Below are 72,089 nucleotides of genomic sequence, written 5' to 3' on the forward strand. Positions count from 1 at the left end.
CGTGAGGTATGGAAATTAAATGCAGTTCGGCTGAAAGATAACATCACATAAACTCATATTTTTGTCTACTTATGTAATATCACTTTAAAACGATATACATGGTTGTGTCTTCACAGAATTCATCATTCGCCTACAAATGTAAGATAGTCAAACATGATACTTGCATATGTGTTACTTTGTTTACCATGATGCCATTATTATAGTTGTAAAACTATATTATTGTATCTTAACACATATACCATCGGCACACTAAAGATAACGCCCTCGCATTTGCGAGGGCCACTGTGCTAGTTTCAAAAACAATGAGATAAGATTTGTTGGCTTTGATCTTGTGAATGATGCATAATACACATAAGTTCAATATTAGGACAACAAAAATCACAAGAGCTTGTGGTAGCAGCGTCCGTGCTGGTTAACAGATCTTTGGTGCCAGCACCTTCGTTTATGTATCTTCCCTCTCACCTAAAAGGCGGGACTCGCATTCGTCGGGCGTTAGCATGGTCAAACGTGGTATAGAAAATATGCAGGGGCCATTTGAAAGAAGTACGATGCCATGTGTCCGCGCCAAAGACCATTAGAACTGGTTTTGCACATTGGAACAACTTTTAGGACTATCTAACCCTATTTTACAACTATTAGGACTAAACTGCACCTAGAATACATGTATTGGGACTACTGGTATATTTTCTATTTTATGTCTACACACGTTCTACAATTCCGTAAGAACAAACTATATGATTTCTTTATTGAATACCGATGCATCAAACCTTCGCCGGTACATATTATAGATATGTAGAAAAATAGCAAACCATGCTAGTACTTCTTCTTCTTCTTGTCGGCACGCCTCAACACATTTGGTCAACTATTGTTCCTTAATTGCACCAAGTTGGATGTTGGGCATGCCGCCCACGGCTGCCAGCCTGCACCACACAGTCGACGTTCAAGACTTCAAGAAGTGGTCGCGGGGCCACAGTATTATTTATCTTTAAAAAAGAAGCACTATTGCTGTCATTTCTCAGGTTTGTCCCTAGTAATAGGCGTGCAGTGCTTCCAACAATAATTACTGCCATGTTTTTCATCTGCTACTTTATGTCTAGGCACGTTCTACAATTTCTTAAGAACAAACTAAAAATATATATTAGTTGCATAAGAGCAAGTACAATAGAGTCCAGTCAGCTGACTATAAAACATTAAATAATATATTTTAGATGGAGGAGAGAGAAGAGGAGAGAGAAGGAAGGTGGGCTACTATACAATAGCCAGCTCTTGCACGTGCTCCTAGGCACCTTGTGAGAGTGAAAGGTGGGCCATGTATTAGTAAAGTACTACATTCTTATAGCCAACTATTGTACATGTTAGCTATATGATGACTACAAATGATATGACATCTTGTTATAGCCAACAGTTGGCTATACTATTGGAATTGCTCTAAGAGCAAGTACAATAAAGTCCAGTCAGCTGACTATAAGACATTAAATAGTATATTTTAGATGAGTTGGAGGAGAGAGAAGAGGAGAGAGAAGGGAGGTGAGCTACTATGCAATAGCCAACTCTTGCACGTGCTCCTAGGCACTTTATGAGAGTGAAAGGTGGGCCATATATTAGTAAAGTACTACATTTTTATAGTCAACTATTGTACATATTAGCTATATGATGACTATAAATAATATAACATCTTGTTATAGTCAGTAGTTGGCTATACTATTGGAATTGCTCTAACCACATGGATAGTAACAACCTCGGCACACAATTATGCAAAAACAAATTCCTTTTGAAATTATATTATCAACTCGTTGTTCTCACGAATTCAAGTAGAGTTACAATTTACCCTAATATTCTTTCTCTTTTACGGAAGCAATTATATGATTTCTTTATTGAATACCGATGCATCAAAAACTTCTGCGTATCGTAGATCTGTAAAAAAAATAGAAAATCATACTGGTACCTCTTTGCCTTGTTCGCCTACGTATTCTCTTGTCGGCACGCCTCACAACATTTGGTCAATTATTCTTACAATTTAAGGTGTGTTTGGTAGCCCGGGCGAGCTCAGAAAATCTCACCTTAACCTAGCAGAACAACCAATTTGCTGATTGGTAGCCCGACTCAGTCCATCTCGGCACTACCAGCCTCATACCGAAAAGGGCTCTCAGCCAGGCCGGGTTGGGAAGCTCGGATCGAGCTTCGCAGATCGACCGAGCTGACCTCGTCCCGCAAACAACTGTAGCAGCGGCCCGCAGCACCCCAGACCTCCAACCCCCACCTATTTTCCATTCCATTTGCAACAAGTGCAGCTCCGTGGCCACCCTCCGCCTCTCCCGTCGCCACCCACCTCCCGCGTCCCCAGCCACCTGCGCCGCCGCCAGCAGGAGCCGCCGCCGCCTCCGAACAAGGGCCGCGCCGGCGCCCTCATCATCACGCGACGGCAGACATCCAGATCCCCCGTCGTCCGAGGCCGAGCCTGAGGCTCCTCCGTCGTCGCTCACGACGGCCGCCTTCTGCCTCTCCCGTCGGCCGCCCTCCTCCCGTGTCCTCAGCTACCCGCGCCGCGCGGAGCAGCAACGGCCGCGCCACCACCGACCAGCAATGGCTGCACCACCATCGAGCAGCAGCAACGGCCGTGTCGCCGCGGAGCAGCAGCAACGGGCGCCCTCTTGATCTCCCGCGGAGCAGCAGCAACGGGCGCACCACTGCCCATCGGCGCACCACCGCCCACCGACGCAGCGCCCACCGCCTACCACCTCGTACCTCCGGCGCTCCACCGCCCGCCACCGTCGCTCCAAAGCCCATTGTCGTGTTGTTCCAGATAGAGGGATCCGATTGATTTTTTAAACTTTATTTAGTGTCTTTTGTGTAAACTTTTGGACCGGTCTATAATTTATAATGTTTTGGGCCAATCTCAACCTAGAGATGCTGCCAAACAATGTATTGGCTCAGATTCTTCCAACACAAACAAGCTACCAAACACGCCACAAAATCTCAACTCCGCTTGTATGAGGTGAGATATCTCAAGTGGGAAAGTGAATTCGAGGTGACACGGGCTACCAAACACACCCTTAGTTCCGCCAAGGTGGCTGTTGGGCATGTTTCGGTCGCTGACGGCCTGCATCACACCTGCTAGCGGTTCAAGAAGTGGTGGCAGCGCCACAGTCCATCATGATCCACCATGGCAAGCGATTCTTCAACCCAATGTGGTAACCGAGCGTGTGTGATACATGGCTGATCGAGCAAGCCCAAGTGGTTGCCATGAATTGCACTAAACTTCGCCAGAACATATCGAGATTCAACCTGGAGATGTTTTTGCCTATATTCCTACTAATGTAATCTCCATAACAGATGGACAAATATTCTTATCTGTAGATCTATTCAATGTCGGAATTCGATCTGCTATTAATGTGGGTATTTCTGTTTTCAAAGTACAATCCGCGGCTACCAACTGAGCTATATTTCACTGATATCTACGCACATATCTATTCTTATAGACAGTGTTGGGCGTCCAAGTGCAAAGGTTTGTAGAACAGCAATAAGTTTTCCTTAAGTGGATCACCCAAGGTTTATCGAACATAGGGAGGTAGAGGTCAAAGATATCCCTCTCAAGCAACCCTGCAATTACGATACAAGAAGTCTCTTATGTCCCCAACACACCCAATACACTTGTCAGATGTATAGGTGCACTAGTTCGGCGAAGAGATAGTAAAATCCAAATGATATGGATGAATATGAGTGGTAATAACAATCTGGAATAAATATGGCAGCAAGTAAACAAGCAGCAAAACAGTAAATAAACGGTCATTCGATGTTTGGAAACAATGCCTAGGGATCATACTTTCACTAGTGGTCACTCTCAACAATGAAATCATAAAGAAATATAAATATAAGCACTTCACTATGCTACTCTGAACTACTCTCTGGTTGGATAACGAACACTAATTCACCGTGTAGGGCTGCAAAAGCAAATCTTAAAGATGTATTCCCAAGTACTAATGAACACCCCACGTTGTACTTTGAGCATTCATAGGAGGTACTAACACACCACAATTTTATAGAGACATCCAACTCAAATCATAATTCAGTGAACAAGTATTCTGTGAAATATAACATAAGAGACCCACACGTGCACACACTCCACCTTTACACACGTGGGACAAGGTGTCTCCGGAGATCACATAAGTAAAATCCACTTGAATAGCATAACGACATCTAGATTACAAAGCTCATGGTCACATAAAGATCACACCATGGGAGATAGAGATAAACCACATAGCTACCGGTAGAGCCCTCAGCCCCGGGGGAGAACTACTCCCTCCTCATCATGGGAGTCAGCAACGGCGATTGAGATGGCGGTGGAGTCGATGGAGATGGCTCTGGGGGCAATTCCCCCTCCCGGCAGGGTACCGGAACAGAGAATTTTGTCCCCCGTATCTTGTATGCGACGACGGTGGAGCTACGGAACTTTTCATGGGCGGAGGCTGATATATCTAGGGTTTTTGCGTCGGGAGCTTTATATAGGCGGAAGCGCGAGGTCGGTGGAGGCCTGGTGGCCCCAGACCTACCCTAGGTGCGGGCCAGGTCCAGGGTGCGCCTAGGGGTGGTTTGGGCGCCCAACTGCGCCTCTTCGACCCCCCTTCGGACTTCGTCTTTGTTTTGGTAAAATATTAACTTCAGCTTTTCTTTCGTCCAATTCCGGGAATATTTCGTGTACAACTTTTCTGAAATATAAAAACAACAGAAAATAGGGAACTGACACTGTGGCATCTTATTAATAGGTTAGTGCCGGAAATTATGTAAAAGTGCAACGAAGTGTAAGCAAAACATATATGAGTTGGTGTAAAACAAGCATGGAACATCAAAAATTATAGATACATTTGAGACGTATCAGCATCCCCAAGCTTAACTCATGCTCGTCCTAGAGTAGGTAAGTGATAACAAAATAATTTTTGAGGTGACATGAATCCAACACAATCTTGATCAAGCATGTAAAGCATTGTGAGCTGGGATTTAAGTACTCTAACATAGGTGAATGGATCGTAGCGAACAAGAGGGGGGGGTGAATGGCGCTACGGCAAGTTTTAGTCTTTTTCAATTTTTTTATGCAACGGAAGGTAAAGGTGTGAACTTTAGCAATAGGGGTGATCCTACAATGAATATCGGACAAGTGCAACAAGTAAAGGAATCAACAAGATAACGAGAGTAAGAAGCGAGACAACCGGGGGGCGCGAGGCGAGTCGAGGTTTGTTTCCCGCAGTTCCTTCCACTAAAGGAAGTACGTCTGCGTTGAGGAGGTGCTAGTCTCACACAAGAGACTAGGCGGCCACACCATGAAGGAAGGCCTCACCCTCTTCCTCGAGAGAGCTCCACGAAGGTGCTCTCCCTCTTCCACTAAGGCACCGGTCGAGGCGGTGATTCCTTCACAAGGTTGGGGCGAGCTCCACACACAAGGATGCTCCCAACACCCTATGGATCTAGTACATCACCAAGCTAGACTCCATAGCTGCACATCTCCAATGTTCCACCATAGGAACCCATCACCAATGCTCCACCAAAGGAACTCTTCCAATGCTCCACCAAAGGAACTCTTCTCCAATGCCCCACCAAGGAACTCTTCCAATGCTCCACCAAAGGAACTCTTCTCCAATGCCCCACTAAGGAACCCTACCACCAAGATCCACTAAGGAATAGCTAGTATTGGTGAAATCTCTCTTGGTAGAACTATAGATCGGGGTCTCCTCCACCCTTCCTCAAAGTTTGGGCAAGATTGGTTGGATGGGGAGGGAGATCCTCAAGAAATAAGCTCAGCAACAATGGAGGAGAGAGAAGGGAAGAGATGAAATCGTGTTGGGGAAGAAGGGGCCCTTAAATAGGCTCCTCCAAATCCAACCGTTATGTCCAGATTTGGCCTAAGCGGTACTACCGCTTCGGGAAGCGGTACTACCGCTCCGAGTTCGAAATCCTCCCGGATCCGGTCAAAGGACGCAGAGCGGTACTACCGCACGAGGTACCGCTTGAGGTACCGCAATAGGGTCCAAACCTTCAACTGGATCCAAAGCGGTACCAGAGCGGTACCAGGGCGGTACGACCGTAACTCGGTTACGGTACCTAAGCGGTACCGTGAGCGGTACTACCGCTCGTGAGCGGTACTACCGCCCCAGGTACTGCAGGGGTACCGCAGCGTGTTCTGGGAGACGAAATCAGCGCAGACTCAGAGCGGTACCGAGGGCGGTACCTATAGGGGTAGCGGTACTACCGCTACAGGTACCGGTAGTACCGGCCTGGCTAAATCTGGTTTTCTTCCTTTTTCTCTCCAACCATGTTACCTCGCTAAACACACACAAAACCAGAAAACCTATCAACTACGCTTCAGTCTTCCGATCTTGACGCGTCCGGCGAGGTCACCGTGCTCTTGCAAATCTAACAATGATACTCAAGGCACACGGTGAGATATCTCAAGTGTTGTCATCAAACACACAAAACTTGGGGTTTAAAGTTTGCTCTTACAATCTCCCCTTTTTGGTGTTTGATGACAACACAAGAGTTGGCAATAACATATGATATTATGATGAGATATTTTAGATTTGCAAAAACTCGACGGAGCTCCCCCTACACATGTGCATATCATGAATATGTATTTGAATACAAATACACATGTTGTAGAGACATCACTCCCCCTCATTTTTACAAACCGAGCACATATGCAACATAGATATACGACATGTTCAAATAGCACATGCACAAAATGGAGGCAACATAAGATGATACACGGAGATTTGGGTGAAGTTATCATACCATAGCCTTGAGAATACCCAAACTCACAATAAGATGCCTCCATAGGGTTGTTGATGTAGCCATAAGACAAGATAAGCAACTAGAACCAAACGGCTACAAACAACAAAGGTCCCCATCCACCTAGGAACTTCTCCCCCTTTGGCATCGGAACACCAAAAAGGAGGGTAACGAAACTAGAAGGATGGAGAAAAAGAACATACAACCAAGCTTGCAAAAATCACGAGAAAACAAGCTTGAAGGAGGTTCTCAAAAACAAGAAGAAGAAAGCAAAGAAGAAAGACAAAACAAGGTTACGAAGAACCGAAAAACCCTCAAAGAGGGGTGTTGGTGGCCGAAGCCACCGTGTAAGAGTATAGTAGTTGTGAGGTCGCGTAGATGTATCTAGGACTCACGGACTACAACTCAACATGAAGCTCATAAGTCACTTAATTGACAAATAGCAAATGTTTTGGATTTCTTTATGCATTATGGGGGGAGTGATAGCTCAATGGATTTAAACCGCACTCCCCCTATGTCCATGCGTGCCTTTCATCTAGATATAAAGGTTAGGAGTGGTATGTGCGCACGACGGTCAAGCAAAGTTCGATGGATCGATGATATTTAGCTCATGCCTCAACTCAATGAAACGCTTCTCATCCAAGGGCTTCGTGAAGATGTCCGCCAATTGCTCCTTGGTGCTAATGTAGGATAGTACAATATCTCCGCGAGCAATGTGATCCCGGATAAAGTGGTTCCTTATCTCAATGTGCTTCGTCTTGCCATGAAGAACCGGATTGTAGGCGATCTTGATTGCACTCTCATTGTCACACAAGAGAGGCACCTTGCTATACTCGAGTCCATAATCCCGCAAGGTTTGCCTCATCCACAAGATTTGAGCACAACTACTTGCCGCGGCAATATACTCGGCTTCCGCGGTGGAGACGGAGACACAATTTTGCTTCTTCGAGGACCAACACACCAAACATCTTCCAAGAAAGTGACATGGTCCGGAGGTAGACTTCCTATCAATCTTGTCGCCCGCCCAATCGGAGTCGGTGAAGCCAATCAAAGCAAAGTCCGTGTCCCTTGGATACCATAATCCGAAGTGTGGGGTATCAACTAAATATCGAAGATCCTTTTGACCGCCACAAGGTGGCTTTCCTTCGGACTTGCTTGAAACCGTGCACACATACCAACGCTTAACATTATATCCGGGCGAGAGGCACAAAGGTAAAGAAGCGAACCTATCATCGAACGGTAGAGCTTGGTATCCACCGCCTTGCCGGCCTCGTCAAGAGTGAGTTGACACTTGAGTTGCATTGGAGTTCCAATCCCCTTGGCATCCTTCATATCAAAGCGCTTGAGCATGTCTTGGAGGTACTTCGCTTGATTGATGAAGGTGCCTTGTCGCATTTGCTTGATCTCGAACCCAAGAAAGTACTTGAGTTCACCCATCATTGACATCTCAAACCTATTTGTCATCAACATAGCAAACTCATCATTGAATTTTGTGTTAGTAGAGCCAAATATGATGCCATCTACATAGAGTTGGCATACGAAAAGCTCCCCATTGACCTTCTTAGTAAAAAGAGTGGGATCAATTTTCCCCACTTCGAAACCACGGTCTTCAAGCAACTCCTTGAGATGCTCATACCAAGCTCTAGGAGCTTGTTTGAGACCATATAGGGCCTTTTTGAGCTTGAAGACATGGTCCGGAAATGGGGGTCCTCGAACCCCGGGGGTTGCTTCACATACACTTCCTCATGTAGAGGACCATTAAGAAAAGCACTCTTAACATCCATTTGTTGCAATTTAAAGCCATGATGTGAGGCAAAGGCCAAAAGGATACGAATGGACTCAAGCCTTGCAACGGGTGCAAAGGTTTCACCAAAGTCCACGCCTTCGACTTGAGAATATCCTTGTGCCACCAATCTTGCTTTGTTGCGGATGACCGTGCCACTTTCATCTTGCTTGTTCTTGAAGATCCACTTGGTGCCGATAACATTGCGGCAATGATCGGGTCGCTTCATGAGAGTCCATACATCATTCCTCTTGAAGTTGTTGAGTTCCTCTTGCATTGCATTCAACCAATCGGGATCGTTGAGAGCATCATCAACTTTGAGTGGTTCCGCCCTAGAGACAAAGGCATGGTGCGCACAAAAGTTTGCAAGTTGCCTCCGTGTGGTGACATTTCTCTTTAGATCACCAATGATGTTTTGCAAGGAATGAGACTTGAGACGCAAGTGTCTTGTAGTGGGGTCTTCACGGCGAGTGTCGGCTAAAGGAGATGGTTCTTGTGAGTCCTCTTCGCCTTCATCATGGTTTAGGTCCTCGCCTTGACCTCCATTGTCGTTGAAAGAGGCAACTTTGTCATGAGATCCGGACGGCTCGGGGGTATAGGGAATATTATTGTCCATGAAGATTGTCCCCGAACCACTCGGAGAAGAACTTGAAGCTTGACCTTGGTCACTTGATGTTGAGTGTTGAGGTAGACGAGCTTGCGGTGTATGTTGTTCTTGAGCTTGTTTTGGTGAACTTGGACTTGATTGTTGTTGTAGATGTCGAGGTTGATCTTGAGGTTGAGGTTGAACTTGAGGTTGTTGTAGAGGTTGACTTGCATTTGTTAGATCAACGGAAGAAGCTTGGCCTTGTGGTGTAGATGGCTCCACTTGGGTGGAACTTGGTCCTTCCCCGGTACTCATAGAAGGTAGCTCTTGAGGTAGGCGAATTCCAACACCCATCCTTCCTATGGTATCCGGGGGAATTGCATCTCCTTTCTCACAAGAAGCACTTCGCTCCTCCAAGGATCTATCATCTTTTCCTTTGTTGGCTTCCTCGAGAGAGAGCAACTTCTTTTTGAGGTCACCAACCAACTCAAGAGCATGGTCTCGATCCTTGGTGAGTCGTGAAACAATAACCTCATTCTTGTCTTCAAGGACGATGACACTAGCTTCAAGAGATATGCGAAGATTCCATTCATCATCAAGCTCCTCCTTGAGATTGGCAAGCTCAAAGGCCGCTTCCCTTTCCAACTTCTCCCTCTTCTCAATAAGATCTTGTGCCGCACCAAGTTGGGCTAGGAGATCCCCAACATGAATCTTGGTGTCCCCCTTCATGTTAGTGAGAAAAGAATCCAAGGAATCCAAACCCATAATCTCACGTTTAACGGTGAGACTAGTGGCATCATCAATATATAAGGCATTAGTTGAAGATGATGGTTTGGAAGGGGATTTTACCTCCGTGGATACCTTTGCCATGAGGCAACGTGCATTGTTGGTGACGAGGTTCTCATTAGGAGAGTCGAAGAGGGAGATAGAGGGAGTGGAAATGGCGATGGCGGCCACTCCCTCTCCTTCCTTGTTGGAGCGCTTGTCCTCATGCTCTCCATCTTCATCGGAGGAGTACTCTTCTCGAATGATGAAGGCTCTAGGCTTCTTGTTGGAGGAGACCTTGTCGTCATCGGACCTTGGGGAGAACTTGGAGAATCCTTTAGAGAGTGGCTTGTACCTATCCTTTGGGATAAGCCTTCCACCATGATCTTCTCTTCTCTCAAACATACAATCCGCGACAAAATGATTCTTGTCACCGCAATTGTAGCATGTTCTTCCCTTTGTCCCTTCTCTTGGGCTCTTGGAGAGTCTTCTTGGAGAATCACGTGATCTTCTTGGTCTTGTGTTTCGGGACATGTTTCCATCCCAAAACTTCTTGGCGGCGAGAGCCATGTGCTCATGGTAGTTGACCTTGAGATCATCCGATCCCCACTCAACGGGATCCTCATCGCTTTCACTAGCTTCATGCACCTTCATCTTCAATGCAAGGTTGGGCTTGCGGGAGTTGTGGGCGCGAGCAACAAGATCCTCCGCATTCTTCTTGGAGATGTCCAAAGCGATGACTTTGCTAAGGACTTCATCGGATGTCATAGCATGGAAGGAGGCGTTTTGGCGGATGGCCGTCAACTTCACTTCCTCATAAGGGAGGAGAGCGTTGTAGAACTTGCGCTTGATCCAATGGTCATCCACAAACGTTGCTCCAAGATCTTGCATTTGCACGACAGGAGCGATGAGGCGCCGATACATTTCTTCGGGGGTCTCTCCTTCAACCATGACGAAATTGTCGGCCATGTTGTTCACTTCATCAAAGCGGGAGCTTTGGATGCTTGCATTGCCGAGGAAGAGCTTCTCAAGTTTGTCCCATGCTTCCTTGGCGGTCTTGAGCGAGCGGATATGAGCGCGGTCCTTGGGGGTGATGGCCATATGAATCATGTTGATGGAGGTGGCGTTGAGTTGGTCATCCACCACATCTCTCCTTGTCAATTTCTTGGGATCTCGTGGTGAATATCCCTCCTCGATGATACGCCAAAGCTCGGTAGAAGCGCTGCGCACATGTGAACGCATTAAGAATTGCCAATTCTCAAAGTTGTTTGACTCAAGAGACGGTGGTGAACCATGCGACAAGATATGCGGCATCGGTATCGGAACGTTGATGGTGTAATCATTTGGTGGTGGCACCGCATGATAACTCCCTTGACGTTCCTCAGCCGGTGTGTCATCATCCTTCCCTTTTGTTGAAGTGCCGGTATCCCCAAGCCCTTCCTTTTGTGGATCTTTTGTCGCTTCCGCGACAAAATCAACAAGAGGAAGGGTGTTAGCTTTGGTGGCGGATCCTCGGCACTTGCTTTTGGTGGAGGGTTTGGTTTTTGTACAACCAACTCCATCATCATCGCCTTCATTTGGGCAACGATGGATGACTCCAATTTCTTGAGGTCATCCAACGTAGCCGTCGTGGAATCGATGGGCGATGATGGAGCGGGTGGCACAAGGGAAGGTGACCCATTCTTATCCGCCTCTTGTTCGGCCATTTCTTAGGCGGTAAAGCCCGAGCAAGAAAACCTTGCTCTGATACCACTTGAATGGATCGTAGCGAACAAGAGGGGGGGGTGAATGGCGCTACGGCAAGTTTTAGTCTTTTTCAAAATTTTTATGCAACGGAAGGTAAAGGTGTGAACTTTAGCAATAGGGGTGATCCTACAATGAATATCGGACAAGTGCAACAAGTAAAGGAATCAACAAGATAACGAGAGTAAGGAGCGAGACAACCGGGGGCGCGAGGCGAGTCGAGGTTTGTTTCCAGCGAGTTCCTTCCACTAAAGGAAGTACGTGCGCGTTGAGGAGGTGCTAGTCTCACACAAGATATTAGGCGGCCACACCACGAAGGAAGGCCTCACCCTCTTCCTCGAGAGAGCTCCACGAAGGTGCTCTCCCTCTTCCACTAAGGCACCGGTCGAGGCGGTGATTCCTTCACAAGGTTGGGGCGAGCTCCACACACAAGGATGCTCCCAACACCCTATGGATCTAGTACATCACCAAGCTAGACTCCATAGCTGCACATCTCCAATGCTCCACCATAGGAACCCATCACCAATGCTCCACCAAAGGAACTCTTCCAATGCTCCACCAAAGGAACTCTTCTCCAATGCCCCACCAAGGAACTCTTCCAATGCTCCACCAAAGGACATCTTCTGCAATGCCCCACTAAGGAACCCTACCACCAAGATCCACTAAGGAATAGATAGTATTGGTGAAATCTCTCTTGGTAGAACTATAGATCGGGGTCTCCTCCACCCTTCATCAAAGTTTGGGCAAGATTGGTTGGATGGGGAGGGAGATCCTCAAGAAATAAGCTCAGCAACAATGGAGGAGAGAGAAGGGGAAGAGATGAAATCGTGTTGGGGAAGAAGGGGCCCTTAAATAGGCTCCTCCAAATCCAACCGTTATGTCCAGATTTGGCCTAAGCGGTACTACCGCTTCTGGGAAGAGGTACTACCGCTCTGAGTTCGAAATCCTCCCAGATCTGGTCAAAGGACGCGGAAGCGGTACTACCGCACGAGGTACCGCTTGAGGTACCGCAATAGGGTCCAAACCTTACTCTGGATCCAAAGCGGTACCGGAGCGGTACGACCGTAACTCGGTTACGGTACCTAAGCGGTACCGTGAGCGGTACTACCGCTCGTGAGCGGTACTACCGCCCAGTGCATCGCACGGGTACCGCAGCGTGTTCGGGAGACGAAATCAGCACGGAGCGAGAGCGGTACCGAGGGCGGTACCTATAGGGGTAGCGGTACTACCGCTACGGTACCGGTAGTACCGGCCTGGCTAAATCTGGTTTTCTTCCCTTTTTCTCTCCAACCATGTTACCTCGCTAAACACACACAAAACCAGAAAACTTATCAACTACGCTTCAGTCTTCCGATCTTGACGCGTCCGGCGAGGTCACCGTGCTCTTGCAAATCTAACAATGATACTCAAGGCACACGGTGAGATATCTCAAGTGTTGTCATCAAACACACAAAACTTGGGGTTTAAAGTTTGCTCTTACAATAGGCATGATAGATATAATTCAATAGTACTTAGCATTTATGTTATAACATGAAGAGTAACTCAAACAAAGGATCATGAATAATAGTGCATCGAAAGCAATTGTGTGTTTATGATCATATAGTAAACATAACAAAGTGGTACTGAACATGTCCTTATAGAATAGCAAAACATAAATGCAAGGACACCTTCAAAGTTCAAAGGGTGACTAGATACAAGTAATATGAGAGCAAGCAATAGCACAATTATGAATCAATCAATAATAATTTTGGTACTATGCACATTGCACTAAGAATGACAACTATGCTCTCTTAATTGGTGCATAAGATAGAAGATTGAGACTCAACATAAAAGTAAAAGAAAGGCCATGTGTAGAGGGAAGCAGGGATCACTCATGTGCTAGAGCTTTTTATTCTGAAAGCAATATGTTGAAAATATTTATTTTGAGAGGTGCTACTCATGTCAATGGTGGTGATAAATAGTATGGATTATGCATAAAAACTTCCTATAAGTTTACTTGCCTCATGCATAATATACTAATAGTGCTCACACATTGTCCTAATTAGCTTGGACTTCCATAGATTTTCATCACATACATATGTTTTAACCAAGTGTCGCAAAGGGTACCTCCTTGCCTCCTGTACAAAGTTCCTAGGAGATGAATCTCATTTGATTTTTCAATTTTGATGAATCTCAACTTTTTGGACATCCATACCGGGAAAACAAGGACACCAGATATTTGGACTTTTGTCCAGCTGAAACTTCCACCATGTGAACATGGCTTTAGTTGGTGGCCCAATGTTCCTCTCTAACAATATGCATACTCCAATCTTTTCAACTCATGGTAAATCTCCCTTACTTCAAATAATATGAGCATGCATAGTATTTCACATGATATTCAACAAAGACATATTGATGGTGTTCCCCATGAAAACATGGTTATCACACAACAAGCAACTTATAAAGAACTAAAAATGCATAGGACATAATACTTACCATAATAGTTGTTAGACTACTTTCCCATGAGCTATAATTTACACAAAACATGTGATAATTTTTGAAGGTTCAAAGGTAGCACGCAAGCAATTTAGTTTGGAGTGGTGGTAAAATACCACATATAGATAGATATGGTGGACACAATTGGCAAATTTAGTTTTTGGTGGTTGGTTGCACTAGTAGAGCTCATACTCTGTACAGGTGAAGGCTAGCAAAAGACTGGAAGCGACCAACTAAGAGAGAATGTCCATAATCATGCATAGCGACAAAACATTATCAATCAAAGCATAAAGTGATATTACAAGTCAAAAACTAAATGATCGTAGAGGCTTTAGTTGACTGGTTATAGTCATAACATGGTGTAAGCATGCGCTAAGTCAACCCAATAAAGCATCAAAAGAGAATACCACAATATTATGTTGTGTATGATGAAAACAACACATGATTCTTTCAATGATACATTATGCACTCTCAGCTATTTGAGACAAGTCATGCTACAACAATAAATATTAAGCATATGACAAGAATAACATCCAACATGACATGCTAAAGTCTATGCCACAGTCTAGACAAGCTTCCTTTTGCATAACTATAGTCATGAAATATTTTATTCGTATCCAACACCAATCAATTTATTTAAAATAACTCTCAGAGATGAAATTTATTATGGACCAGAGAGCTAATCATACACAAATAAAGAATACTAATGTGCTCTGAACAAAATTCAAGTGAAAGAACAAGAGCTAAACGCAGTACCAGATACTAGAACACTCGCAGAACAATAACGTCGAAAACTAGAGCGTTCTATGCAATTAAAACGGAACGTGTCTCTCTCCAAAACAAATATGCCGGAATCCAACATATGATACAGCAAACAAAACTAAACTAAACTAAAAACAAAAATAAAGATGCTTCAAGAACAACACATAGCGTATGAAGCATTAAAAAATAGCGCATAGAGAGATGACATGTTGCTTTGTTGATGAAGAAGGGGTGCCTTGGGCATCCCCAAGGTTTGACGCTTGTACCTCTTGGATATTTTTTGGGGTGCAGGGGCATCCCCAAGCTTGAGCTTTTATTCATTCTTCATCTCATCACATCATTCTTCTCTCACTACACTTAAAAACTTCCTTCACACAAAACTTCACACAATTCTCTATTAGCAGCATTAGTACAATCAAAATAAACAAATCCAGTTGGGTTCAGTACTACCATATATCAAAACATCTATTAAAACATTAGCTACTTTAGTAACTCTTTAAAAAGCTCTTTGATCAAAAAAACTCAAAAATAAAGATATTTAAGAGGCAAATGCAAATAGTGCAGAAATCTGTCAAAACAGAACAGCATGTAAACATATATTTTTTGAAAATTCTCTGTTGCCTATCTCAAAAAGTGTTCAACTAACGCAAGTTAGATAATAACCTGGGGCATATGCATAAACAATTACAACTTCAAAATCCTCTCAGGCTATTTTTACGAACTTATATGCTAACAGCATAGAATCTGTTTTCAGGATAGCAACTTTCCCAAATCTTACTTTCTTCCTATTAGAGGTTATTCTCACACAAAAATAAAATAAAAATGATAAGGAGAGGTTATTACATAGTTAATAACTTCCAAGACTCAACATAAAAGAAAAATTACAAAAATAAAAATGGGTTGTCTCCCATAAACGCTTTTCTTTAACGCCTTTCAGCTAGGCTCGGTAATTTGAGAAGATGCTCACATAAGAAATATGAATTGAAGTAAAAGAGAGCATCAAGGAGCAAATATGAAACACATTTAAGTCTAATCCATTTCCTATGCATAAGAATCTTGTACACAAATAAATCCAGAAAGAACAAAGTGATAAGCATAGGAAGATAAAACAAGAGTAACTTCAAAACTTTCAGCATATAGAGAGGTGTTTTAGTAACATAAAAATTTCTATAACCATATTTTTCTCTCTCATAATAACTGTCAGTAGCATCATGAATAAATTCAAGAATATAACTATCACATAAAACTTTCTTATCATGAGCCACATGCATAAAATAATTATTACTCCCCACATAAGCATAGTTATTCTTATTAATTATAGTGGGAGCAAATTCAAAAAATAGCTATCATTATCATTCTCATCACCATAATTATCAAATATAGGAGGCATATTGTAATCATAATTAATTTCTGCTCAATAGTAGGTTGACTGAAAATAACATAATCATCATATATTGGAGGCATAGTATCATCAAAGTAAATTTCCTCCTCTAAAGCTGGGGAACTAAAAAGATCATTTTCATAAAAACTAGCTTCCCCAACCTTAGACTTTTCCATAGCATTAGAAATAATGATGTTCAAAGAATTCATACTAATAACATTGCTACCAACATGCAAGTAAAGTTCCATAGGTTTTTTAATTTTCTCTTCAAACACCTCATGTCCTAACTCAAGATAAATACTATAAAGCTCTCTAATTTTTTTGTTGTTTTCCATTAAGCCTAACTAGTAAAAATAAAAACAAGAAACAAAAATATGTAATTGCAGAATCTAAAGGAAATAACTTCGAGGACTCACCAGCAACTAGTAAACTTAGTAGCCAGAGAATGTGAGTACCTTTTACCTTAACTCCCCGGCAACGACGCCAGAAAAAAACTTGATGTCTACGCACACTTCTATTCTTGTAGACAGTGTTAGGCCTCCAAGTGCAGAGGTTTGTAGAACAACACCAAGTTTCTCTTAAGTGTATCACCCAAGGTTTATCGGATTCGGGAAGGTAGAGGTCAAAGATATCCCTCTCAAGCAACCCTGCAATTACGATACAAGAAGTCTCTTGTATCCCCAACACACCCAATACACTTGTCAGATGTATAGGTGCACTAGTTCGGCGAAGAGATAGTAAAATGCAAGTGATATGGATGAATATGAGTGGCAATAACAATCTGAAATAAATATGGCAGCAAATAAACATGCAGTAAAACAGTAAATAAACGGTAATTCGATGTTTGGAAACAAGGCCTGGGGATCATACTTTCACTAGTGGTCACTCTCAACAATGATATCATAAAGGAATATAAATATAAGCACTTCACTATGCTACTCTGAACTACTCTCCGGTTGGATAACGAACGCTAATTCACCGTGTAGGACTGCAAAAGAAAACCTTAAAGATATATTCCCAAGTACTAATGAACACCCCACACTGTACTTTGAGCATTCATAGGAGGTACTAACAGACCACAATTTATAGAGACATCCAACTCAAATCATAATTCAGTGAACAAGTATTATGTGAAATATAGCCTAAGAGACCCACACGGTGCACACACTCCACCTTTACACACGTGGGACAAGGAGTCTCCGGAGATCATATAAGTAAAATCTACTTAATTAGCATAACGACATCTAGACTACAAAGCTCATGGTCACATAAAGATCACACCATGGGAGAGAGAGATAAATCACATAGCTACCGGTACAGCCCTCAGCCCCGGGGGAAAACTACTCCCTCCTCATCATGGGAGTCAGCAACGACAATGGAGATGGCGGTGGAGTCGATGGATATGGCTCCGGGAGCTATTCTCCGTCCCGGCAGGGTGCCGAAAAAAGAGACTTATGTCTCTCGAATCTTGTCTGCAACGGCGGTGGAGCTACAGAACTTTTTGTGGGCGAAGGCTGGTATATCTAGGGTTTTTACGTCAGGAGCTTTATATAGGCGGAAGGGCGAGGTCGGTGGAGGCCTAGTGGCCCCAAACCTACCCTAGGCGTGGGCCAGGTCCAGGCTGCACCTAGGGGTGGTTTGGGCGCCCTGCTGCGCCTCTTCGACCCCCCTTCGAACTTCATCTTCGTTTCGGTAAAATATTGACTTCGGCTTTTGTTTCGTCCAATTTCGAGAATATTTCCTGTACAACTTTTCTTAAATACAAAAACAATAGAAAACAGGAAACTGACACTGTGACATCTTGTTAATAGGTTAGTGCCGGAAATCATGTAAAAGTGCAACAAAGTGTAAGCAAAACATATATGAATTGGTGTAAAACAAGCATGGAGGCATCAAAAATTATAGATACGTTTGAGACGTATCACCCACCGAGCTCTATTTTTTTCCTTGGCGCAGTTGGGCCATCCTGGACTTGAACCACAAACCTCGCCACAACGTATCATAGAGCTAGAAAAAAAAATTAGATGAAACAAGGGGACCTCAATACTCCAAGCCAGTGATGGCTCTCAGTGCATGTAAAATTTTCCGATCCACCCTTGCTTGTACCCTGGTTACCGTGTTGCCTTGTGGTTATGCACCTTCTCCTTAGAACCTTTGCATTTTTCAAGTTGCAATGCAGTCAAGAAAGAGAGGGGATGTTGCCGGCGCGGAAATATATGCTCATTACATCCAGTGGCTGAGCTTAGTGAAAACTGCAGGGGTGAACACAATTTACGACAGTTTGTGGGACAAAGGACTAAAAAATTGATGTAAGCCCTTCCCAAATTTTTTTTGTCAAAACTTGGTCAAAAGATGGGGGTGGTGGCCCGCCGAATGAGCCCGGAATCTAACTTGCTACCATCAAGCACCACCTTCTCAGGTTGTGGCTTAGGAAAGTCAACGACGATTCCCTCTGAATCAGGAAGAACCAAACAATGAGACGCGCAATGAAGTAAAACTGCAACCACTACGCCCGTTGAAGCCTGATGTGTAGGAAGCCTCCCATTGTGACGCAAGAGGGGATCACTGGCCACGCCCCGTTTTTTTTTTAATAATGGGTGTTTTATTACTCATAAAAAGCAATTACACCTAATCTCTGCATAGCTAAAATGCACACAGCCGTTCAATAAGTCTTAAAAGTCCGGAGTGCTAAAAATAGCGAATTACATATTAGACATGAGCAAATGTAAAACGCCTAGGTGAAGGCGGAGACCCAATCCGTAGATTATGCTGCCACCCATGTAGGGAAAAAGTATCCCTCGCCGTATCCTTCAACCATGTACATACCCTCGTAATCAGGTCGCGGTTCTCCACCTTCTGCAGCGTAAATAGGCCCCCGTTGTAGGATCAGCAGCGTGAATCACCGGGATCAAGTCACACAACATAGATCTAAGACAACATTACATGGGTTTGAATCGATCTTGATGGGACGGTGCTTAATCATGTAATTGAACATAGCTGGTTAGTCGTCTCCCATTTGATCAACATTGCAGGTTTTTCTTCTGGCAAGGAAGCGGTCGGAAGGTGCAGTACACAACAAGAACATAGCTGGTTAGTACTGTCCCGTTTGGTCAACATTGCAGGATTTACTCATCCAAGCAAGCGCCCGGAAGGTGCAGTACATAACAAAAACAAGCAAATAAAGGTAAACATTTTTAAAAACGAAATGTGATGTTAGTAAAAGCACACATTTTCCTAAAAGGGGAATTACCCAGCTTTTGCATCAAAGTGATGCATATAACTTGTATTTTATTTATTCAACAAAGACCGGTAAAAGCCTTACAACGAACATGTGGAATGCTAGACTTCCTTTGGCAGCATTAGGCCGGATCCTTTGAACTTGTGCTTGGTAATCTCATCGACCTTTTGGCCCATCTCCAGCGTGAGGTAGTTGGACCAGTCTCCGACCACACCGCGTCGGAAGAAGATCTCGTTGGGCATGGGAATCTCGGTCATCTCGGTCGTCCCCGTTTGGTTCACCTCCTGCTTGACCATGTTCTTCATGGCACAGGCCTCCACGATGTCCTTGTCCACCCCAGTCCCTTTCTCCTCCGGCGTGAAGGGGCGTCCGATGAACTCGGCGAGGCGTCGCAGCTGTCCGAGCGTGTCAGCAGTGAGCTCCTTGTAGGTGAGGAAGAGCACCTGATCGGGCCGCTCGACGTGCCACCGCCAGTAGCTCAGCACATGGTCCCAAAATGTCCCAAACAGCGAGACCCCGTCGCAAAACATGCCGAGCGCCTCGTCGATGTCCATTGGGGTCAGCATGTTCATGAAGTGCCACAACGACACGAAACAGTCCTTCGGGTCACGGCTCAAGTACACCACCTGCATGCATAATAGAATTATTTTTCAGTACAAAATTGGTGTTGTGGCACAAGCGCACCGTCATAGCCATTCGTAGCTAATTTCCAATTATCATCTAACCCTTGGGGTCAAAAACACCATAAGGTGGAAATTCACTAACGATGGCAACTACTCCTATTCCTCGACCTACAAGATGGAATTTGAATGGAATTTGAATCCACAATCAAAAACCCCTCAATGTCACGATTCGTTGGTTCTGCAATAGAATTTGGATGGTAGATCGTTTGATACGAATAGGTTAGCCAAATTGTGAAAAATTACCATTTGTGCAATGAAGTCCAAGAGTCGGCCGGCCTCTCATCTCCTCTACAAGTGCCGTTTCACCATCCAAATTTGGAATGCAATCCTGCCTTAGTTTGGCCAACATGACATAGACACGTCTCTTTGGGCAGACGAAGCTACCATTCAAGATTGGTGGATGACTATGACACTGATGCATGGCAACGGTAGGATGGCAATGGCGTAGGTGCCTATGCTTGTATGTTGGGAGGTTTGGAAAGAGAAGAGAGCGCAAGGGTCTTATGCAACCACGTGTCCCCAACACCAACAATTATTGGGAAGATCAAAGATGAAGCTAGGATGTGAAACTTAGCCGGGAAAATGTTTAGGCAATGTAATCTCGGGAGTGTAGGTATGCGTGTTTAAAGTCCTAGGATTTATCCTACGCATATGTTCCAACCCTCTTCTCAATCAATGGCCATCATGCTTCATTAGGAACCCATACTAAAAGATCCTTTTGTGTGTAGAAATTGCACCATCTTTTGTTGTTTTCAGCCTTTACCGCTTGCAAGGGTAGTAGAAAGCATTTGAATTCTTGATGTTTCAAAAAGAAGAAGAAAAACCACCGTAGCTAGAAATGCACCTTGCAGCCCGAGGCGGCGACGGATGGTGGCAGCGACTGGGCGGGGATGTGCGTTCCGAAGAGCCGCGGCGCGGGGAGGACGCCGAGGTCCGGGATCCGCTCCTTGGTGTACACCTGTGTCTCGAGGGAAGGCACGAGGTGGTGAGAGTTGTGGGAGGTGAGCTGCTGGAGTATAGACGATCTGTCCACGGTGCGGTGCGCCACCGCGTAGAGAAGCGCCTTGATCCAGGTAGTCCCGGACTTGGGGATGGTGGCGACGAGCACGTCGGTGTCGCGCGCCTCGAAGTGCCTGTGCGCGACGAGGGCGCCGACCATCACCGGCAGGGCCGTGTACCAGCCGTCCGGGTGGCGGTGGAAGTCCATGACGATTCCGCTGGCGGCGGCCTCGTAGGTGGACGACACCACCTGCGCGAGCTGCTCGTAGGTTTCCTTGTGGGATTCTGCGTCCTTGGCTTCTGACGTCAAGACACCGGCGGCCAGATGGGTGGAGGGAGGGGCCATGACGAAACTTGCAATGTAGCTTCTATGGTGCTGTAACCTGTATTGTGTAACCGATAGAGAGCTTAGTGCACATTTATACACTAAATGTCTTGCTTAGTCAACTTTGCTAGCTTTGTCCAGTTCATTTCTTGCGGGTTTGACGAAAGGATCGCTTCGTGAACTCAGCAAATCGGGCAGGAAACTTATCTATAACGAGCAGTTAGCTGTTCACGCAGCTGCTTTTGTGGACGAATTTGTAAATCCAATCAAGCTCATACATACACGCCTCTATCATTGGCTCATTTCGCTGTGCTCCCAGCGTAGTTGACATTGCATATTTACGCAAGAGATACGATCCGATCGTGTGCTTTCCTGTAGATGTGCAAATTAATTTAGCCACCAAAATCTTCATGCGTCATCCAGGAGACAAGGAGCGCAGATTAATTAAGGCCACGCTCATAGTTTCTTGGGCTAGAGGGATAGACACGCACGAATCGCATGGGAGTAGAATATAGCTTCTAATTCAGAGCTGGAGCAAGAACAACCACACGAGATAGCTTAATGCTGATTACTGAACAATATCCTAAAACCGGCAGGAGATTTGACTCAACGAATGGATGTGAACAGAACTGGGGTGTTCAACTTAAGTCTGACAGCAGGTCGGTGCACCGGTACAGCTTCTTCATACAACATCTAGACAACATGTACAAAGAATATCAAAGGTAACTTGCTTGTTCTTGATGTATAAACAATGCATGGAAGTCAATCACAGTTCATCATAAACAGGAGGAACACTAGGAGGAGCATTCGCTGGGGCGGGTCCATGGTGCACCTTAGCCACGATGTCTTCGGCTGATATTGAGCCTGATCTGATGGCATCGGCCAGCTTCCTTTGCAGTGTCAGCAGACCAATACGTCTTGAGACGACATAAAGGACCGCCAAGGAGAAAATGAGGAACCCAATAGTCAGGATGATCCTGAAACAGATATAATTAGCAATTGGCACAGCTCAGACAGTACTGTTATTACACAAGAAGAAAGTTATCTTGCAAGTAAAAAAAAACAGATGCATAGCACAACAGCTGTAGGTATATCACTTAAACCAGTGGCGGATGCAGGGAAAAATTGGAGGGTATGCACACCTAAAAAAAATCAAGAATATAGTGCAGACACTAAAACCATATCATACAAAATCGGACTCCAAAAAAGTTTGATGCCACCTACCTATCAAGAACATCTTGTCGTTGCATCGTGGAGAGCAAACCACGGGTACGCATCAGCAAAGAGCGGTGTCCTTGATATTCGCCTTCAGCTTGCCGAAGCACACTTGTTGATTCATCTGAATAAATGTTTAAATTAGCTCACAAAACTTGGCCTTGATAGTTCGGAAAATGCATTGCCGTAGCAGAGAAGAATAGTTCCTATGCGCAACTAGAAGCACATGACTGCCGTAGTTTCTTAATAATAACCAAAAGTTTCTATCGTAGAATAACAGCAAATTTGTGAGGAAAGCTCAACTTCAAATGCATGTTGCCAACTACAGCTATCTCAAATATCTATGAACATACTTTATTTGTCCAGCACATGAATAACTAGAAAGAAACAAATAATTACTGTTCAAGAGATGTGAGCAAAGCTTGGAATTTAGTCTTTCCAGAAAGGGAACATACATGTGAGAGCTTCTTGAACACAAGCTTAATCACAGAGAAACTTACCAAAGGTTGACAAGGTATTAGCACTTCTTTCCACTTCCTGTCGACATAAAAAAATATCAACTCACGACAAAAAATTATTAGCATACATCATATCAATTAACCAAGCAGGAGTGCTAACCTGAACCATCATTTGCCGAGATCGGCGTAGGCTCTCAGTAATACTTTCTGCAGCGGATGTCATCCCGGCTTTTGTCCTGTATCATTTATTAGGTTAGTATTCATTACACAAACATAAACTATAGAATTTCATAATGGATCTAAGAAGGTAGCCCTTTGATTGGCGTAATATCACTTTATGTTCATCGAAGAAAAAAAAATGTTGAGGTGATGACCTAACCAAATAACACTATTTTTTATTAACACAACAATTTCTAACTGAATTAACACATTACATAGTTTACATAAGGAGTAAGTTATTTTTATCCCCTCCCCTGTCCATATCGGCGGTTAACATCACCATGCCTATCACCTTAGAAATATCATGAGTTCAAGGCTCCTTTGCCTCCATCACTGCACACATTGCCCTCCAGACTGCACTATCCTAGCAAGTGCAAAAATGCCTGCAGGGACTCGAATTAGCTTAAAGAATGCATGGTAATTGGTGCTGCTGCTAATGCGATATGGTCAAAACAAGCCAGCTGACTGTCCTGTCGTGTGCACCTGCTGTTTCCAAGGCTCCAATGATGCCTTGCGCTAGCTCATTGTGGAATCCAACAACGCCATCTGTTTGGTTGTGCCTATCATGCCACCAAGCTTGGTGATCCCTCCAGCGGCTGAGCAAGAAAAAGTCCTCATTCAAGCACGAGCCGTGACAAAATTTATGCACTTCTCTTTTCTTTCCAGGCATGTTCTTATTTTCATTGCTCAATTTCTTGACCCTGCAACTGGATTCAGTTACTTGAGGTTCTTCATCATTTTCTGTGGGTAGGGATGGCAATGGGTACCCATGACCCGTTTACCTGTCGGGTAAAAACCCAATAGAAATACGGGTATGGGACAAAATATTACCCATGGGTTTGTAAACGGGAAAATATCATACCCATCGGGCAGAGCGGGTACGGGTATGGGATTGTACAACTCATACCCACGTACCCATTTACCCATATAAATTTGACAAGTGGGCAGCCGTAATGTTTTGAACTACTTAATTTTCCCCTAACCGCCTTCACATTGCTTGGTTGAACCTCGCGCTTTCTGATCTGACAATCGTCGATAGGTTAGTGAGGATTAGAACACTATTTAGTATTGCTTTACCTCATTTCATATTTTTTTGAATAATTTGATACGTTGTAAGCGCGGGTATTTTTTACCCATGGGTACCCATTTACCCTGCCGGGCTGTGGGTATTCGATGCTTCTACAATTAAAAAAAAGGCATCCTTGATCGGATATCTCCATACAAAAAAGATGATTTTGTGTACTGGCATGCTCCTAGACAGGATATGTGCTTGAAATCTTTACCTAAATCTCTGATCTCCTCAATACTGTTACAGTTGTGCCCTGCAGTTTGACTTAGCAGGCAGTTCATGGGGTTGACAGGCAAGTCAGTAGACAGGATGAGGGAGAACCGGAGAAGAGGACATATTTTATTTAAGAAAAATCTAAAATATCCTTTGTGGGACTGAAGGAGTAGTAAACATACTGGTGTGTTTTAACGAAAGAGGCAAAAAATCCGTGTCGTCAAGGCGCACGGAGTATGTTCTTGTTGGTACAGCTGCTGCATGTTGCAGAAACCAGCCAGCTTCAGCGTGCTCCACGGTTAGGCGCGACGCCAGTGCCTCCTCTGTCCACCGCTTCAGCCAGACCATCTGGTACACGTGCGCCAACGCCAGCAAAGCCATGGGCCACCATCGCCACCTCACCCCACTCCGAGAAGACCTTTGCCTCCCTCAGGGTCAGGAGTAAAGGAATGCAGATAGGTCGTTGGGGGAGAAATAGAGATGCGGATTGACCGAATCAACCCGAGTTGCGTTTATGCTGGAATCCGGGACGACTGCACAGACCCTCTCGCTCATCCGAGCTAAGGAGGAGGCACAAGCGGCGTTGGCCCACGCTGCTTACTGCAGACCGGGCCTTGGCCCAGGCGGCTGCGGACTCGCTCGTTGAGCCCCCGATGGTAGCAGGGGCTACCACGGCTCCGTTGTCAGAAGGGGTAGGGACCCCTCCTGCTCCGCCTTCACCTATGACCACTAGGAGGAGAGCGGCCAATCGCTCGGTGGCATCCCGTCGTGGACGGAGGTCGTCACAGGTTCCTTGATGCGTGCGGGCATTTGGAACCTGCGGGGCTTTGGCGCACCTGGACGGAAATCCCAGATCCGTGAGTTCCTTACTCGCGAGCACCTTGATTTTGAGGGGCTCCAGAAGACGATCAAAGCCCAGTTCACCACCGCGGACCTTCTGGGTATTGATCCGCGAGGCCGTTTCGCTTGGTGCGATGCGCTCGGGAGGGATGCTCCTGGGTGTTAATGAAGACTCCTTTGAGGTCCTGGGGTGGGCTAAGGGGACCTTCTTCATCCGTGTCGACGTGCGTCAGCTCGACAATAATGCAAAGTGGGCCTTCTTTGTCGTCTACGGCCCAGCTGACCAGCTGACCACCGACGCACTCAGGAGTTCTTGGGGGAACTCACCCTTGCGGTTGAAGCCTGCGACCTTCCCCTGGTTGTTGGTGGGGACTTCAACCTCATCCGAGGGGCGGAGGACAAGAACAACTGCCACATTGACTGGCCTAGGGTGCATCGCTTCAACGATTGCATCGCCAATCTTGCCTTGCGAGAAGTCCGTAGGGGCGGCGCTCGCTACACCTGGACTAACAAACAGCTGAACCCCGTCAGATGTGTCCTTGACAGAGTATTCATCTCCCCGGACTGGGAAATACTCTTCCCACTCTGCTCCCTCGTGGCGGAAACCATCATCGGTTCTGACCATGCCCCGCTAATCTTGAGCTCCGGGGAGGAACTCAAGAAGCGTAGCCCTCGTTTCTTCTTCGAACAGGCTTGGCTTGAGAGACCGGACTTTGTGGAGCTGGTCTCTGACAAGTGGCGCACCTTGGAAGGGACCTTGGGCGCCCCCCTCGACCCTATTGACACCTGGCAGCAGAGCTCCGCGGGGATTCGTCAGTTCCTGAGAGGCTGGGGAGCCAACCTCGGGAAAGAGGGCCGCGATCTTAAGGACTCCCTCCTTGCCTAGATCCAAATGCTTCTCCGAAGCAATAAGTTTGTGGCACAAGCATAGTCTTCTGCTAACCTAGCCTTTCCCATCTTTCTATTAAAACGAATGTAGCTAACGTGAACTAAAAGCAAGATGCTATGGCTGACACCTCGGGCCTTGATGACGAAGGCTAGGCCCTTCGCTATCACCTCGAGGGCGAGCTTACCCACCTAGCCCGTACCCAGGAGGAATACTGGAGGCAGCGGAGCCGCCTGAATTGGCTGCTCAAGGGGGACGCCAACACGGCCTTCTTCCACGCGATGGCTAATGGCCGGAGGAGGAAATGCATGATCTCGAGACTCGTCTCCGACGAAGGAGTCATCTCGGACCCGCATGCCCTCCAAGACCATATCTACACCTTCTACCGCAACTTGATGGGTGCGGACGGGGAGACCCGCGTTTTCTCTCTCGCCACTACCCTTTGGGATCAGCTGGGGCGGGTCTCAGAGGAGGAGAACGAGGGGCTTATGTTGTCCTTCACCGGGGAGGAGCTGGACAAGGTGCTTGCTAGTATGCGAGTGGAGACGGCACCTGGGCCTGATGGGTGGCCGGTGATCTTCTTCAAGAAGTTCTGGTCTCTAACTAAACCCCACATCCTTGCCATCCTGAATGGCTTCGCCTTGGGGCGCGTTGACATTGCGAGACTCAACTTTGGAGTCCTTTCACTGATTCCGAAAGTCCAGGGTGCTGACGATATACGACAGTTCCGACCTATTGCTCTCATTAATGTGATCTTTAAGTTCGTCGCCAAAGCCTACGCGATCCGTGTATCACCTATTGCTCACCGTGTCATCAGTCGCGCGCAATCCGCCTTCATTAAGGGCCAGCACATCCTTGAGGGGATCGTATCCCTTCAGGAGATCATCCATGAGACCAAGTCTAGGAAACTCAGGGGAGTTTTCCTTAAACTTGACTTCGAGAAGGCATTTGATCGTGTCAACTGGCAGTTCCTTCGTGAAGTCCTTCACAGGAAAGGCTTCGACCTGGGGTGGGTCCATCGCGCCATGAGTCTGGTCTCGGGGGGCCAGACGGCGATCACGGTCAATGGGGAAGTCGGGAACTATTTCCGCAATGGTCGCGGCGTCCGCCAGGGGGATCCGCTCTCCCCTCTCCTCTTTGACTTTGCGGTTGAGGCCCTGGCTGCCATCCTCCAGGCAGCCTCGAGGGCTGGGCACATTGCAGGGCTGGTTCCGCACCTTGTGGAAGGGGGTATCACCCACCTGCAATATGCCGATGATACGATCATCATGCTCCAACCGTAAGCGCTTGGACTTGCGAACCTCAAGTTCCTCCTTCTCTGTTTCGAGAACATGTCCGGCCTTCGCATTAACTTCCACAAGAGTGAGGTCATGGTTTTGGGGTCCACTGACCATGAGCAGGTTGCGATTGCAAACATGCTTAACTGCAAGAGGGGCACGTTCCCCTTCACCTACTTGGGGCTCCCCATTAGCGATCGCGCCGTGACGGCTACGGACTGGGGTCCTCTTACTACTCGGGTGGGTCGGAGAGCGGACCCGTGGATGGGAAAATTCATGTCTTCCGCGAAGCACGTTTGACCCTCATCAACGCCTGCCTCTCCAACCTGCCTCTACACGCAATGGGGGTGTACCTCTTGGGAGAGGGCGTCCACGCTGTGTTTAGGAAACACCGGGCCAGATTCTTCTGGGAAGCCAATGGCCCGAGGCGCAAGTACCACTGGGTTAGATGGGAAGCGCTTTGCAAGCCCAAGTCCTTGGGGGATTGGGTATCATCGACACCAGGCTCATGAACATCTGTCTCATGACCAAATGGATTTGGAAGCTCTATGCTGGGGAGCAAGGGCTTTGGGCTGAGATCCTCAGGAATAAGTATCTCAGATCGAAGGATCTCCTGGTGGACTCCCATCAATCGGGCTCCCAATTTTGGAACGCGATCCAAAAAATCAAATCGGTGTTTCGCCTTGGAGCGAGACACCAGGTGCGTAGTGGATCCTCCACTCTTTTCTGGAGTGACTGGTGGCAAGGGTCGAGACCATTATGCTCCCGGTTCCCCGCACTCTTCTCCATCGCCGCGGACCCGCAGATCACGGTGTCCAGATGCTTTAGTGCGATGGGTGGGACCCCAGCCTTTCGCCAAGGCCTGGGATCCCCTGCCCGCAATGAACTTGCGCTCCTTCTGACGGAGATTGCTGGGACGCAACTATCCGATGGCCCGGACATCATCTCCCGGGCCCTGGAACCCTCGGGCAAGTTCTCTGTCAAATCCTTATACAGGAAGCTCTGCCAGGGGACGCCGCGTAAGCATTTCAGCGACATCTGGAAGATCGAGGTGCCCATGAAAATCCGCATCTTCATTTGGCAACTCCTTCGGAAACGCCTACCCTCGAATGATAACATCCGCCGGAGAAGGGGCCCATTGTCGGGGCGATGTGCCCTTTGCTCGGACTTGGAAGACACCGCCCACATCTTCTTCCTCTGCCCTCTGGCAAGATTCATGTGGAGTGCAGTTCGGGAACTGCTTGATTGTGCCTGGAACCCTACCTGTTTTGCGGAGCTCTATAGGCTTCTGGATGATCTCGTAGGCCAAACGAAAAGGGTTCTCTGGATTTGCTTTGTACGGCCCTTTCTTGGGGGCTTTGGAACATTAGAAACAAGTTTACCATTGAGGGGATTTTTCCTTCGCAGCCCGCCGACGCTTTATACAAAATGTTGATGTACTTACGAGTGTGGAAGCCAGTGGCTAGGCGGCAGGACCGCGAGGCGTTGGAGTTGGCGATCGGGAGACTTCGCTCGCTCCACGCCAACATCCGGGACCGCCCGACGTGAGGATCTTCGTCGGCGGACCGTGTCGAGCTAGTTTTTCCTTTTCCATCTTATGTTCTTCCCTTGTGTTGGACTAGTTCGTTGTGCATGTCGAGAGGTCTCGTTGGGGCGACTCCTTTCGTAGGTGTTGTTGATGCTTTGCTCGGATAGGAGCATGTATGGATCGTTCATGTTGTCTGTCTTGTTGTGTCATGTGTACTCTGCCGGTGTGGCTTCATTAATTTAAAGCCAGGCTCATCCTGAGCCTTCCGTCAAAAAAAAAATCAACCCACTACATTTATTAGACAAAGGGTATAGAAAGTTTAGTTTGTTACAAAAAAAAATAGAACTAGAAAGTTTCGGCCAGAAGGGCGGGCCTGGTGCAGCGGTAGAGCCTCACCGCCTGTGACCGAGAGGTCCCAGGTTCGAGTCACGGTCTCCTCACATTGCACTTTGTGAGGGCCACTAACACCTTCCCCAGACCCCGCACAGTGCGGGAGCTCTCAGCACTGGGTACGTCCTTTTTAAAGTTTCGGCCAGTATGAAGAGTCTGTATGTCCTTATGTCCATGGGATGTGACTCTGAAGTCCATTTGTGTAGTTTCATATTATGCACTTGCCGCGTTGTCTCTGTGCCATGCAGACAGATGAATCTTTGAACTGAACTGGAATCCATGGTGGACTCTGATGACCAAACTGGCAAAGCCTTATGTTGTCCCTGCCGGCGACACTCCTGGTGAGAAGCAGCAAACAGGCATGGAAGGACAGGCCGACAAGGCCAAGGGTTTCTGGGTTCTGGCAGGACAGCAGCAACGGTCACGTCGCCAATGACATCGTGCCGAGGAGCAGCTACCCATGGCGGTATCTGGACTTCTCTATTGCAAGACGACCTGAGTTTGTGGCCTCGCTCACGGAGCTCGTCCTGCTCCTGGTGAGGGACCCGAGCCGCAACGCCTTCTGGCTCAGCTAGCTGCAGGTTAGGTGGAGGAGTGCCCAGGCGCGGAATTGGACGGATGGCTGCGGGTGTGCAAGCTCACGTATGTGGGGAAGGAAAGGAGGAGGAGCGAAGCACTGGCTTGGTGGTCACCAATTTCCCCAAATTCATCCATGGATCGATTCCCCCATCTGATCCCCTACCCTTCCTCTCTCGAGTTCCTTCTTTAATTCTGAACTGTCCCATGCAACCAAACGTACCAGTTTTCTTAAAATCTTTATGGAGCTGTAGGTGCTGATCACGGGACACCTGGTGAGGAAGCAGGCCCTCCTCGTGGCACAGACCCGACCGGGCACGCAGCGCATGCTGTAATTTCCATCGAAAATAAGGGTAAAGGGAAAACAGATGAAAATTTTGGGGAGAAACTTTTCTCTCTTTATTATTAGGTATAGAATTGCTGCCACTTATTGACTACTATGCTGCCCTGACAAATATTCCGTGATGTAAGCTGCTAAAAAAAGAGTGTACCCAGTGCCGAAAGCTCCCACACTTGAGGGGTCTGGGGAACGGAATTTCTAGGCTCCCTTTCCCTTGCTTTTTAATGCAAAGAGGCTAATTCGAACCCAGGACCTCTAGGACACAAGTGGAGATACTCTACCACTACACCAGGCCCACCCTTCTGAAAGGAAGTACCCATTGCTGAAAGCTCCCAGACATTGTGGGGTCAGGGGAGGGGAATTTCTAGGCAGCCTTTCCCTTGCTTAATATCCCGTGATGTAAGCTGCTGTGTGGCAAAAACAACCACCACATCAACAAAAATGGACAGCTAAAGCACCATCGTGTAAATAAGACAAAATAGTTTGATGAGTTAAGTAGATATTTTCAATAGTCCCAGTTGGGGGGATAAACTTATTCCTTCAGAACTAAATTCACAACAGATGCCCTTGTGGACCATTTTTCTACGTTTGCAAGGACTTGCCATGAAATTGAATAGATCATCAAACACATTCTGCAGCTAACGACTCAGATAATCCTAATATTTAACAACAGGAAAAGGACTTCATGTGAACAACTTACTGGAGATTGCGTCTCCGGATGGTGGACTCTTCTCCTCCTCCCAGAAGCAGCTTCCTCTGAAGAAAGCACAATTAAAACGTGAGAGTGCCTTAGATTACAGGCATGTATTGCTAAGGCAATAAGCAATCAAAATAATGGAGAATACTCTGAAGAGAAATCACACACCTCTTCTTCCGCAGCTTTCTTAATGTTCTCTTTCGCTTGTAAGTTAGCACTCCTGAGGCTCGTCCGCAGCCTGCAAACAGGAAATTAGTTGGTACATAAACTAAGGATAAAGCACAAATAATAAGAAAAGAAACTACGAATAGCTTACTTTTGATATTGTTCCTTCCATGACGCTAAGGTTGCCTGGCCAGACTGCACTTCTTCAAAACTGGGTAGCTGCTCTGCTAGAAGATCAAGCCTGCACTGTTGTGCATTGAGTAATTGCAGTGCATCCTGCGCAGAACCATTCAACCTAGGAAGAGAATTTGCTTCCTCTGTCCCTTTTCCCATCTTCCCACATGACTCAATTGCAGCAATGCACACCTCAAGTTGCGTAACTACATGGCTCCAATCCTTTTTCAGATTTTCAACAGCTTGTGTGACCTCATCCATCCTAATATCTGCATGGGTCAATTCAGTGGATTTACCATGCTGCTACGAATGAAGCAATAACTGGACATACAAGACTTACTGAAAACACACAAAAAAAAGGCCAAGGCCTAGTTTGGCAACAAAGTATTTCTAAAACTGAAATATTACAATACCATAGTATTTTATGCATCCCCTGGCAATACTTCAGTTTCAGAAAAAGAGGTCTAAAGTTGTTTTTCCAATACTTCAAAAATAGCACGTTTTGAGGCATAATGAAGTATTAATATTTAATAATGCAGTCTTTAGTCACAGCCAAACACATCAAAGTATTTGAAACTGTGGTATTTTAAAAAACTGTAGTACTGTTGAAATACTTCAAAAATACTTTGCTACCAAACCGTGTCTGTTTGATTTTTGCCTTGGATGGCTCTGCCAATGCAAGGGAGAGCCCAAATATTGGTGTGGCTTTAAGCCGCCCACATCTAGCCGAAGCATTGGCATAAAATTGTATTGCAGAGCTGAAGCGAGCATGGGCACACCAAATAGTGGGCTCCAATCCAAACAGTGTCCAAACACATGGTCAACGCCAATTGTTTGGCATGGCAGCCTGGAAAGAACACGTATGCTGATCAGTGATCACCAATCTGCCCACTAAGGAAAGAACAAGATTTTCTGCGCCGAGCAGCAGAAACCTAATCTGGACTACAAAATTTTAAAACAAGAGCTGCAGCTCCAGTTGCAGTACCAAATGACTGAAGCAGTGTAGCTCCAGATGGATGGTGTTCCAATTTCAGTTACATAAGTCCAGTCAAATCAACTCGGACAAAGGTTCATTACCCAATCCAAAATAAAATGCAGACCAAACTCCCCAGGTCAATCCAAATGCCCAACTAGGAGAAGGAGGAACGGGGTATAAAGCTCACATCTGATGAAGGAAATGATCATAATTGACGGCCATAAGTGAACATTCGCACATTTCATTACACAAATATTATGCCCAAACAAAAACAAGATACAAAATAATCCACTGCCATTAAAACCAAAATATGTCATATTCCACCCAACGAGATGGATGACAAATTATATAAGTGAAAAACTACGATAATAAAAGTATGCAGATCGAAGTAGAGAAAATACAGCTCAAAAGACGAATGATTACCTAGTTTCTAAAATGATGGACTTGGTTACAAACAGCTTGTAGCACGTTCTAAAATCATTCCTATCAAGTATCCACATCGGCAACAGTAAATATTATATTGAACTTTTGGTGGATTGAACAATCATTCAAGCAGTATTACGAGAAAATGACAACATAATGTGAATATCATATGTTCAAAGTTCAAACAGAGTTAATTACATGGTTAAGGATTAGATAAGTTGATCAAGAAAATAAGAAAGTATACACCCCATATTTGTTCTACCCATGATGAATAAGTCATTACAAGCCAACCGAAAGACAGGGAAACGGATGTAGATCATATATCTTGGTTCCAACATCTCGGTAAAAAAAGGATGGAGTTTGGCGTCGAATTTGGTTGCATGCACAGAACAAAATTTAATAATTACAGATATATTACCAGGAGTCCACGACTACAATAGAACAACAAAAAAAACCTACAGGCAAAACCATGCAACAACACGAATTGTAAGTTGTGTCTCCTTTAACACACACACACAAGGACAAAATATGCTAGTATCATCTATAGAAAGTTGGTTTTGTCTACCATATATAGATATATTTGATGATTTTCTTCATAAGCAAAGCTGATGCTCTATTTGGACGCTGGGACTGAATCTTTGCTTTGAAATTAGGGTCCCAATCTAATTTCAGGTGGAGATCGAAATGACCAACAATTCCCTTTCTTTGGTTGAGCAAATTGCTGAGGGGAAATGATTATGAAACCACAACCCCATTCCAAATCACATCTGGTTGTCATATACTCACGTTTACTTGGGTAGGCTCGAGCTTGCCCTGCAAAGAGGTGGATATGGAGCTTTTTCGTGCCTCTATGGCTACAACTCTGGCTGATGGCCGAAACACTTCTTTTTGGCACCACAGTTGAACGGGACAAGGAGCGCTCTCTAAGCAACCATTGGAGCTGTTGTGGGGGATGGTGCAGAGGGAGTTAGAACATGGCAACTGGATCCAGGCTACTGCTAGGCTGACCACGCCTCTACAGAAGGAGTTAGCCTTCCTCTAAGCAGTCAAGACTTTCCCTAGAAGCCCAGAGCCCCAGACAACGTCCACTGGATATGGACCAACAACGTGGACTACTCGTCCAGCTTGGTGTAACCCAGTTCATCATGGCATTAGGGGACCAACAACGTGGCCTCAGTAATGAGTGACCGTATTCCGCAGCTCAACAAGCCAAATAAACGTCTAATAATCATAAGTGCATGAATCATCTTAGCGTACTGAATTAGCTGCAGGACCTAACCATATGCCAGTCTCCGAGGGTCTACTACAGGACTAAAAATATTTTTAACATGGAAGGTTAAGGATTTAGAACAGGGGTGGTACACAAGGAGACTATACATGATATATGTCACTACAACATGGCATTAGGGGAATGCCACTCATTATGTTGCAATTAGTAATACGTCATTGAGATGACTGTTTTGGCGGAACATATTTGAGATTACGGTGTGGACACAACTAGTCAGTCCTGCGGCAGCTAGCTACTTGCTTACCTGAGATTCACCCAGATGCAACCGCCTCCGCAGCACTGGCCGCGCCAGGTTCTAGATGTCATTGTGATATTTTTTGTCAATGCAATATATGAAGTATGACAGTAACGTTTTTTCCAATACAGTAACAAACTAACATTACGTAAGAGACAATAATTCCGTAATAATTATCAGTAATACAATACAATAGCAAATCTGCATTGAGGCAGTAGCTGTTAGTTGAAGAATCGATCAGATCAGATCTCTCGAAATTCAGGAAATTAGATCTCCCCCCTAATCTGCACATATGCTAGTCAGTGTCTGATGCTACTCTCTTAATATGCTGCTAATCTCCGTTCAGACCTCGCCCCTAAAATCATGAATTTCTACAATCGTGTGAAGAAGAGAAGAAGTTGCACGTGATACCTGGCCGCCGCGGCGCAGACCGTGCGCGAATCCCCGCCTGATCTGCTACTCCGCTGCCCGCGGGCCGGTCGCCGGTATTCTCGCTCGGCGCAGACTCTCAGGTCAGGTCGACTCGAGTGGTCCGGTGGGGGAGATGCCTAGCTCAACCCAGCCGTGGAGGGTGGCGCGCGTGGCCGGGATGTGCCAAGGGGAGAGGGGAGCGCGCGTGTGTCTTCGTCGGCGGTGCGGTGGCCGGTGGGGACGGCGAGATCCGGATCGGCTCAAGTACGGAGTACGTGGTTGGGCCATATTTTTCGAGATTTGGGCTAGGCATCAACTGAGTTGGCTCGCAGAAGGCTGGCTGGTTAGCCCATGGGCCAACTCAACCCGTTCGGTGCATGCAAGCAAATATGTACTTACCTCTCCTCAAAAAACAAAAGCAAATAGTATGTACTACTAACCCTTTGCACCCTCAAACAAACAATGTACTACTACTACCCTTTGCAGAACTCAAGAGAATATTCTCAAAATCGGGTAAAAACAGGAGAATATTCTCAAACTCGAGAGAAAATAAAAGAGTAGTAGCCCTGGAGACACAAAAAGGGAGACCACCCTTACGAATCTTTCAAGTTTCCGAGCATGCAGGGGGCAAGTCCGGAGGGAGGGAGAAGCATTGCAGCCGTAGAAGCAAAAGCAATCCCCTTGCCTATTCTAGTTCACTGCACCACTATCTTTAGCAGTGGCATGCAGATTATATATAATACGTGCCACGACACCAATCACCCGTCCTAGCTCTTCGATCGCTCGACGAATGCGCGCCACTGCCCGAATAAACGCCGCCGCCGGATCATGGCCATGGTCATGGAGAACCAGCAGCAGCCGGTGGTGGTGGCGCCCCAGATGCAGCTCATCCCGCGCCCGCCCCCGCCCCCGCCCCTGCCTCCTCCGCCGCCCGCGCCGGCGTACAAGCACCACTGCAGGGTGTGCAAGAAGGGGTTCATGTGCGGGCGGGCGCTCGGCGGCCACATGAGGGCGCACGGGATCGCGGACGACGGGATTAGCGCCGAGGACGACGACGGCACGTTGGAGTTGGACGACGAGGACGATGACGATGGTGTCTCGGCGCCGTGCGGCGAACCCTCCGAAGATCACCAGGCGGGGAGCCCGTCCACGACGGCCAAACGAATGTACGGCCTCCGCGCCAACCCTGGGCGGCTACGGAGCTGCCGGGTGTGCGAGAACTGCGGGAAGGAGTTCACGTCCTGGAAGTCGCTGCTCGACCACGGCAGGTGCGGCTTTGACGACGACGACCAAGACCTGGACGACGCCGGCGGCTCGTTGCGCTCCTCGTCGCCGCGCGACCCGGCCGAGGACGGCGCGGAGGAGGACGACGAGGACCTCGCGCTGGCGTCCGGGTGGTCCAAGGGGAAACGCTCGCGCCGCGCCAAGGTGGCGGCCGGAACCCTGTCGGAACTGCAGCAGTCGGCCCCGTCCAGCGAGGAGGAAGACCTCGCCAATTGCCTCGTCATGCTCTCGTCGTCCCGCGTCGCGCAGCCCGCCGCGGCCGTGGCGGACGCCGACCAGGAGTCGTGCGCGTCGGCCAGCAAGGACGACGAGAGGAACAGGCTCCTGCTGCCGCAGCCGATCTCCATCGTGGCCCCGCTGGCGGCGCAGATGAGGTTCCCCGCGCCGCAGGTGGTGGTTGCGCAGCACGTTCCGGCCGTGCCGCGCGGCCTGTTCGAATGCAAGGCGTGCAAGAAGGTGTTCACCTCGCACCAGGCTCTCGGCGGCCACCGCGCCAGCCACAAGAAAGTCAAGGGGTGCTTCGCCGCCAAGCTAGAGAGCAGCAGCCGCACTGAACCTCCTCCTCCATATCCACCCGACAACAGCAAACTGTCCTTGACCGCCATCTTAGGAGAAACATCCACTACAGAACCAAAGAATCCTTACCTCGATGACAGTCACATCAATCACATCGGCAAGAGTGTGAACGTGGGCACCAGCGAGGTTGCCGCGGCCACACCAGCGCCGGAAATGCCGGTCGCTGACGCCGCGACGGGACCATCCGCCTTCTCGCCGTTCAAGAAGAAGGGGAAGGTGCATGAATGCTCCATCTGCCACCGCGTCTTCACGTCGGGGCAAGCGCTCGGCGGCCACAAGAGATGCCACTGGCTCACCTCCAGCTCGGCGGATCCGGCCAAGCTCCAGCCCGTTGTTCCAGATCACCTCATGGCCGCCATGTGCCACCACCTCACCCTCGGCCGCCCGGTGTTCGACGCCGCCACCGATCAGCGAATCCTTGACCTCAACGTGCCAACAAATCCGTCGGCCGAGGCGATCGCCACAAGACAGGCCGCCGAGCTCAACGAGATCCCGCTCTGCCTCAACGCGCCGGCGTCGATGTACGTGCATTCCTGGACAGGGCACAGCAACGCCAGCCACGTGAACAAAACTAGGACGAGCAGCCGCAACGATGCGGCCGCTGGTGGCGGCGGTGGCGCGGCCACGGAGGACGAGGCCGACAGCACCAGTGCGAAGAAGGCCAAGATTAGCGACCTCAAGGACATGAAGGTGGCAGGGGAGTCACTGCCGTGGCTTCAGGTTGGCATCGGAATTTCATCGTCCGAGAACAACGACAAGAGTACTCAAGAGTGAGCCAGCCAGCCAAAAGAGTACTCACAGGTCACATCAATTAATTAATCTACTAATCAAGTAATTAGATTTTGATCACGTTTGTTGGGTATATAGTGTAAGTACCTAAGTATATATATTAATTGTCATATATATGATCGGTCTATGTGATGTATATGCATGTAACAGCATTCCAATAGATGTTGTAAAATAAGTTGTGTGCCCAAAAAAACAGTTTTTAAGGGCATTTGGGGCCTAAAATGGTGCTCCAAAAGGTGACAAGTCTATTTTGGTGATGTAAAAAATCGGGGGAATGCCCCATATTTGGCCTCTAGGGCTGTAAATTTAGGGCACACCACGGCTGCTGAAAAGAAAAGGTAGCAACACGCAGCCCAAACGCTTAGCTGAAATATCCTCCCCTCCCGCTACTAGTTGCGGCACCTCCCCCCCTACCGAATTGAATTCACATCGTCAATCCTCTCTCCCGAAGTGCAGGTGGTATTGTGCAACGAGGAGAAGGAACATCGTCTCGCCATGCCGTAGCGCATCGTCCATGAGTCCAATGAGGCAGGCATGCCTAGGTTTGTCGGGGCGTATCTGGAGATCATGAAAACATGTTCTTTGCTTCGACGGCCGCACATGCGAAGAAGACAGACAGGATGGCACCTCGACGATGATCGTCAAGGTGGAGTCTATCCTGTCGTTGATTGGGTCACCCTCGTGAATGAGTAATTTGTTCGTTTGTACCAGTAGCGTACCTATGCACATGTCGGGGAGGGGGCACGACCACAACTTGTAAATATTATATTTACTAAATGTAAAAAATGATGTAAGGTAAAAAATAGAGCATCCCCCCCCCAAACACACGCATAGCCTGCTACTGGTTTGTAGTGTGTGTTGATAGGAGTTTTACGTGGTTGAAGTTTGAATGTTCAAAGTTTAAATGTCTGCCTTATTTTACATCATGTGAAAACTTTCTGGTGTCCTATTATATACCATCTGATAAGGCAGAATATTTTGGTACCCCTCGAAAAGTCATTTCCGTGTGTGATGCGAAAGGTCGATGACGCCCAAAAAAACATAATGTTTGGCCGCGACACAGGCAGGCTCCTTGGCAGGGTCATCGCAAATGGACAACTTCCTCCAGCGGTTTGTAATTTATCACGCGCAGGCATATGAGACCAAACCGCTAGTGTATCTACCTTTTATTGCACATGTTTTATTTGGAAAAAAATTGCATCAAGGTTATTAACTAACATTTATTTATTTTGAGCATTGCTTTTCCTTAGCGTAATCTTAGATGGTTTTTTGATGTTTTGGTTGTGTATACTATGAAAAAAGGTTCAAAAATTCCGTCGCCGGGACTTGAACGTGGTTGAAGTTTGAATGTTCAAAGTTTAAATGTCTGCCTTATTTTACATCATGTGAAAACTTTCTGGTGTCCTATTATATACCATCTGATAAGGCAGAATATTTTGGTACCCCTCGAAAAGTCATTTCCATGTGTGATGCGAAAGGTCGATGACGCCCAAAAAACATAATGTTTGGCACGCGACACAGGCAGGCTCCTTGGCAGGGTCATCGCAAATGGACAACTTCCTCCAGCGGTTTGTAATTTATCACGCGCAGGCATATGAGACCAAACCGCTAGTGTATCTACCTTTTATTGCACATGTTTTATTTGGAAAAAAATTGCATCAAGGTTATTAACTAACATTTATTTATTTTGAGCATTGCTTTTCCTTAGCGTAATCTTAGATGGTTTTTTGATGTTTTGGTTGTGTATACTATGAAAAAAGGTTCAAAAATTCCGTCGCCGGGACTTGAACCCGGGTCTCTCGGGTGAGAGCCGAGTATCCTAACCACCTAGACTACGACGGATGTGTGAGTAATTTCCACCAGTTAACCATAAATATAGCTAAGTTAATGTCAAACATGTTTTGACACGAGAACCATCCTCACTCAAATCGCTAATAACAGAAAAGCCATGACTCCGCTCCACCCTACCCTGAACCCTGATTGAACACTTGCCTCGTGAAGGCGCGCAGATTCAAAGGCGGATCATGCACTTTCATCTGTTGAAGATAGGGATTGTTTCTTCCTCTAGTACGCTTCAGCCTCCAAGTCTCTGCTACTGAATCCCAGAAGAGACTTTGAGTGTTGTCCATCCTCTGTTCCGAGTCTATGACCATGATCGGACGCCCCTGTATCTCGGTATGCCACTAATGGTACGGAATGACCAAAGCCCATCTGCTGCAGAAGTCACGTCAAGGAAATTAAGGGACCAAACGCCACTAGCAGTTCTGACATTCTCTTTAAAACAAGGAGCATTTCCTCTTAATAAATCATTTGCATGCTACACTCAAGCTATAAACAACACGCTATGCAGTACCAGCTATCCAGCGAGAGCCCTCTTTCACGTACAGGTCACAGATGAGAGAAAAATTGGCAGTCCGCTTTACAAAGTTCAAGTTAGTGATCAAGGAAACACTAGCTAGGTTTTTAATTTCTGCTAAAATAGGCTCAATAGCAGTTCTGCTCAAGTCATCTTCAGGTGGTTGATGAGAACCAGATTCCATAAGAGCATCTTCACCCGTATCCCCCAAATCGTCCCCCAAACGGCATCGGATCAAGTATTTGGGGGACGTGTTTTCTTCGTGCCGCGTTTAAGGAACGTTGCTCCCCAGCCGCGTCCCCCAAACGCGTCCCCTAAATAAATAAAAGTGCACGAAAATAAAAGTTTTCATTTAAATTTGATTTTATTTTACAAGTTTGAATGAAAACGGCTAGTTATCTAACCCTAGCCTACTGGCCACCCGGCGTGCGTTTTACGGCCCTGTCCCGTCATCACCTCCCTCCGTCGCAACTCCTGCACCGTGCACCACCTCTCCCTACGGAGGGTGACGAGAAGACGTCGGTGCTCCATCAGCGCGTCGTCACCTGCCCTCCCCTGCTGCGCCGCCTGGAGGGAGAGTTCGACGGCGCGGCGAATCTACTCGTCTTCGCGTGCATGGGGCGTCGTCCTGCAGCTTCTTTTGGGACTCGAACGACTCGATGAACGCTAGTTGCTGATCCGTCGCCTCGTCCGGGTGTGGCACGTCGTCGTCGAACCAGTCAAAGTCGTCGTCCTCCTCCTCCTCCTCCCCCGCCTCCGCCTCGTCGTCATCGCCGTCGTCCTCCTCCTCCTCCATTTGCGCCGCCAACGCATCCGCCTGCGCCCCCAGGCCACCTCTGCCACCGCCGCCTTCTCCCGCAGCTTCTGCTCTAGCACCTTCTGCCGCTTACGGTATTGGAGATCCCGCTCCATGTGCAGGCGCTCCCGCTTCATAGCTCCAAATTTCGATGCATTTTACTATGGATTTTCCACCACCTATCTATTGGTTTCATTGGGTTTTTATTGGATTTTGTGTTTCAACTAACGATAATATCGTGATCCAAGTGAAACTTTGCTTTCAACTATGTATTTCAGGAAACCATCATATGTGGAGGATCCAAAGATATTTATGGGCTAATTGCAACGAAATAAAGACATTTCCTTTTGAGTCAAACTTGATCCTCGCAACGCAGAGGCTTTAACGGGCATCGGTACGGACGGGGCTTGCTCGTACCGTCCGCCCGTACGGATCGGCGCCACCTTCGTATAATCAAACCCGACCTTTTTTGTGAAGGTAGAGAGACGAAAAACAAAACATGACAACCACCATTCGCACCAGAGAGAAGAGATCAGATCTGAAGAAGGAGAAGACTAATCTCGACTCCATTGAAGATCCATTTCATCAAGATCATCACCCCATCCATTACATCCTACTTGTACTGAGAGAGAGAGAGGGAGAGAGAGAGAGAGAGAGAGAGAGATTCATACATATAAGATTACGGATTGAAACATCTATTTTCATCCTGGTTTATATTTTTTGATTCGATCTTCAACTATTGTGGCTTGCTACGGTAATATTAAGATGAACTCCATTTACTATGCTATGATATTGTTATGCTATTCTCCTCTCATGTGTGAGTACATCCCATTGGCGTGGAAGATGTCGGGGATTGGTGAGATGTGATGTGTCCATTTGTGAACTTATGTTTCAGATTATTTCGTATATGAGTATGAATATTTATGTGTACCTAATGTTGTTATCTAATTTAAGGACCCGGATAGCATGATCTTAAGAAATCATAAACATGAACTTGTGTGCTAGTGAATCAGCGACCCCCGAGTGACACGACCGATATCAAAGAGGATCTAGCAATACTCGATGAATCACAAGGAACCACCGAGTATAAAGCTTTACTCCGGTTTAACCTCCTTAATAGATGCGCTGACCATGGCTTTGGTAACAGGCAGAAAGATTATTGGAGGAAGATGAAATCTACCAAGAGGAGTCTTTCTCTCTTATGGGTTGCTTTTCTTCTCAAAAATAAATATGACCAATCATATTTACTTATCACATTTATTCCACCTAGCACATTCACTATCAACTGAACCGAGTCACCCCGCGTCTACTTTTTCCATCTGCAGAAACTCATTTATTTCTTATTAGTTGTTTACTTGTATGCACTTTACTTTATTGCACTATCAATACTCAAAACTCATATCAATCGCATTCACCGCTTCTCATTTCAGTTCTTGCAGTCAACTAACCTAAGACTTGGGACACCTTGGGTGCGACACAAACACATCTGATAAACATCTTCCTATGCTCCTTGTTGGGATACTATATAACAATTAGAAATAATACTTCCGCGAAAATATACACGAATGACCATGTTGTTCTTGCAGGCCATCACCGCTCGCCCATCTTCTCCGCTTGGCGCCGCCGCGCCTCAGCCACCGTGGCGGTGTCCAGCACCGCTATGGTGTCCGCCAACGCCGCCTCCTCCCACGCTTCATTCTCCGCAGCTTCCGGGTCGACATCGAACTGCGTTGCTGGAGGTGGGGGAGGTGGTGGTGGAGACGGTGGTGGAGGGAACTGGCCGACGCCGGTGCAGTTCATCATTGCGCATGTAGTGTGTATGCGACGAGGGTTGCGCTTGCGGCAGAGAAAGGTGTGCCGGCGGCTGTGGTGGCTACCATTGAGCGGGGGAGGCCTTTTATAGAAGCTGGCGTCACCATAAGAGGCGGGAAGAGGCAAGAAGCGGCGGGAAGAAAGTGCGGGAACACGCGGTGGCGTGCGAACAACGGCGACGCGTGGAGGCTGCACATCGCTGACGAGACGTCTCGCATGCCCCTCCGTCGCCATTAAGGAAAAGTTGCGATGATTTCTTCGTGAGTCGCTAACGCGTCGGACCCGCTGATACATCTCAAACGTATCTATGATTTTTGATGATCCATGCTTGTTTTACACCAATTCATATATCTTATGCTCATACTTCGTTGCACTTTTATATATTTTCCGGCACTAACCTATTAACAAGATGCCACAGTGCTAGTTCCATGTTTCTTGCTGTTTTTGTATTGCAGAAAAGTTGAACAGGAAATATTCTCGGAATTGGATGAAACAAAAGCCGAAATCAATATTTTACCGTAGCGAAGACAGAGTCCAGAGGGGAGTCGAAAAGGAGCCACAGGGGGGCCAAACCACCCCTTGGCGCGGCCAGGCCTGGGCCCGCGCCAAGGCATGGTGTGGCACACCCAGGTGGCCACCGACATTGCCCATCCGCCTATTTATTCACAATCTCGGAAAAACCCTGGATACCCGAGCCTCCATCCATGAAAAGTTTCGTCGCGGCCGTCATTGCATAACCCATCTCGGGGGGTTTTGAAGCTCTTCCCGGCACCCTGCCGGAGTGGGAAATCATCGTTGGATGCATCTACATCGCCATGCCCGCCTCCGAAGTGATGCATGAGTAGTTCATCCCTGCACTATGGGTCCATAGCAGTAGCTAGATGGTTGTCTTCTCCAATTTGTGCTTCATGTATAGATCTTGTGAGCTGTCCTACATGATCAAGATCATTCTTATGTAATCCTACATGTTGTGTTTGCTGGGATCCGATGAATATTGTATACTATGTTGAGGTCGGTATATATTCATGACATATGTTATTTGTGATATTGCACGCTCTCCGTTGCTAGTAGATACTCTGGCCAAGTAGATGCTTGTGACTCCAAGAGGGGGTATTTATGATCGATAGTAGGTTCATGTCTCTAGTTTTTTTTGGAAGAGTAGCAATAAATTCTAAGATTGTAGATGTGTTGTTGCTACTAGGGAGAAACCAACAATATTTTATCCAAGGGTATTTCTATTGTTTACTTTACACACATTGCTTCATGCGATAATCTGTTGCTTGCAACTTAATACTGAAAGAGGTTTGGATGATAACCGGAAGGTGGATTATTAGTCATAGATGCAGTTGGATTACGGTCTATGTATTATATTGTAATGCCCATCTTGTCATGTATGGTTGATATTCTGTCAATTGCCCAGCTGTAATTTGTTCACCCAGCATGATATTTATCTTTATGGAGACATACCTTTAGTGAACTGTGGACCCCGGTCCTTTCCTTTACACTTATAAATTCAACCACTTCAATCCTATTATGTTTACTTACTGCAATTCTTGTTCTCTTTAATTACTGCAAACATCTCTTTCCACTCGATACGTCTAATCCTTTGTGTTCAGCAAACCGGTGAGATTGACAACCTCACTGTACGTTGGGGCAAAGTACTTTGGTTGTGTTGTGTGCAGGTTCCACGTTGTTGCTGACGCCGGTAGTGCACCCTACCACTAGTCAGCTAGCAACACCTTCAGAAGCCACGTCTTTCTCCTACTGGTCGATTAAACCTTGGTTTTGTACCGAGGAAAAACTTGTTGATGTGCTCATCACACCTTCCTCTTGAGTTTCCCATACGCTTCCACAATAACTGCCAACAAGATTGTATGGCGCCATCACCAGAGCACCATCAAGAATTTCTAGCGACGTTACCGAGGACTCGAAGAAAAGATACACCAAAGAGATTTCCAACTCCCACGACAATCTGCGCTCAGCAAGATTTTCTGGCGCCGTTGCCGGGAAGAAAGAGGAGTTCTGCAAGGGGAGTCTCTCATCTCCAATCTCTTTACTTTGTTATTGTTTTGCTTAATTTTTATTTTATTTTGTTTTGTTTGCTTTACTATATCAAAAACACACACAAAAAAGTTTCTATTATAGCTGTTATTCTTGTTGCTTAGTTTTAATTTTGCTAAAATGAGTATTCCTGAAGTTGAGGTTCATTCTTTTAAGCACAAGGGGGAGAAAGTTTGAAAGATGATTGGTATAGAATAAGTAATGCTCATCATAGATGTACTAAAAAATATTGTACCATGATCCTCCTTAGAAATTTTTATGTTGGTTTATCTAGCTGGAATAGATATGTTTTGGATACTCTCACGGGGGGTAGTTTTCTGGGTGCTCCCGCTTTGGAAGCCTGTAATTTAATTGAAAGCTTAGTTGGAATCCCACCTACTAATGTTGTTAAAACTGAGAACACTTTGGAGGATGTTATAGAAAGACTAAACTCTCTAGAGAAAATTTTGCTAAATTGCCTTGGTAATGCTAGCCAAATTAATGTATCCATAAAAAGTATCAATAAAAGAATCACTTTTTTAGAAGCTAGCAATACCCATGATAGCATAAACCTTAGGATTGGTAAACTAGAGTAGGCTATGGAAACTTTCAGTTCAACCTTTTTCTCTCTTGGGTTTAAGAAGGAGAAAGCTTTTGTGGGAAAAGAGCAAAAAATCATGTATGTTCCTAATGCAACTAAACCAAAACCCCATAATATGTTTAAAATTGATAAAAGTTTTAGTACAACTAAGAGTGGTTTACATGTTGAATCATCTCCAGGGGTATCTAAAGTGTCTATTTTGACAAGTTGTGTTTTAGAGAAAGTGATTGATCTTGATGCTTCTTCACTTGATAATACTTGATGCTCGCTCTTTTTCTGTGCCTAGCTGAAAGGCATTAAAGAAAATCACTCTTGGGAGATAACCCATGTTTTATTTTATGTAAGTTTTATTTTGTTGAGTCTTGGAAGTTATCACCTCTGTAATAACCTCTCCATATCATTTTATTTCGTTTTTGTGCCAAGAATAGCCTCTAATAGAAAGAAAGTAAGATTTGGGGAAGTTGCTGTTCTGAAAACAGATTATGTGTTGTTACCATAAAAAATAGTTAAAATATCCAATGCCTAATTTTAAGCTGCCAATTTTTATGAATATGCCCTAGATTATTATATAACTTTCGTTAGTTGACCATTTTTCGAGATGAGCAACAGAGGATTTTCGAAAAAATCAATCTTTATATGTTGTTCTGTTTTGACAGATTTCTGCACTATTTGCATTTGCCTCTTAAATCTCTTTATTTTTGAGTTCTTTTGATCAAAGAAGTTTTTGAAAGGTTGCTACAGTAGCTAATGCTTTAATAGATGTTTGATATATGTTAGAACTGAACATAAGTGGATTTTTTTATTTTGATTGTACTAATACTGCTAATAAAAAATTGTATGAAGTTTTGTATTAAGAAAGTTTTCAAGTGTAGGGTGAGAAGAATGATGTATAAGATGAAGAATGGACAAAAGCTCAAGCTTGGGGATGCCCCTTCACCCCAAGATATATTGAAGAGGTACAAGCATCAAAGCTTGGGGATGCTCAAGGCATCCCCTCTTCATCAACAAAGCAACATGTCATCTCTCTATGCGCTATATTTTTATTGCTTCATACGCTATGCATTGTTCTTGGAGCGTCTTTATTTTTGTTTTTTGTTCTGTTTGTTGTAGCATATGTTGGATCCTGGCACATTTGTTTTGGAAAAATACCTGTTCCGTTTTAATTGCATAGAACGCTCTAGTTTTCATTGTTATTGTTCTGCGAGTGTTCTAGTTTTCTGGTACTACGTTTAGCTCTTGTTCTTTCACTTGAATTTTGTTCAGAGCTCGTTAATATTTTTTATCTATGCATGATTAGCTCTCTGGTCAATAATTTATTTCATCTCCGAGAGCTATTTCAAATAAGTTGATTGGTGTTGGATACGAGTAAAATATTTCATGACTATAGTGATGCAAAAGAAAGCTTGTCTAGACTGTGGCATAGGCTTTGGCATGTTATTTTGGATGTTATTCTTGTCATATGCTTAGTATTTATTGTTGTAGCATGACTTGCCTCAAATGGCTGAGTGTGCATAATATGTCATTGAAAGAATCATGTGTTGATTCCATCATAAAAGCATAATATTGTGGTATTCTCCTTTGATGCTTTATTGGGTTGACTTGGCGCATGCTTATACCATGTTATGACTATAACCAGTCAAATAAAGCCTCTATGATCATTTTTTTTACTTGTAATATCACTTTATGCTTTGATTGATAATGTTTTGTCGTTATTCATGATTATGGCCATTATTGCTCTCTTAGTTGGTCGCTCCCACTCTTTTGCTAGCTTTCGCTTGTGCTGAGTATGAACTCTACTCGTGCATCCAACCACCATAAAACAAAGTTTGCCAATTGTTTTCACCATATCTACCTAATAGCATTATTGCTATTCCAAGTATATTCATCATGTTTTTATCTTCCAACTTAAGTTTTAGCATGAGAAAATTAGTCAGCAAAGCTCTCACGAACTTGATGGCACATTTACTTTCTTGCACCTAATAAATTTGATCATTGTGCCTATCTTATGAAGTTTATATGTTTGCAAGTTGCGAGTTGGGAGTTGGTATAACCATGCTTTCATGGGGAACACTTTCCACATTGCACTTATATTTAGTTCATGTCATGTTCTTTTGCTTATGAAAGCCTAGCGGTGCGAAATAAAAAGGAAATTTGTAAGTCCATGGAGTTGGTATATGCGTTAGAGAAACGCCTAGGCCACTAATCTAAGCCATGCATCATTCATGGTGGAAATTTACAGCTAAACCATAGTGAGCATTCTATGAAGCATTTTCAATAAAAAGCTATACCCATAGTAAATAAAAAAATTGCTGAGATGCTCATTGTATGTTTGTCTTATCATTTTGGCATGGGATTGCTCTTACAATAGTACCTCCATATCATCGGGCAAGAGGTACCCCGTTGGCGGTTCTCAATGATACATGTATACTTAAAATGACAAGAACTTATTTGGGACCTAAGTTAAGTAGCATGAGGTTTGGGTACTCGCATTCAAGGGTGATACGTCTCCAACGTACCTATAATTTCTGATGTTCCATGCTTGTTTTATGACAATACTTACATGTTTTGCTTGCACTTCATAATGTTTTTATGCATTTTCCGGAACTAACCTATTAACGAGATGCCGAAGGGCTAGTTGTTGTTTTTGTTGTTTTTGGTTCCGAAAAGGCGGTTCGGGCAATATTCTCGGAATTCGACGAAACAAAGACCCAACATCTTATTTTTCCCGGAACCTTCCGGAAAGTCGAGAGGGGACCGGAGGGGTGCCACGGGGGCCCCACACGTGTGGGCCGCGCGGGCTCCACCACTGGCGCGCCGGCTCGGTGTGAGGAGCCCCGTGGCCCCTCCGACTCCGCCTCTTCGCCTATTTAAGCCGTCCCGACCTAAAACATCGATACCAATTGACGAAACTCCGAGAAAGACTCCGGGGGCGCCGCCACCATCGCGAAACTCCGTTTCGGGGGACGAAAGTCTGCGTTCGGCACCTGCCGGGACGGGGAAGTGCCCGGAAGCCATCTCCATCAACGCCACCGCCTCCATCATGCTCAGTGAGTAGTTCCCCCATGGACTACGGGTTCTAGCTTGTAGCTAGTTGGTATTCTCTCCCCCATGTACTTCAATACAATGATCTCATGAGCTGCCTTACATGATTGAGATTCATCGATGTAATCGGTGTTGTGTTTGTCGGGATCCGATGGATTGTTACATTATGATTGTCTATCTACAAAGTTTATGAAGTTATTGTTGCTTTGCAATCTTGTTATGCTTAATGCTTGTCACTAGGGCCGAGTGGCATGATCTTAGATTTAAGCTCTATACTTATTGCTTAGATTGTATCTACAAAGTTGTATGCACATGTCTATGTCCGGAACCAAAGGCCCCAAAGTGACAGAAATTGGGACAACTGGAGGGAAGGCTTAGATATGAGGATCACATGTTTTCACGGAGTGTTAATGCTTTGCTCCGGTGCTCTATTAAAAGGAGTGCCTTAATTTCCGAGTAGATTCCCTAGATGCCCGGCTTGCCACCGAGTTGGTAGGACAAAAGATGTTGTACAAGTTTCTCATTGCGAGCATGTATGACTATATATGGAAAACATGCCTACATGATTAATGATCTTGATGTTACGTCTTAATGCTATTTCAATCCTATCAATTGCCCAAGCTGTAATTTGTTCACCCAACACTTGTTATTGGAGAGTTACCACTAGTGTAGATAGGCTGGGAACCCCGGTCCATCTTTCATCATCATATACTTGTTCTACATGACATTGGAAGTAGTATCAACTATTTTACGGTGCCATTTCTCTCATATTACTTGCTACTGCTTTGTTGTGTTCTTGTTACTACTTGCTCTCATATTACTTGCTTGCTTTCACATCACCCCTGTTACTAGTGCTTTTCCGAGTGCGGCTGAATTGAAAACTCGGTTGTTAAGGCTTATAAGTATTCTTTACCTCCCCTTGTGTCGAATCAATAAATTTGGGTTTTACTTCCCTCGAAGGCATGTTGCGATCCCCTATACTTGTGGGTTATCAAGACTATTTTACTGCACCGTTGCCAGGGAGGAAAGGTAAAAGGCACTCATACTCCGGTCCCGAGGTAAAGCACTTTTACGGCGCCATTGTGTGTGTGCTCGAAGCTATTTCCTTTAGATCCTGCAATTGCATCTTTTTGTTTCTTGTTTTACACTAGTAAGGCATAATGGAAAACATCATGTGAGCTTTTTGTACTATTTCCTGAGTCAAGACATGAATGGTTTAATGCGAAAATTAAAAAACCTATGGAACCTTATTTGCATGCTAGTAGTAATATTAGTATGAACGCTTTGAACACGATTGTTGCTAATGATATAAAAAATTCTAAGCTTGAGGAGGTCGGTTTTGATGAAAATGATCTCTTTAGCCCTCCGGGTATTGAGGAGAAAGTTTATGTTGATTATGATATGCCTCCCATATATGATGATTATAATGATAGTGTTCTTTTGGTACCGCCTACTATGGAGAGTAAATTTTATTGTGATTATACTATGCCTCCTACACTTGATGAGAATAATAATGATAGTTACTTTGTTGAATTTGCTCCCACTACAACTAATAAAACTGATTATGCTTATGTGGAGAGTAATAATTTTATGCATGAGACTCATGATAAGAATGCTTTATGTGATAGTTATATTGTTAAGTTTGCTCATGATGCTACTGAAAGTTACTATGAGAGAGGAAAATATGGTTGTAGAAATTTTCATGTTACTAAAACACCTATCTTTTTGCTGAAAATCTTGAAGCTGCACTTGTTTTATCTTTCTATGCTTGTTGCATTATGCTTCATGAATTTGTTTATTTACAAGATTCCTATGCATAGGAAGCATGTTAGGCTTAAATTTGTTTTGAATTTGCTTCTTGATGCTCTCTTTTGCTTCAACTACTATTTCTTGGGAGTGCATCATTAAAGCTGCTGAGCCCATCTTAATGGCTATAAAGAAAGCACTTCTTGGGAGATAACCCATGTTTTATTTTACTACATTTTGTTTATGTTGTGTCTTGGAAGTTGTTACTACTGTAGCAACCTCTCCTTATCTTTATTTTATTGCATTGTTGTGCCAAGTAAAAGTCTTTGATAGTAAGGTTGATACTAGATTTGGATTCTATGCGCGAAACTAGATTTCTTCGCTGTCACGAATTTGGGTATGATTCTCTGTAGGTAACTCAGAAAAATCTGCCAATTTACGTGCGTGATCCTCAGATATGTACGCAACTTTCATTCAATTTGAGCATTTTCATCTGAGCAAGTCTGGTGCCTCTTTAAAATTCTTCTTTACGGACTGTTACTGTTTGACAGATTCTGCCTTTTATTTCGCATTGCCTCTTTGCTTTGTGTTGGATGGATTTCTTTGTTCCATTACCTTCCAGTAGCTTTGAGCAATGTCCGAAGTGTTAAGAATGATTGTGTCACCTCTGAACATGTGAATTTTTGATTATGCACTAACCCTCTAATGAGTTTGTTTTGAGTTTGGTGTGGAGGAAGTTTTCAAGGGTCAAGAGAGGAGGATGATACAATATGATCAAGAAGAGTGAAAAGTCTAAGCTTGGGGATGCCCCGTGGTTCATCCCTGCATATTTCAAGAAGACTCAAGCGTCTAAGCTTGGGGATACCCAAGGCATCCCCTTCTTCATCAACTTATCAGGTTTCTTCTATTGAAACTATATTTTTATTCGGTCACATCTTATGTGCTTTACTTGGAGCGTCTGTGTGTTTTTATTTTTGTTTATGTTTGAATAAATTCGGACCCTAGCAATCCTTGTGTGGGAGAGATACACGCTCCGCTTTTTCATATGAACACTCATGTTCTTCGCTCTTACTTTTAATGTTCAATGACAAAAGTTGGAAGCTATTGCATTTATTGTTATTTGGTTGGAAAAAGAAAATGCTTCATATTGTCTTGGATAATTTGATACTTGGCAATTGTTTTGAGCTCTCAAGTAGATCATGATTAAGCTCTTGCATCATGTAGTTTAAACCTATTAGTGGAGAAATACCGTAGAGCTTGTTGAAAGCTGGTTTGCATGATTGGTCTCTCTAAGGTCTAGATATTTTCTAGTAGAAGTGTTTGAGCAACAAGGAAGACAGTGTAGAGTTTTATAATGCTTGCAATATGTTCTTATGTAAGTTTTCTTTGTACCGGTTCATACTTGTGTTTGCTTCAAACAACCTTGCTAGCCAAAGCCTTGTGCTGAGAGGAAATGCTTCTCGTGCATCCAAAACCTTGAGCCAAAACCTATGCCATTTGTGTCCACCATATCTACCTACTATGTGGTATTTCCTGCCATTCCAAGTAAATACTTCATGTGCTACCTTTAAACCTTCAAAATGCTTCTCAATTTGTGTTGATGTTTTATAGCTCATGAGGAAGTATGTGGTGTTTTATCTTTCAACCTTGTCATTTACTCCTGACGGACTTTCATAATGGACTAGTGGCACATCCGCTTATCCAATAATTTTGCAAAAAGAGCTGGCAATGGGGTTCCCAGCCCCAATTAATTAACTTGCATTAATAATTCTCTTCACGTGTTTTGCCCTGATCTATCAGTAAGCAACTTAATTTTGCAAATAGACACTCCTTCATGGTATGTGAATGTTGGAAGGCACCCGAGGATTCGGTTAGCCATGGCTTGTGTAAGCAAAGGTTGGGAGGAGTGTCATCCATAAATAATGAAACTAAAATACATGTGTAAACAAAAGAGAAGAGGGATGATCTACCTTCTTTGGTAGAGATAACGTCCTTCATGGGAGCCGCTCTTGAAAGTCTGGTTGATGAGGTAGTTAGAGTGCCCACTATCATTCGTTGACAACAACAAACACCTCTCAAAACTTTACTTTTATGCTCTCTATATGATTTCAAAACTTAAAAAGCTCTAGCACATGATTTAATCCCTGCTTCCCTCTGCGAAGGGCCTTTCTTTTACTTTATGTTGAGTCAGTTTACCTACTTCCTTCCATCTTAGAAGCAAACACTTGCGTCAACTGTGCATTGATTCTTACATACTTGCTTATTTGCATTCATCATATTACTTTGTGTTGACCATTATCCATGAGATATACATGTTGAAAGTTGAAAGCAATGGCTGAAACTTAAATCTTCCTCTGTGTTGCTTCAATGCCTTTACTTTGAATTTATTGCTTTATGAGTTAACTCTTATGCAAGACTTTTGATGCTTATCTTGAAAGTACTATTCATGAAAAGTTTTGCTATATGTTATCTATTTGTTAGCAACTGTAGATCATTGCCTTGAGTCACTGCATTCATCTCATATGCTTTATAATAGTATGATCAAGGTTATGTAAGTAGCATGTCACTACAGAAATTATTCTTTTATCGTTTACCTACTCGAGGGCGAGCAGGAACTAAGCTTGGGGATGCTGATACGTCTCCAACGTACCTATAATTTCGATGTTCCATGCTTGTTTTATGACAATACTTACATGTTTTGCTTGCACTTCATAATGTTTTTATGCATTTTCCGGAACTAACCTATTAACGAGATGCCGAAGGGCCAGTTGTTGTTTTCTGTTGTTTTTGGTTCCAGAAAGGCTGTTCGGGCAATATTCTCGGAATTCGACGAAATGAAGACCCAACATCTTATTTTTCCCGGAACCTTCCAGAAAGTCAGAGGGGGACCAGAGGGGTGCCCTAGGGGCCCCACACGTGTGGGCCGCGCGGGCTCCACCCTGGCCGCGCCGGCCTGGTGTGAGGAGCCCCGTGGCCCCTCCGACTCCGCCTCTTCGCCTATTTAAGCCGTCCGACCTAAAACATCGATACCAATTGACGAAACTCGAGAAAGACTCCAGGGCGCCGCCACCATCGCGAAACTCCGTTTCGAGGGACGAGAGTCTACGTTCCGGCACCTGTCGGGACGGGGAAGTGCCCAGGAAGCCATCTCCATCAACGCCACCGCCACCATCATGCTCCGTGAGTAGTTCCCCCATGGACTACGGGTTCTAGCTATAGCTAGTTGGTATTCTCTCCCCCATGTACTTCAATACAATGATCTCATGTGCTGCCTTACATGATTGAGATTCATCTGATGTGATCGGTGTTGTGTTTGTCGGGATCCGATGGATTGTTACATTATGATTGTCTATCTACAAAGTTTATGAAGTTATTGTTGCTGCAATCTTGTTATGATTAATGCTTGTCACTAGGGCCCGAGTGGCATGATCTTAGATTTAAGCTCTATACTTATTGCTTAGATTGTATCTACAAGTTGTATGCACATGCCTATGTCCAGAACCAAAGGCCCCAAAGTGACAGAAATTGGGACAACTCGAGGGGAAGGCTTAGATATGAGGATCACATGTTTTCACGGAGTGTTAATGCTTTGCTCCGGTGCTCTATTAAAAGGAGTGCCTTAATTTCCGGTAGATTCCCTAGAGGCCCGGCTGCCACCTGCTGGTAGGACAAAAGATGTTGTACAAGTTTCTCATTGCGAGCACGTATGACTATATATGGAAAACATGCCTACATGATTAATGATCTTGATGTTTTGTCTTAATGCTATTTCAATCCTATCAATTGCCCAACTGTAATTTGTTCACCCAACACTTGTTATTGGAGAGTTACCACTAGTGTAGATAGCTGGGAACCCTAGTCCATCTTTCATCATCATATACTTGTTCAACATGACATTGGAAGTAGTATCAACTATTTTCTGGTGCCATTGCTCTCATATTACTATTACTCTGTTGCTGTATTCTTGTTACTCTTGCTCTCATATTACTGCTGCTTTCACATCACCCCTGTTACTAGTGCTTTTCAGGTGCAGCTGAATTGACAACTCAGTTGTTAAGGCTTATAAGTATTCTTTACCTCCCCTTGTGTCGAATCAATAAATTTGGGTTTTACTTCCCTCGAAGACTGTTGCGATCCCCTATACTTGTGGGTTATCAAAGGGGCATGATGATTTGCAAGCATATAGCTCATATTTGACTCACATTAACTTTAACCATTCAAGATGCTTATGATAGGGGCAATGAGAACTCAAAGCTAATGAGTACCATACTTTTTGGAATGTTTATAAAACTTGTTTATCTTGCTTACTCTGCAAAGAGTCTCTCTTTTACTTTTATGTTGAGTCTTCATCTCTACTTTATGCACCAATTAAGAGAGCATAGTTGTTATTCGTAGTGCAATGTGCATAGTCTCAAAATTATTAGTAAATGTTTCATGATTGTGCTATTTCTTGTTCTTTCTTGTATCAAGTCACCCTATGAACTTTAAATGTGTACTAGCATTTATGTTTTGCTACTCCATAAGGGACATGTTGAGTACCACTTTGTTATGTTTACTTTATGCTCATAAACAAATAGTTGCTTTCAATGCACTATTATTCATTATCCTTTGTTTGAGTTACTCTTCATGTTATAATACAGTATCTAAGTTCTATTGAATAATATCTATCATGCCTATGTTTAGAGTACTTAGATCCCAGCTCACAGTGCTTTACATGCTTGGTCAAGATTGTGTTGGCTGCATGTCACCTCAAAAATTATTTTGTTATCACTTACCTACTCGAGGACGAGCAGGAGTTAAGCTTGGAGATGCTTGATACATCTCAAACGTATCTATAATTTTTGATGCTCCATGCTTGTTTTACACCAATTCATATATGTTTTGTTCATAATTCTTTGCACTTTTATACATTTTCCGGCACTAACCTATTAACAAGATGCCACAGTGTCAGTTCCCTGTTTTCTGCTGTTTTTGTATTTCAGAAAAGTTGTATAGGAAATATTCTCGGAATTGGACGAAACAAAAGCCGAAGTCAATATTTTATCGTAACAAAGACAGAGTCCAAAGGGAGGGTCGAAGAGGAGCCACAGGGGGGCCAAACCACCCCTTGGCGCGGCCAAGCCTGGGACCGTGCCAAGGCATGGTGTGGCCCACCCATGTGGCCACCGACATCGCCCCTCCCCCTATTTATTCACAATCTCGGGAAAACCCTGGATACCCGAGTCTCAATCCATGAAAAGTTTCGTCGCGGCCACCATTGCAAAATCGATCTCGGGGGGTTATGAAGCTCTTCCCGGCCCCCTGCCGGAGGGGGAAATCATCACCGGAGGCATCTACATCGCCATGCCTGCCTCCGAAGTGATGCGTGAGTAGTTCATCCCTGGACTATGGGTCCATAGTAATAGCTAGATGGTTTGTCTTATCCAATTTGTGCTTCATGTATAGATCTTGTGAGCTGCTCTACAAGATCAAGATCATCCTTATGTAACCCTGATACGTCTCCGACGTATCGATAATTTCTTATGTTCCATGCTACATTATTCATGATATCTACATGTTTTATACACATTATATGTTGTATTTATGCATTTTCCGGCACTAACCTATTAACAAGATGCCGAAGAGCCGATTCGTTGTTTTCTGCTGTTTTTGGTTTCAGAAATCCTAGTGAAGAAATATTCTCGGAATTGGACGAAATCAACGCCCGGGGTCCTATTTTGCCACGAAGCTTCCGAGAAGACCGAGGGGAAAGGAAGTGGGGCCACGAGGCACCCGACACGCTAGGGCGGCGCGGCCTGGCCCTTGGCCGCGCCGGCCTGGCGTGTGGGGCCCTCGTGTGGCCCCCCGCGTTGCCCTTCCGCCTACTTAAAGCCTTCGTCGCGAAACCCCCAGTACCGAGAGCCACGATACGGAAAACCTTCCGAGACGCCGCCGCCGCCAATCCCATCTCGGGGGTTACTGGAGATCTCCTCCGGCACCCTGCCGGAGAGGGGATTCATCTCCCGGAGGACTCTTCACCGCCATGGTCGCCTCCGGAGTGATGAGTGAGTAGTTCACCCCTGGACTATGGGTCCATAGCGGTAGCTAGATGGTTGTCTTCTCCTCATTGTGCTTCATTGTCGGATCTTGTGAGCTGCCTAACATGATCAAGATCATCTATCCGTAATACTATATGTTGTGTTTGTCGGGATCCGATGGATAGAGAATACTATGTTATGTTAATTATCAAGTTATTACCTATGTGTTGTTTATGATCTTGCATGCTCTCCGTTATTAGTAGAGGCTCCGGCCAAGTTTTTGCTCTTAACTCCAAGAGGGAGTATTTATGCTCGATAGTGGGTTCATGCCTCCATTAAATGCGGGACGATGACGGAAAGTTCTAAGGTTGTGGATGTGCTGTTGCCACTAGGGATAAAACATTGATGCTATGTCTAAGGATGTAGTTATTGATTACATTACGCACCATAATTAATGCAATTGTCTGTTGTTTGCAACTTAATACTGGAAGGGGTTCGGATGATAACCTGAAGGTGGACTTTTTAGGCATAGATGCATGCTGGATAGCGGTCTATGTACTTTGTCGTAATGCCCAATTAAATCTCACTATATTCATCATGTCATGTATGTGAATTGTTATGCTCTCTCTATTTTTCAATTGCCCGACTGTAATTTGTTCACCCAACATGCTATCTTATGGGAGAGACACCTCTAGTGAACTGTGGACCCCGGTCCATTCTTTTACATCGAATACAATCTACTGCAATACTTGTTCTATCGTTCTCTGCAAACAATCATCATCCACACTATACATCTAATCCTTTGTTACAGCAAGCCGGTGAGATTGACAACCTCGCTGTTTCGTTGGGGCAAAGTACTTTGGTTGTGTTGTGCAAGTTCCACGTTGGCGCCGGAATCTCTGGTGTTGCGCCGCACTACATCCCGCCGCCATCAACCTTCAACGTGCTTCTTGGCTCCTCCTGGTTCGATAAACCTTGGTTTCTTTCTAAGGGAAAACTTGCTGCTGTGCGCATCATACCTTCCTCTTGGGGTTCCCAACGAACGTGTGAGTTACACGCCATGAAGCATGTTTTCTGGCGCCGTTGCCGGGGAGATCAAGACACGCTGCAAGGGGAGTCTCCACAATCCAATCTCTTTACTTTGTTTTTGTCTTGCTTTGTTTTATTTACTACTTTGTTTCTTGCATTATAACAAAACATAAAAAAAAATTAGTTGCTTGCTTTACTTTATTTAATGTCTTGCACTCTATATCAAAAACACAAAAAAATTAGTTACTTGCATTTACTTTATCTAGTTTGCTTTATTTATTACTGCTAAAATGAATACCCCTGAAAATACTAAGTTGTGTGACTTCACAACCACAAATAATAATGATTTCCTATGCACACCTATTGCTCCACCTGCTACTACAGCAGAATTCTTTGAAATTAAACCTGCTTTACTGAATCTTGTCATTATACCTGGGCATGGGAAGCCCGGCCCGAACGGCCCGACCCGACCCGGCCCGAAAATCCCGGGCCGGGCCGGGCTTTTTCTCTCTATCGGGCCGGGCTCGGGCCAACATTCTTCAGCCCGTAACTAAATCGGGCCGGGCTCGGACACCGAAAAAAGCAAATTACCACTAGATCGGGCCGGGCCGTCGGGCCAGCCCGAAAAAATCGGGCTTTTTCGGGCCGCGGGCCGGGCTCGGGCCGAAGTTTGCTGAAAGTTGGTCGGGCCGGGCCGGGCTCGGGCCAAGGATTTCCCGTCGGGCTTTTTTCGGGCCAGCCCGAAGCCCGGCCCGGCCCGAGAAATGCCCAGGAAGACTTGTCATGAAAGAGCAATTTTCTGGTATTAGTTCTGATGATGCTGCTGCCCATCTTAATAATTTTGTTGAACTATGTGAAATGCAAAAGTATAAGGATGTAGATGGTGATATTATTAAATTGAAATTGTTTCCTTTCTCATTAAGAGGAAGAGCTAAAGATTGGTTGCTATCTTTGCCTAAGAATAGTATTGATTCATGGACTAAATGTAAGGATGCTTTTATTGGTAGATATTATCCCCCTGCTAAAATTATATCTTTGAGAAGTAGCATAATGAATTTTAAACAATTGGATAATGAACATGTTGCTCAAGCCTGGGAAAGAATGAAATCTTTGGTTAAAAATTGCCCAACCCATGGACTGACTACTTGGATGATCATCCAAACCTTTTATGCAGGACTCAACTTTTCTTCGCGGAACCTATTGCATTCAGCTGCTGGAGGTACCTTTATGTCCATCACTTTGGGGGCGGCTACAAAGCTTCTTGATGATATGATGATAAATTACTCTGAATGGCACACGGAAAGAGCTCCACAAGGTAAGAAGGTAAATTCCGTTGAAGAAACCTCCTCCTTGAGTGATAAGATTGATGTGATTATGTCTATGCTTGTGAATGGTAGATCTAATGTTGATCCAAATAATGTTCCTTTAGCTTCATTGGTTGCTCAAGAAGAAAATGTTGATGTGAATTTCATTAAAAACAATAATTTCAACAACAATGCTTATAGGAACAATTCTGGTAATAACTATAGGCCATATCCTTCGCTAATGGTAATGGTTATGGTAATTCTTATGGGAATTCTTACAACAATAATAGGAGTGTACCCCCTGGTCTTGAAGCCATGCTTAAAGAATTTATTAGTACACAAACTGCTTTTAACAAATCTGTTGAGGAAAAGCTTGATAAAATTGATATCCTTGCTTCTAGAGTTGATAGACTTGCCTCGATGTTGATCTTTTGAAATCGAAAGTTATGCCTAATAGGGATATTGAAAATAAAATTGTTACTACAGCAAATGCCATCCAAGTTAGAATTAATGAGAATATAAGATTAATGGCTGAATTGCGTGCTAGGTGGGATAGAGAAGAAAATGAAAAACTAGCTAAAGAGAATAATGTAGCTAAAGTTTGGACTATTACCATGATGGCGTGTATTTCACACGTTCGTTGGGCAACCCCAAGAGGAAGGTATGATGAGCACAGCAGCAAGTTTTCCCTCAGAAAGAAACCAAGGTTTATCGAACCAGGAGGAGCCAAGAAGCACGTTGAAGGTTGATGGCGGCGAGATGTAGTGCGGCGCAACACCGAGAGATTCCGGCGCCAACGTGGAACCTGCACAACACAACCAAGCTACTTTGCCCCAACGAAACAGTGAGGTTGTCAATCTCACCGGCTTGCTGTAACAAAGGATTAACCGTATTGTGTGGAATATGATTGTTTGCAGAGAAAACAGTAGAACAAGTATTGCAGTAGATTGTATTTCAGTAAAGAGAATTGGACCGGGGTCCACAGTTCACTAGAGGTGTCTCTCCCATAAGACGAACGAGCATGTTGGGTGAACAAATTACAGTTGGGCAATTGACAAATAAAGAGAGCATGACCATGCACATACATATCATGATGAGTATAGTGAGATTTAATTGGGCATTACGACAAAGTACATAGACCGCCATCCAACTGCATCTATGCCTAAAAGTCCACCTTCGGGTTATCATCCGAACCCCTCCGGTATTAAGTTGCAAAGCAACGGACAATTGCATTAAGTATGGTGCGTAATGTAATCAACAACTACATCCTTAGACATAGCATCAATGTTTTATCCCTAGTGGCAACAGCACAACACAACCTTAGAACTTTACGTCCATCGTCCCGAGTGTCAATGCAGGCATGAACCCACTATCGAGCATAAGTACTCCCTCTTGGAGTTAAAAGCATCTACTTGGCCAGAGCATCTACTAATAACGGAGAGCATGCAAGATCATAAACAACACATAAGCATAACTTTGATAATCAACATAACAAGTATTCTCTATTCATCGGATCCCAACAAACGCAACATATAGAATTACATATAGATGATCTTGATCATGATAGGCAGCTCACAAGATCCGACAATGATAGCACAATGGGGAGAAGACAACCATCTAGCTACTGCTATGGACCCATAGTCCAGGGGTAGACTACTCACTCATCACTCCGGAGGCGACCATGGCGGTGTAGAGTCCTCCGGGAGATGATTCCCCTCTCCGGCAGGGTGCCGGAGGCGATCTCCGAGGATCCCCGAGATGGGATCGGCGGCGACGGCGTCTCGGTAATGTTTTCCGTATCGTGGCTCTCGGTACCGGGGGTTTCGTCACGGAGGCTATTTGTAGGCGGAAGGGCAGGTCAAGAGGCGGCACAGGGGGCCCACACCACAGGCCGGCGCGGCCAAGGGGGCCGCGCCGCCCTAGGGTTTGGCGCCCCGTGGCCCCTCTTCGTCTCTCCTTCGGACTTCTGGAAGCTTCGTGAGAAAATAGGCCTCCGGGCTTTTATTTCGTCCAATTCCGAGAATATTTCTTTACTAGGATTTCTGAAACCAAAAACAGCAGAAACAAAGAATCGGCACTTCGGCATCTTGTTAATAGGTTAGTTCCAGAAAATGCACGAATATGACATAAAGTGTGCATAAAACATGTAGATAACATCAATAATGTGGCATGGAACACAAGAAATTATCGATACGTTGGAGACGTATCAGCATCCCCAAGCTTAGTTCTGCTCGTCCCGAGCGAGGTAAAACGATAACAAAGATAATTTCCGGAGTGACATGCCATCATAAACTTGATCATACTATTTGTAAAGCATATGTAGTGAATGCAGCGATCAAAACAATGTGTATGACATGAGTAAACAAGTGAATCATAAAGCAAAGACTTTTCATGAATAGCATTTCAAGACAAGCATCAATAAGTCTTGCATAAGAGTTAACTCATAAAGCAATAATTCAAAGTAAAGGTATTGAAGCAACACAAAAGAAGATTAAGTTTCAGCGGTTGCTTTCAACTTGTAACATGTATATCTCATGGATATTGTCAACATAGAGTAACATAATAAGTGCAATAAGCAAGTATGTAAGAATCAATGCACAGTTCACACAAGTGTTTGCTTCTTGAGGTGGAGAGAAATAGGTGAACTGACTCAACATTGAAAGTAAAAGAATGGTCCTCATAGAGGAAAAGCATCGATTGCTATATTTGTGCTAGAGCTTTGATTTTGAAAACATGAAACAATTTTGTCAACGGTAGTAATAAAGCATACGCATCATGTAAATTATATCTTATAAGTTGCAAGCCTCATGCATAGTGTACTAATAGTGCTCGCACCTTGTCCTAATTAGCTTGGACTACCTGGATTATCACCGCAATACATATGCTTTAACCAAGTATCACAAAGGGGTACCTCTATGCCGCCTGTACAAAGGTCTAAGGAGAAAGCTCGCATTTGGATTTCTCGCTTTTGATTATTCTCAACTTAGACATCCATACCGGGACAACATAGACAACAGATAATGGACTCCTCTTTTAATGCTTTAAGCATTCAACAACAATTAATTCTTTTCTCATTAGAGATTTGAGGATGTTTGTCCAAAACTGAAACTTCCACCATGGAACATGGCTTTAGTTAGCGGCCCAATGTTCTTCTCTCACAATATGCATGCTCAAACCATTCAACTCAGTGTAGATCGCCCTTACTTCAGACAAGACGAACATGCATAGCAACTCACATGAAATTCAACAACGAGTTGATGGCGTTCCCCGAGTAAACATGGTTATCGCACAACAAGCAACTTAATAAGAGATAAAGTGCATAATTACATATTCAATATCACAATAGTTTTTAAGCTATTTGTCCCATGAGCTATATATTGCAAAGGTGAATGATGGAATTTTAAAGGTAGCACTCAAGCAATTTACTTTGGAATGGCTGGAAAATACCATGTAGTAGGTAGGTATGGTGGACACAAATGGCATAGTGGTTGGCTCAAGTATTTTGGATGCATGAGAAGTATTCCCTCTCGATACAAGGTTTAGGCTAGCAAGGTTATTTGAGGCAAACACAAGGATGAACTAGTACAGCAAAACTCACATAAAAGACATATTGAAAGCATTATAATACTCTATACCGTCTTCCTTGTTGTTCAAACTCAAAACTAGAAATTATCTAGACCTTAGAAAAACCAAATATGCAAACCAAATTTTAGCATGCTCTATGTATTTCTTCATTAATGGGTGCAAAGCATATGATGCAAGAGCTTAAACATGAGCACAACAATTGCCAAGTATCACATTACCCAAAACATTTATAGCAATTACTACATGTATCATTTTCCAATTCCAACCATATAACAATTTAACGAAGGAGAAACTTCGCCATGAATACTATGAGTAGAAACCAAGGACATATTTGTCCATATGCTACAGCGGAGTGTGTATCTCTCCCATGAAGTGAATGCTAGGATCCATTTTATTCAAACAAAACAAAAACAAAAACAAAACGACGCTCCAAGAAAAAGCACATAAGATGTGGCCGAATAAAAATGTAGTTTCGGGGGAGGAACCTCGATAATTTGTTGATGAAGAAGGGGATGCCTTGGGCATCCCCAAGCTTAGACGCTTGAGTCTTCTTGATATATGCAGGGGTGAACCACCGGGTGCATCCCCAAGCTTAGAGCTTTTCACTCTCCTTGATCATGTTGCATCATACTCCTCTCTTGATCCTTGAAAACTTCCTCCACACCAAACTCGAAACAACTCATTAGAGGGTTAGTGCACAATATAAATTGACATATTCAGAGGTGACACAATCATTCTTAACACTTCTGGACATTGCATAATGCTACTGGACATTAGTGGATCAAAGAAATTCATCCAACATAGCGAAAGAGGCAATGCGAAATAAAAGGCAGAATCTGTCAAAACAGAACAGTTCGTATTGACGAATTTTAAAATGGCACCAGACTTGCTCAAATGAAAATGCTCAAATTGAATGAAAGTTGCGTACATATCTGAGGATCATGCACGTAAATTGGCATAATTTTCTGAGCTTCCTGCAGGGCAGTGGGCTCAGATTCGTGACAGCAAAGAAATCTGGAACTGCGCAGTAATCCAAATCTAGTACTTACTTTTCTATCAACGGCTTAACTTGGCACAACAAAACTCAAAACTAAGATAAGGAGAGGTTGCTACAGTAGTAAACAACTTCCAAGACACAAAATAAAAACAAAGTACTGTAGGTAAAAACATGGGTTGTCTCCCATAAGCGCTTTTCTTTAACGCCTTTCAGCTAGGCGCAGAAAGTGTGTATCAAGTATTATCGAAGGGTGGTGCATTCTCAGCGAGGTGTGGAGTTTTATCAACTAGGCATATTATATTAGATACATAAGTTTTAGCATCTCCCTTTTCATTAGTCTTAGGTGTGCTACTCTCATCAAACAAATTTTCAGGAACAAGCCAAGCATAGTTATTTTCTAGTGCATCATTCATAGCTAGGAGCTTACATGGTATTGGTGCTTTGATCTCCCCTCCATCATCAATATTATTAGTGTATCTTATTCTATCCATGTCCATCTTTTCAAGGAGACTAACAAAATTAGTAGGAGAACCAAGCATATTAAATTTAGCAAACACCTTTCTAGCTTCTCTTGCTAGACCACCAAATTCTCTAAGAAGGGTTTCTAATACAAAATCTTTCTTTTCCCCTTCTTCCATATCACCAAGCGTGAAAAACATGTGTTGGATTATAGGATTAAGATTAACAAATTTAGTTTCCAACAAGCGAACTAAATGTGCGGCAGCAATTTCATAAGTAGGCGCAAGATCTACCAAGTGTCTATCTTCAAAATTTTCAATGGTACTAACATGGTTGAAGAATTCTTCTATATTATTTCTCCCAACTATAGACCCACGTCCTACCGGTATGTTTTTTGTGGTAAAATCAAAAGGAAACATGATGAAATAAGTAAAGTAAATGCAAGTAAACTAATTTTTTTGTGTTTTCGATATAGCAAACGAGATAGCAAATAAAGTAAAACTAGCAACTAATTTTTTTGTATTTTGATATAGTGCAGCAAACAAAGTAGTAAATAAAATAAAGCAAGACAAAAACAAAGTAAAGAGATTGAGAAGTGGAGACTCCCCTTGCGAGCGTGTCTTGATCTCCCCGGCAACGGCGCCAGAAAATATGCTTGATGGCGTGTATTTCACACGTTCGTTGGGCAACCCCAAGAGGAAGGTATGATGAGCACAGCAGCAAGTTTTCCCTCAGAAAGAAACCAAGGTTTATCGAACCAGGAGGAGCCAAGAAGCACGTTGAAGGTTGATGGCGGCGAGATGTAGTGCGGCGCAACACCAGAGATTCCGGCGCCAACGTGGAACCTGCACAACACAACCAAGCTACTTTGCCCCAACGAAACAGTGAGGTTGTCAATCTCACCGGCTTGCTGTAACAAAGGATTAACCGTATTGTGTGGAATATGATTGTTTGCAGAGAAAACAGTAGAACAAGTATTGCAGTAGATTGTATTTCAGTAAAGAGAATTGGACCGGGGTCCACAGTTCACTAGAGGTGTCTCTCCCATAAGACGAACAGCATGTTGGGTGAACAAATTACAGCTGGGCAATTGACAAATAAAGAGAGCATGACCATGCACATACATATCATGATGAGTATAGTGAGATTTAATTGGGCATTACGACAAAGTACATAGACCGCCATCCAACTGCATCTATGCCTAAAAAGTCCACCTTCGAGGTTATCATCCGAACCCCCTCCGGTATTAAGTTGCAAAGCAACGGACAATTGCATTAAGTATGGTGCGTAATGTAATCAACAACTACATCCTTAGACATAGCATCAATGTTTTATCCCTAGTGGCAACAGCACAACACAACCTTAGAACTTTCGTCACTTGTCCCAGGTGTCAATGCGAGCATGAACCCACTATCGAGCATAAGTACTCCCTCTTGGAGTTAAAAGCATCTACTTGGCCGGAGCATCTACTAATAACGGAGAGCATGCAAGATCATAAACAACACATAAGCATAACTTTGATAATCAACATAACAAGTATTCTCTATTCATCGGATCCCAACAAACGCAACATATAGAATTACATATAGATGATCTTGATCATGATAGGCAGCTCACAAGATCCGACAATGATAGCACAATGGGGAGAAGACAACCATCTAGCTACTGCTATGGACCCATAGTCCAGGGGTAGACTACTCACTCATCACTCCGGAGGCGACCATGGCGGTGTAGAGTCCTCCGGGAGATGATTCCCCTCTCCGGCAGGGTGCCGGAGGCGATCTCCGGGATCCCCCGAGATGGGATCGGCGGCGACGGCGTCTCGGTAATGTTTTCCGTATCGTGGCTCTCGGTACCGGGGGTTTCGTCACGGAGGCTATTTGTAGGCGGAAGGGCAGGTCAAGAGGCGGCACAGGGGGCCCACACCACGGGCCGGCGCGGCCAAGGGGGGCCGCGCCGCCCTAGGGTTTGGCGCCCCGTGGCCCCTCTTCGTCTCTCCTTCGGACTTCCGGAAGCTTCGTGAGAAAATAGGCCTCCGGGCTTTTATTTCGTCCAATTCCGAGAATATTTCTTTACTAGGATTTCTGAAACCAAAAACAGCAGAAAACAACAAGCGGCACTTCGGCATCTTGTTAATAGGTTAGTTCCAGAAAATGCACGAATATGACATAAAGTGTGCATAAAACATGTAGATAACATCAATAATGTGGCATGGAACACAAGAAATTATCGATACGTTGGAGACGTATCATACCACCACAAGTAATGTTGATTCTTCACATGTTGCTGCACCTCCTACTATCAATGGTAAAATAATTGGTGTTGGCAATGTTTCTGCTCCTAGTGCAAAGCGTACAAAACTGCCTGAAATTGCTAAAACTGCTGAAATTGCTTGTGATAAAACTGCTGAAATTTTTTCCAACCTTGGGGACAATGATCCCATTGCTGTAGCTCATAATGATTTAGATTTTGATGATTGCCACATCTCTGAAGTTATAAAGTTCTTACAAAAACTTTCTAAGAGTCCCAATGCTAGCGCTCGTAAACTTGGCTTTCACAAAACATATTACAAATGCTCTCATAAAAGCTAGAGAAGAGAAACTAAAACTTGAAACTTCTATTCCTAGAAAGCTAGAGGATGGTTGGGAGCCCATCATTAAAATGAGGGTCAATGATTTTGATTGTAATGCTTTATGTGATCTTGGTGCAAGTATTTCGTTATGCCTAAGAAAGTCTATGATATGCTTGACTTGCCACCATTGAAAAATTGTTATTTGGATGTTAATCTCGCTGATAATGCTAAAAAGAAACCTTTGGGGAGAGTTGATAATGTTCATATTATGGTTAACAATAACCTTGTCCCCGTTGATTTTGTTGTCTTGGATATTGAATGCAATGCATCTTGCCCCATTATATTGGGAAGACCTTTTCTTCGAACCGTTGGTGCTACTATTGATATGAAGGAAGGTAATATTAAATATCAATTTCCTCTCAAGAAAGGTATGGAAAACTTCCCTAGAAAAAGATTGAAGTTACCTTATGATTCTATTATTAGAGCAAATTATGATGTTGATGCTTCATCTCTTGATAATACTTGATTTACACTTTCTGCGCCTAGCTGAAAGGCATTAAAGAAAAGCGCTTATGGGAGACAACCCATGTTTTTACTACAGTATTTTTGTTTTATATTTGAGTCTTGGAAGTTGTTTACTACTGTAGCAACCTCTCCTTATCTTAGTTTTGTGTTTTGTTGTGCCAAGTAAAGTCTTTGATAGTAAAGTTCATACTAGATTTGGATTACTGCGCAGTTTCAGATTTCTTTGCTGTCACGAATTTCGACCTGCCTCCCTGTAGGTAGCTCAGAAAATTAAGCCAATTTACGTGCGTGATCCTCAGATATGTATGCAACTTTCATTCAATTTGGGCATTTTCATTTGAGCAAGTCTGGTGCCTCAATAAAATCCATCTTTACGGACTGTTCTGTTTTGACAGATTCTGCCTTTTATTTCGCATTGCCTCTTTTGCTATGTTGGATGAATTTCTTTGATCCATTAATGTCCAGTAGCTTTATGCAATGTCCAGAAGTGTTAAGAATGATTGTGTCACCTCTGAACATGTTAATTTTTATTGTACACTAACCCTCTAATGAGTTGTTTCGAGTTTGGTGTGGAGGAAGTTTTCAAGGATCAAGAGAGGAGTATGATAAAATATGATCAAGGAGAGTGAAAGCTCTAAGCTTGGGGATGCCCCGTGGTTCACCCCTACATATTTTAAGAAGACTCAAGCGTCTAAGCTTGGGGATGCCCAAGGCATCCCCTTCTTCATCGACAACATTATCAGGTTCCTCCCCTGAAACTATATTTTTATTCCATCACATCTTATGTGCTTTACTTGGAGCGTCGGTTTGTTTTTGTTTTTGTTTGAATAAATGGATCCTAGCATTCGTTGTGTGGGAGAGAGACACGCTCCGCTGTTGCATATGGACAAATATGTCCTTAGGCTTTACTCATAGTATTCATGGCGAAGGTTGAATCTTCTTCGTTAAATTGTTATATGGTTGGAATCGGGAAATGCTACATGTAGTAATTCTAAAATGTCTTGAATAATTTGATACTTGGCAATTGTTGTGCTCATGTTTAAGCTCTTGCATCATATGCTTTGCACCAATTAATGAAGAAACACCTAGAGCTTGCTAATTTGGTTTGCATATTTGGTCGCTCTAAAGTCTAGATAATATCTAGTATTGAGTTTTGAACAACAAGGAAGACGGTGTAGAGTCTTATAATGTTTACAATATGTCTTTTATGTGAGTTTTGCTGCACCGTTCATCCTTGTGTTTGTTTCAAAATAACCTTGCTAGCCTAAACCTTGTATCGAGAGGGAATACTTCTCATGCATCCAAAATCCTTGAGCCAACCACTATGCCATTTGTGTCCACCATACCTACCTACTACATGGTATTTCTCCGCCATTCCAAAGTAAATTGCTTGAGTGCTACCTTTAAAATTCCATCATTCACCTTTACAATATATAGCTCATGGGACAAATAGCTTAAAAACTATTGTGAATATGTACTTATGCACTTTATCTCTTATTAAGTTGCTTGTTGTGCGATAACCATGTTCCTGGGGACGCCATCAACTCTTTGTTGAATATCATGTGAGTTGCTATGCATGTCCGTCTTGTCTGAAGTAAGAGAGATCTACCACCTTAATGGTTGGAGCATGCATATTGTTAGAGAAGAACATTGGGCCGCTAACTGAAGCCATGAATCATGGTGGAAGTTTCAGTTTTGGACATATATCCTCAATCTCATATGAGAATACTAATTGTTGCCACATACTTATGCATTAAATAGGAGTCCATTATCTGTTGTCCATGTTGTCCCGGTATGGATGTCTAAGTTGAGAATAATCAAAAGCGAGAAATCCAAAATGCGAGCTTTCTCCTTAGACCTTTGTACAGGCGGCATGGAGGTACCCCATTGTGACACTTGGTTAAAACATGTGTATTGCGATGATCCGGTAGTCCAAGCTAATTAGGACAAGGTGCGGGCACTATTAGTATACTATGCATGAGGCTTGCAACTTGTAAGATATAATTTACATAACTCATATGCTTTATTACTACCGTTGACAAAATTGTTTCATGTTTTCAAAATAAAAGCTCTAGCACAAATATAGCAATCGATTCTTTCCTCTTTGAAGGACCATTCTTTTTTACTTTTACTAGAAAATAAGCACATGCGTTGCAATGGGAGAGAAAAAAATCTACATCGCAAAAATGCATAAATTAATTCTCACTATGTAGATATAATGTGCGGCTGCAACGGGAGAGGAAAAAAATATACATCATGAAAACACATAAATTAATTCTCACTATATGGATATGGTATGCAAACCAGCTCGATTCATCGCATCATGCTATATGGAATAAACAGTAATTTCCTTGCTTTTCGTATATATGGGTTGCTACATGTTGATTTTATTGTACAATCAATATATCAATATTCAAAGATATTTTATAACAATCGCTCTTTTTTTTTGTTGCATCAGCATATTGTTGTACCTTTGTTTCATGGATGCATTATTTTGAGTGAAAAATATATGTGGATCTCCCTTATGCCTCGCCTATGTGTATTCTCCACCGCCATATTGGCAGTGGATCCTCCCCCGACGGTTTTCGTTCAAGAGATCCTCCCTGATGGCCGTCCTTCCACCCCAACCACAACTCGGTTAGGATCTTGCAGAAGAGTCTGAGAAAAACATAAGAATCACACATTAATTTTGAGATCCTCTTTGACTAATCTCCTTATATACAAAAAAATATTTCGAAACATGTCACTATTCCTCCAAATTGTTGGAGATCTCCTATATTTAAACTGATGTACTTAAGTGCCGATGAAACTTCAGCTCTCATAGTAGCAATATCACAGCGACATTCTGTATGTGTTGGCCACGATTTATTTTTTATTTTATTTGTTATGAGGCAAAAGAGAGATTTATATAGCAATTTGAAGGAGTTACAGTCATTGCATATGGCAGGCAAAATACAGAAAATTCAAAGGGGCAGCAGAAAGCAAAAATAAACTTCCTGTAGTTTGCCCCACCTTGGCCAGCTAATGTGCTAATGAGTTGCTCTCTCTCCGTGTCCAAGAAATCTGTAGTCATGGAATAATGTCAACATGTGTTGGCTCTCTTCAACGCACTTACTATATTGTGATCGATCCTCTTTCTTCTAGGACAGAAGCTCGTCAACAGCATCATGGTCAATCTTTTGCACGATTATTGGTCCAGCGCGCAGGGACAACATGCAGTGTAGCTGTTTTGAACAGATGCGGTTAATTCAGGGCCAGTCGTCGAGCTTGGGACATGTCTGAAAGATTTTCGACGAACTGGCCGCTTTTTTGCACTCGAGTCCACCACTCCAGCAGGGTAGCGGGGCCTTGTCTCCACCAGGCTGCACGACGATCAGCTGGAGGTGGCGCCCATTGAGATCGGCGTACCAGATTGATCGTAGCCATTGTCTCTTGCCATGGTGAGCAGCCGGTGGCGTGGCCTCATCGGCTCCTCGACGTCATCCTCGTCCGGCTGCAATTCCTACTCGTCCTCATCTCGTCGTAGTACGCGTTGTCGCTGGGCAGGCGAGCCGTCGGCAGCGTGGCCTCCTCGAGCAGGCCAACGAGGTCATCGCCCGACTTCAATCCTTCATCGTCCTCGTCTTGTCGTAGTAATCGTTCTCGCTGGGTGGGCGATCCGCCGGCGATGTGGCCTACTTGAGCAGCTCCTCGTCTGGCTCTAATCCCTTCCCATCCTCGTCTCATCATAGTACGCGCTGTCGCTGGCCAGGCAAGCCGTCGGCAGTGTGGCCTCCTCCAGCAGCCTGACGACGTCCTTGCCGGCAGTGTTGCACTCATTGTTGCTGGCCATGGCTAGACGCCGGCGGGGTATTGGATCGATCACGGGTGACGACCAAGCGAGCGAATCGACGGGAATTTATTTGAGCACAGTAATATCAAATATCGATCGTGTTTGAGCCGGCCTCGGTTGCCGTGTCTGACTTGCACTATGATATGGTTAGTTTGAGGAGCGGGTTCGACGTGGATTCTTCACACGGGCCGGCTCTTTTTTTTTCCAGGCTGCGACGGACGAAGCTAACAAACCGAAGGACAGATTAAAACGCGACGGACGAAACTTTTCGGACGGACCAAACCACGGAAACACTTCGTACTTTATTATTAGGTATAGATGTTGAGTCAGTTCACCTATTTCTCTCCACCTCAAGAAGCAAATACTTGTGTGAACTGTGCATTGATTCCTACATACTTGCATATTGCACTTGTTATATTACTCTATGTTGACAATTATCCATGAGATATACATGTTACAAGTTGAAAGCAACCGCTGAAACTTAATCTTCCTTTGTGTTGCTTCAATACCTTTACTTTGATTTATTGCTTTATAAGTTAACTCTTATGCAAGACTTATTGATGCTTGTCTTTAAGTACTATTCATGAAAAGTCTTTGCTTTATGATTCATTTGTTTACTCATGTCATTACCATTGTTTTGATAGCTGCATTCATTACATATGCTTACAATAGTATGATCAAGGTTATGATGGCATGTCACTCCAGAAATTATCTTTGTTATCATTTACCTGCTCGGGACGAGCAGAACTAAGCTTGGGGATGCTGATACGTCTCCGACGTATCGATAATTTCTTATGTTCCATGCTACATTATTGATGATATCTACATGTTTTATACACATTATATGTCGTATTTATGCATTTTCCGGCACTAACCTATTAACAAGATGCCGAAGAGCCAGTTGCTGTTTTCTGCTGTTTTTGGTTTCAGAAATCCTAGTAAAGAAATATTCTCGGAATTGGACGAAATCAACGCCCAGGGTCCTATTTTGCCACGAAGCTTCCAGAAGACCGAGGGGGAAAGGAAGTGGGGCCACGAGGCGCCGACACGCTAGGGCGGCGCGGCCTGGCCCTTGGCCGCGCCAGCCTGGCGTGTGGGGCCCTCGTGTGGCCCCCGCGTTGCCCTTCCGCCTACTTAAAGCCTTCGTCGCGAAACCCCCGATGCCGAGAGCCACGGTACGGAAAACCTTACCGAGATGCCGCCGCCGCCAATCCCATCTCGGGGGATTCCGGAGATCTCCTCCGGCACCCTGTCGGAGAGGGGATTCATCTCCCGGAGGACTCTTCACCGCCATGGTCGCCTCCGGAGTGATGAGTGAGTAGTTCACCCCTGGACTATGGGTCCATAGCAGTAGCTAGATGGTTGTCTTCTCCTCATTGTGCTTCATTGTCGGATCTTGTGAGCTGCCTAACATGATCAAGATCATCTATCCGTAATACTATATGTTGTGTTTGTCGGGATCCGATGGATAGAGAATACTATGTTATGTTAATTATCAAGTTATTACCTATGTGTTGTTTATGATCTTGCATGCTCTCCGTTATTAGTAGAGGCTCGGCCAAGTTTTTGCTCTTAACTCCAAGAGGGAGTATTTATGCTCGATAGTGGGTTCATGCCTCCATTAAATGCTGGGACGATGTGACGAAAGTTCTAAGGTTGTGGATGTGCTTGTTGCCACTAGGGATAAAACATTGATGCTATGTCTAAGGATGTAGTTATTGATTACATTACGCACCATACTTAATGCAATTGTCCGTTGTTTTGCAACTTAATACTGGAAGGGGTTCGGATGATAACCTCGAAGGTGGACTTTTTAGGCATAGATGCATC

At 44.5% G+C, this 72,089-nt stretch overlaps 3 protein-coding genes and 1 non-coding gene across 7 annotated transcripts; 1 reads left to right on the forward strand and 3 right to left on the reverse strand.

Annotated features, from left to right (window-relative positions):
- Positions 1 to 19,611: 19,611 nt before the first annotated feature.
- Positions 19,612 to 21,538, reverse strand: LOC124690501 (cytosolic sulfotransferase 5-like). The gene is made up of 2 exons (XM_047223880.1): positions 21,038 to 21,538; positions 19,612 to 20,136 (listed from the first exon to the last, which is right to left on the reverse strand). Exons 1-2 carry the CDS (start codon positions 21,536 to 21,538, stop codon positions 19,612 to 19,614), a joined length of 1,026 nt encoding a protein of 341 aa, XP_047079836.1.
- A 599-nt stretch (positions 21,539 to 22,137) lies between these two features.
- Positions 22,138 to 35,121, reverse strand: LOC124692873. Of its 4 annotated transcripts, none has more exons than XM_047226308.1 (8): positions 34,898 to 35,121; positions 31,542 to 31,833; positions 31,394 to 31,463; positions 31,229 to 31,284; positions 23,351 to 23,426; positions 23,233 to 23,269; positions 22,742 to 22,856; positions 22,138 to 22,494 (listed from the first exon to the last, which is right to left on the reverse strand). In XM_047226308.1, the coding sequence occupies exons 2-8, from the start codon at positions 31,823 to 31,825 to the stop codon at positions 22,284 to 22,286; spliced, it is 849 nt and encodes a 282-aa protein (XP_047082264.1). In that variant the 5' UTR covers positions 31,826 to 31,833; positions 34,898 to 35,121; the 3' UTR covers positions 22,138 to 22,283. The 4 variants fall into 4 exon arrangements, with proteins under 4 accessions (XP_047082264.1, XP_047082265.1, XP_047082266.1 ...); XM_047226309.1 differs by lacking the exon at positions 34,898 to 35,121 and adding an exon at positions 32,642 to 33,341; XM_047226310.1 differs by lacking the exon at positions 34,898 to 35,121 and adding an exon at positions 32,344 to 32,411.
- Positions 35,122 to 35,725: 604 nt separating this feature from the next.
- On the forward strand, positions 35,726 to 37,531 carry LOC124688019. The gene has a single exon (XM_047221734.1). The coding sequence runs from the start codon at positions 35,726 to 35,728 to the stop codon at positions 37,529 to 37,531; it is 1,806 nt and encodes a 601-aa protein (XP_047077690.1).
- A 1,784-nt stretch (positions 37,532 to 39,315) lies between these two features.
- TRNAE-CUC lies at positions 39,316 to 39,388 on the reverse strand. Its single transcript has one exon. It is a non-coding gene; the product is annotated as a tRNA-Glu (tRNA).
- Positions 39,389 to 72,089: the final 32,701 nt, after the last annotated feature.

Source organism: Lolium rigidum, chromosome 2, assembly GCF_022539505.1.
Source record: "Lolium rigidum isolate FL_2022 chromosome 2, APGP_CSIRO_Lrig_0.1, whole genome shotgun sequence".
NCBI lineage: Eukaryota > Viridiplantae > Streptophyta > Magnoliopsida > Poales > Poaceae > Lolium > Lolium rigidum.

Bases quoted from the DNA above. Each gene is read 5' to 3' on its own strand.
- LOC124690501 (XM_047223880.1), bottom strand. From the start codon at position 21,538: ATGGCCCCTCCCTCCACCCATCTGGCCGCCGGTGTCTTGACGTCAGAA. The intron at 20,137-21,037 runs GTGCATTTCTAG...TTATGCATGCAG, and splicing joins TCGCCGCCTCGGGCTGCAAG to GTGGTGTACTTGAGCCGTGA.
- LOC124692873 (XM_047226307.1), bottom strand. From the start codon at position 32,305: ATGCCAATGCTTCGGCTAGATGTGGGCGGCTTAAAGCCACACCAATAT. The intron at 31,834-32,202 runs GTTTGGTAGCAA...TGACCCATGCAG, and splicing joins GCAAAAATCAAACAGACACG to ATATTAGGATGGATGAGGTC. The intron at 22,857-23,232 runs GTAAGTTTCTCT...ACATTTATTCAG, and splicing joins TAATACCTTGTCAACCTTTG to ATGAATCAACAAGTGTGCTT.
- LOC124688019 (XM_047221734.1), top strand. From the start codon at position 35,726: ATGGCCATGGTCATGGAGAACCAGCAGCAGCCGGTGGTGGTGGCGCCC.